This window comes from Mesoplodon densirostris, chromosome 1 (genome assembly GCF_025265405.1).
Source record: "Mesoplodon densirostris isolate mMesDen1 chromosome 1, mMesDen1 primary haplotype, whole genome shotgun sequence".
Classification (NCBI taxonomy): Eukaryota; Metazoa; Chordata; class Mammalia; order Artiodactyla; family Ziphiidae; genus Mesoplodon; species Mesoplodon densirostris.
In genome coordinates, this window is record NC_082661.1 from 104,377,436 (window position 1) to 104,447,842 (window position 70,407).

The window sequence follows — 70,407 nt, forward strand, 5'->3', positions numbered from 1 at the left end:
AGAAGAGGGTGACAGTTCCGAGGAACGCCCCACGCCCTGCCCTCTGCAAACTGAAACCCATCAAAGTCTCTTAGGGGAACTGGAGCAGGGGGGAGAGAGGAAGGTGGTCCAATGTGGCTCCCCGCGGTGCAGCGGCCATGGCTGGGATGATAGCCAGTCAGAGGGCCCCGGACCCCAGTTTGGGGGCCAGGAAGTGCTAAGAGGCCCCCTGAGGGGTGTGAATGGAGTGGGGGTCTCATGTCAGGTGATCTGGGCAGGAGAGTGGCCGCCAGCCGTGTGACATCCAGGACTGGGGTGTGGGTCTCCTCAGCAGCTGAGGTCCTCCCTGACAGTAGAGTCATCTAATAGCCCCCGAGAACTGAGGGGAAGGGGGACATGCCTCTCCAGGTAGCCAAGTTCAGATCCTAAGGCTGCCACGTTTAAAGCCGAGAGTAACACAGTCACGGGAATGGAGCATGGTCACTGCCCTGAGTTTCTCGTTCATTGGTTCAAAGTGGGGACCTGGCAACAGAAGTGGTTAAAGCTGGGACTTCCCTGGTGATCCTGGTTCAGACTCTGGGCTTCCACTGCAGGGGGCCCAGGTTCGATCCCTGGTTGGGGAACTAAGATCCCGCATGCCATGCGCTGTGCAGCCAAAAAAAAAAAAAAAAAAAAAATTGGTTAAAGCTCCCTGATGACTCTGAGAGCAGCCTGAGTGAGAACCTGGATCTTTTCAGCACTCAGGGCCATGACTCCCACGTGGTGGGCTCAGAAGCATGAGGTCTACCCTCCCCATACCCATACCTGCCAGCTTTGCCAGGGCCCATAGGTGACTTGGGAGTGCTCCAAGCGTTGGTTCAAAGCAAGCCCTTCTCCTCTGCAGGCTTCCAGTGCAGGGTGGGCCCTTCTGGAAAAATGCAGGGGGCGGGGCAGGGGCACAAGGGAAACACACCAGGTGCGCACAGGAATCTGGACTGGTAGCCAGTCCTTCCTTGTAACTTTTCACTCATTTATTCAGGTATAAGAACCTATTAGTTTCCTGTGGCAGCTGTAACAAATGCCCACAAACTGGATGGGTTAGAACAACAGAATTGTATGCTCTCAGTTCTGGAGGCCAGAAGTTTGAAATCCAGGGTCAGCAGGGCCCCCCTCCAAAGGTTCCAGGGCAGAATGGCTCCTTGCCTGTTCCAGCACTGCTGGCTGCTGGCCTTCCTTGGCTGTGGCCACATCACACCATCCTTCAAGGGCAGCATCTTCAAGTGACCCTGTTCCATCTTCACATCACCATCGGTCTACCTCCCTCCCATAAGGACACTTGTGAATGCATGCAGGGTCACCCAGATAAGCCAAGAGAATCCCCCATCTCAGGGTCCTTAATGTAACCACATTTGCCATATAAGGTCACAGAGTCCAAGGTTAGGGAGTGAGCATTTTAGAGGGCACCATCCTGCTGCCCACAGCCATCTAAGGCAACTCAAACCCTATCGGTGGACATACAGAGCCAGGTGAAGGAGATGGGGATGCGAGTGCAGTTTTCAACAGACCCTTGTCTGTGTGCACCCCCCTGCCAAGCGCCAGAGGGAAGTGGGCAGGGGCGGTGGTCCCCTCCACACCAGCAGCCTGGGACAGGCAGTCTGAGTGCCCCAGAGGGAGGGAAAGGGGGTGGCCTGGAGCCTGGGCACGCAGATCCTGTGTGGGCACCACTGGCTCTGCCGGAACACAGGCAGGGGCTGGCAGGTTCCTCTAGGAAAGTGTAAGCCCTCTGGCTGCTGTGTGTGAGTCCCTTCTACCCTTGAGGGCTGCTTTGTGCTGGGTCTGGGGTCTGGATTCTGAGATCTGGGTTTCTTTTCCTTTGAGAGATGTGTGTGTGTGTGTGTGTGTGTGTGTGTGTGAGAGAGAGAGAGAGAGAGAGAGAGAGAGTGGTGGGGGGAAGGAGGAAGGAGAGGAATTAGGGGGAGGGAGAGAATGCAGCCGAACAGTGTTCCTACCCAGGTCTGCCCGGCTCCATTGCCTTCCTTGAGGGCACTGACCTTGTCTCTAAGTCAGGAAGCGGCAACCCCCAGAAATGCCTGCCCACGTGGACAGACCTCAGAACAGAGCTGTCAGGGGCGTCTGGCACTTTTGACAATCGCACCAGGCATATGAGAGACCATGTGGGACCTGTCCAAGGCATAGCCCAGAGCTCAGAGCTACCTACACCTGTGATCAACTTAACCCCTTGGAGTCTTGGTTTTCTCATCTGTAAAATGGGGGTAATGATGTCGATTTCAGGGGTTACTGCAAGGATCATGTGAGGGTGTGTTTCTAAAGTACAAACCCTCAATAAATGGCACTGTTCTTATCTTTTTCTGGGAAAAGCATGTGAGGGATGACCCACATGCACTGGGCCATAATCTACCCATCACACCCTCTTTGCACATGAGTGCTCCCTCCTCCACCTGGTGGGCTCCTACTCACCCTTCAGGACCCACTATGAATGGCCCTTTCCGTAAAGCCTTTCCCAGCTACAGGGCTTCCTCGCCAGGACACCACTTTGCTCTCTACACCTCACTGTGCAGCAGTCTTCACACTAGACTGTCACCGCCTGCTTGCCCGCCGGGATCCTGCTCACTATGGGGCCTGGGGTGGGTCCATCCACCGTCTTTGTCATGCCCAGCACGGGGCTGGTTCCCAGGAGGCTTAGCACAGGAAGGCACGGGCATGAGACCTCCTGACTGAAGGCGGGTCCGGGAGGAGTAAGCCTCCTGTGAAGATGGTCAGGAAGCGGGCAGAAGTGTCACCAGGGGTTGGGGTTTGAGGGAGCCTCTCAGTCTCCCTGGGACACAGCAGCAGGTTTGCCTTGCGTGGCTGAGAAAGGGCTTTGAACCCAAGTGGAGGGAGATTCGGAGAATTCCTGCACAGAACAGAATGTTCTTTTCTCTTCTCAGAAATCCCTTAAGCGTCTCTTTCCCAGGCCATATTTTTCACCATGAGTTATTGTCATATATATTTTCCCACCGAAGGACGGGCCAGGCAGATCGTTGTTGGATTTCCTGCTGCAGAGACTTTGCCAGGCTACTTTTGTGAATTGCGTGTTTGACAAATGCACGTGTGGGAATTTCTGTTCTGAACTACGGCACATGTCCTGGCTGGATGGTTGGAGCCGTGGCTTTTTCAGGATGAAGCACCTGCAGGGACCGTATGACCCCAGCCCCTTCTGGAAGCTGAGGCCCAAGGAGGTTACGTGGGTTGGGAAGGACAGAACCCAGACCCAGCCTGTGGTTCCCAGCTACCCCCGGCCTGCATCCTGGGTGGCGTGTCCTGGTAACCCTGGGGTGGTCAGCACATGGGGGTGGGCTTACCCTTATGGGAAGTGGGCTGGAGCTGGAGCCTGGATGGTGTCCAGTAGGGGCTGTGAATGTCACAGATCTCCCCTCATCACCTGTGTCAGTTTCAATGCTTTGTTTGTCCCCTTAATGGTTTATTTATTTAACTGTTGCATGAGGGCCCTTGGCCTACAGCTTGGGGAATAAAATGGCCCTGCGATTCAGGGTAAAAAATTCATGGCAAGTATTATTTGCCTATTGGTCAGGCTTAAAATGTAGCTATAATCTCAAGGAGGCTGGGAAGGCCCTGAGGACAGGTAGTGGGTTGAATAGCACCCCCCAAACTCAGGTCCACATGGAACCTCAGGAAGTGACCTTGTTTGGAACTCGGGTTTTTGCAGGTGTAATTAGTTAAGGACCTGGAGATGAGATCATCCTGCATGATGCAGATGGGTCCTATATCCAAAGACCAGTCCTTATAAGAGATAGAAGAGGTGGTGACAGATGTGGAGGTTGGGGTGACGTGGCCACAGCCCAGGAACTTCTGGAGCCTCCAGGAGCTGGAAGAGGCAGGAAGGATCCTCCCCTGGAGCCTTAGGAGGGAGCGGCCCTGCCAGGATCTTGATTTAGACTTCTGGCCTCCAGAACTGCGAAAGCAAACAAGTTCTAAGCCCCCAGTTCATGATAGTTTGTCTCGGCAAACAGTAAGGGCGATAGCTGTGTCCATTCTACCTGGTCTCTCAGGGCCGTTAAGCCCCGCCCTGGCTTCAGTAGCGGAGAGCTAGGGCTGGTTCCCACCTGCTTCTTGCCCTGGTGGGGGGATACGGGAGGGTTGTCTGTGAAAACCCATCCAGCTGTCCCCCTAGGCCCTGTGCCCTTGGCCGCAGCGCGATGCTGCACTTCAGTGAGAAGATGTAAAACTGCTTCTCACTTCCTTGCAACTCACATGCTCCTCCTTGTCAAACATGGGCCCTTCCCTCTTCTGAGCCTCGGTTTAAACACCAGCCACCCGGGAAGAGAAACAGCGGCCCCCCGCCCCAGGGTGTGGGAGACCAGAAGTCTGAACTCCAAGTTCAGCGAGTGGTGATTGGAACTTGGGGGGATGTTTGTCGACTGCCTCTCGTGGGCGCCCCCAAGCTCCGACAGCCTCTGACTCAAAGCCCAGCCTCCCCTACTCCCATGGGGGCTCTTTCAGTCCAGGGACATCCAGCCCGGTGTCCCCTGCACAGAATCACAACCTCCTGCAGATAGCAGGACCGGGGGAGGGCACTCTGGCCTAACCTCAGGTTGGAGAGACACCTGCCAGCTGTGGGCCGGGGCACCAGCCACTCCCCTTTGGACCCCGGGTTCTCATCTATAAAATGGTGATGGGAGAAGGGGTGAACACGTTTCAGAGCAACAGGAAGCGGGCGGGCTCCAAACAGTGTACCTGAGAGACCTGGGTCCCATCAGTGAGGTGAGGGGTTCATGGAGCCCCTGCCGGGTGGGTGCTGGGTCTGGGGTCCCCTTGGGGCTGCTGGGAGGAACGATGCAGCACACGCTGGGGGTAAAGGCAGATGCTTCTTCCTCGAGCCATCAGATGAGACAGACAGAAAGCAGGAAGTGGGCGCAGAAAAGGGGCTGGACATCCCGCCTGGGGACTGGGGAGAGTTCCACAAAGGGGAAGCATTCAGGGGCCTGACTCTGTGTGACAGCCAATGTCTCCAGATCTGAATGTTGTCTATGCGTCCCCAGGATGCCGTGTGTGGATGGGTGAGTGCGCATGAGGCAGCCGCAGGTAGAGGGACGTCCAGGGCAATTCCAGGAAGAGCCACGCCGGGGCCAGGGCCAGGCCCTGGGACCAGGGCTGCAGGGAGGGCCCAGCAAGCAGCCGCCAGGTGGGAGGGGTTTGAGGTGAGCAGCTGCTGGCCAGACCCCAGGCGTCACCCCCGAGCACAGGCGGCTCTCCGGCCTTCCGTGCTGGACACCCTCCCCGTCACCTTCCGAGGATACTCCTCAGGCAGCAGGAGCTGGGCTGCAGGGGTACCATGCGCAGCAAATATTCTTTTAGAGATAAGACTCCAGGATGGCCAAGGTGCACCATGACAGGCCCTCCTGCTGGAGGAGGAATGAACCAGTAGAACCTTTCTAGAAAGCAAGTTGGCTTTCAGTGCCAAGTCTTAAAGGAGTTTATATCCGTGACCCCGTGACTACTCCTACAGGACTTCCCTCCAAAGACACCATCACGATGTCTGCAAACATTCACGCCCGGGACATTCACGTGCGAGGAGGCGGGGTTGACTGAACAGATGACAGCACCCACCCGGCTGGGTGACACGTGGCCACCTAAAGCATGCTTTTGAGAAGGTTTAACGAAGGGGGAAGTGGCCGCTCTGTGATGTGAGCCGATAAACGTGACGCACAGCCACGATGGGAGCATCCACTACGCACACCCTGCACTTCACTGACCCGGGCTTCCCCAGCGCCCCTTTGTCTTCCCTATATCCACCCTACGTCTGGGGGAGAAGACCCCTTCAGGGCTGCCAGCTGGCTTCCGGCTGGGCTCAGCTCCCGGGAGAGTGGGGGAGGGACAGGGATCCCCAGATCTCCCCCAGCTCCAGCCAGGGGACCCCAGAGCTTGGGAACCCCCTTCCTTCCTCTGCCCCCAGGGGTGGAGGTGGCTTCGTGCACTGTTGCAGCTTTTCTGTGCCTCCATTGATGTCCCGTGACCAGTGCCTGTTATTCATCACCTGTTTGAAATGCCGAGACTGGTGTCTGTTTTCCTAGGAGGATTTTTTTAACATTTTATTTTGAAATAATTATTGATTTGCAATAAGTTGCAAACATAGTACAGAGAGGTCCCATGTACCCTTCACCCAGCTGATTGCATCTTATGTAACAACGGCACAGAAACTGGCGTTAGAAGGTGTGTGTATGTGTGTGTCTGTGCCACTTTATCATGCAACCACCTTGCAATCAAGACACAGAGCTAGTCCTCGCCCACGGCCATTTCCCTACGTCACACCCTCCTCACCATCCCTAAACCCCTGCACCCACGAATCTGCTCTTCGTCTCTGTGATTTTGTCCTTCCAAGAAGTTTACATAAATGAATCACACAGTATGTGAAGCTGTGACACAGACTTTTTCCCTCCACCTGATGTCTTGGAGGCCGCCCAAGTTGTTGTGTTTGTCAGTGGGTTCCTCCTTTGTGTTGGGAGTGGCGTCCATGGTGTGGATGGGATGGACGGACACACACAGTTGACTTAGCCATTCATGTAAGTCGTCACTTTGGGCCACTACCCAGAAAGCGGCTCTGAAGGATTATGTTCAGGTTTTGTGTGAACATGAGTCTTCATTTCTCTGGGATGAACACCCAGGAATGCGATAGCTGAGTCCTACGTATAGGTTTAGTTTAGGTTTCTTTTTTTTTTTTAAGAAACTGCCAGATTATTTTCCAGAGTGGCTGAACCACTTTACACATCCTGACAAGATTTTGAGCGAGGTGCACGCCTCGGAGAAAAACACAAACATGATTGTTATCTCTGGTTGCCATCGTCAAGTATAATGTTTACTCCTTATGTGTATATTTCTGTATCTTCCAAATTGTATGAAATACACACGTATTTTGTAATATACATTTGGTCGTCAGAAAAAAGTACATTCTGTGAAAATTACTGGATAAAATGAGAAATTTTTCATGAAACCCTGTTTTTTAAAATGAAGATACTACAAAGTCTGTCCATAAGATCTAAATTACATAACAAACTCACACACACATACATGCCTCAAGACTCAAGGCCAGAGCACAACACCCCACCTGTCAACCAGGGTCCACCCTGACTGCTGGGGTTGGAGTCAGTATTCATTTCCTGAACCTGCCATAACAAAGTACCATAATGTGGTGACTTAAAAAGATAGAAATTGATTCTCTTACTGCTCCAGAGGCCAGAAGTCCAAATAAAGGAGTCTACAGGGCCGGGCTCTGTCAAGAGGCTCTCGGAAGGGGCCCGCCCCCTCCATCTTCTGGGGGCTCCAGGTGTTCCTGGGTTGTGGCCCCATCACTCCAATCTCTGCCTCCCTCTGTGTGGACATCTCCTCCTCCTCCTCTGTGTGTGTGTTTCTTACAAAGACGCTCGTCACTGAATTTAGGGCCGTCCCAGATAACCCAGGGTGAGCTCATCTCAAGACCCTTAGCTCAATTACATCTGTGAAGACACTATTTCCTCTTTTTTCTTTTTTTTTTTTTGACTTAGTTTTTGGCCCCATCAAATGGCATGCGGGATCTTAGTTCCCCGACCAGGGATCAAACCCGTGTCCCCTGCATTGGAAGTGCAGAGTCTTAACCACTGGACCACCAGGGAAGTCCTGACCCTATCTCCAAATAAGGAAGTTCACTGTCACAGGGTCTGTTGTTTTTTTTCTTTTTAATTTTTATTTTATATTGGAGTATAGTTGAATAACAACGTTGTGTTAGTTTCAGGTGTACAGCAAAGTGATTCAGTTATACACACACATGTATCTATTCTTTTTCAAATTCTTTTCCCAGTTAGGTTATTACAGAATATTGAGCAGAGTTCCCTGTGCTATACAGTAGGTCCTCGTCCGTTATCTACTTTATATATAGTAGTGTGTGTATGTCAATCCCAAACTCAATTTATTCCTACCAGTCTGGGGGTTCAGACTTGGCTATACCTTTTTCAGGGCCACCATCCAACCTACTATGATGGGGTAGCTTTAAAAACTGTCTGCCCTGGTGGCACAGTGGTTAAGAATCTGCCTGCCAATGCAGGGGACACGGGTTCCATCCCTGGTCCGGCGGGATCCCACGTGACTTGGAGCAACTAAGCGCATGTGTCACAACTACTGAGCCCGTGTACCACAACAGCTGAGCCTGCACTCTAGAGCCCACGAGCCACAACTACTGAAGCCCTTGTGCCTAGAGCCCCTGCTCGGCAACAAGAGAAGCCACCGCAATGAGAAGCCCATGCACCACAACCAAGAGTAGCCCCCGCTCGCCTCAACTAGAGAAAGCCCACACGCAGCAACGAAGACTCAACGCAGCCAAACATATATATGTACATATATCAATAAATAAATTTTAAAAAACACTTAAAAAAACCAGTCTGCCTATTCTTTGCTACTTTCTAAATGATCCACAATAATATTTTATTATTAGAAGCACCAGTAGGAATCACAATACTATAAGAAATGAGTTGCACAATAATAACAGTTACTTTTCCCAACTTGAGAGAGAGACAGAAATAGAGAGACAGTTGAGAAGGATGGATAACAGAGGGCCAGACCCTCCTGGGTGTGCAGACATGCCCGTCCCCCCCTACCCCCGGCCCTCCCCGCCCATGGCAGAGGGCTGGACACTGCCTGAGTGAGTGGCTGTGTCGGCGTGCCCAGGTGACATCATCACACAGGCATTTCCCCAGTGTGCAGGAACAGAGCGGGGGCCCCGTGGCCCGAGAGGACGGGGACATGGCGGGGTGATGCAGGTTGTCGGGGAGCAGCAGATGGAAGGCCGTGAGCGTGTTTACTGAGCACTGTCCGGGCAGCACTCTGGGGAGGTCACCCTTGACCCCACTGGGGAAGTTCAGCATAGTCACCCCTGCTTTACAGGTGAGGACACAGCATCTCAGACAGTTGGATCGTTGCTCACAGCTGAGAGCTGGGGAGTGACAGAGCTGCGACTTGCACAGAGCATGTGGTCTCAAGGACAATTTCCAATGCAGACTCTGGCCAAATGCAGACTGGAAACTTGTCCCTTGGCCTGTCCCAGCGGTGTATGCAGTGGTGCTCAATAAATGTTCCTGGACCTACCTCCTCGAGGGCAGGGCTCATGTCTATTTTGTTCCTGTGCAGCCAGCGGCCGGCCTGAGGGGGAAGGACCCCTTGGGGGTGGTGGCTGAAGGGGCAGGAGCTGTAAGGCTCTGAGCCGTGAGTCCACGTCCCCACTGTGCAGCTCACTCGTGCTCTGATTTGGGCGCAGTTCATGCCGTCCCTGGGCCTCAGTTTCCCCACTTGTACAGTCCGGGTGGGTGCTTTCTGAGACCCTGCCAAGCTCTGCTCTTCTGGTCTGTGGTAGCAAAGGGAAAAGCAAGTTTTTGTCCCAGGGAAACTGACCAGCACTGCTCTCTCAGCATCCTGGCCCCTGCCCAGACCCTGCTGGAGGCCATGGGCCTCCCCCCTTCTCCTCCTCCCCTCCGGAATGAGTCCCAGGACAGGAAGTTTGGGAATAACTCTCTTCCTGGTCCTGGGAATGCACCTTGGGGACCACGACTGTCTGCTGGGCGGGACAGTGGCTAGAGTGTAGACGCCAACACACACCCAGGCAGAGCATGCCCACACACACTGCACCCAGCACACACACCCTGCACACGCACACACACATACACACATATGCATGCATCAGCACACATAGGTGGGCACCTGCACACCCAAAGCAATACACACACCACATCAACACATACACACACGTGCACACACACACATTGCACATACCTATACATGTGCACACATGTGCGCATACACACATCTCCATGAAACAATTATTAAAAGTTATACCCTCCATAGGCGTCAATGGAGAGAAAGGCAGTAAGTCAGAAAGAGAAAAATAAATATCGTATATTCACGCATATATGTGGAATCTAGAAAAATGGTACAGATGAACCGGTTTGCAGGGCAGAAATAGAGACACATATGTAGAAAACAAACCTATGGACACCAAGGAGGGAAAGCGGGGGTGTGGGGTATGGGGGGGTGAATTGGGGGATTTGGATTGACATGGATACACTAACTAATATGCATAAAGTAGGTAACTAATGAGAACCCGCTGTATAGTACAGGGAACTCACTTCACTTCGCTGTACAGTAGAAACTAACACAACCTTATAAAACAACTATACCCCAATTAAAAAAAAAAATCATCAGGGTCCCTCCACCATGGTGCACATGTTAGATAACTTCCTTCCAGATTTTGATAGAAAGATGTATAGGCATACATCCTAAGTTTTACCAAAATGGCATCATAGGGCCCCTCTGGGGTGTGACCTCTTTTGTCACCCTAGGAGGTAAAGTGACACTTTCCACTTGCTCTGAGTGGAAGTCTGCATACCAGTGCCGTGCCCCATGGCACACCATCCCTCAGACCCCCTGCCACATGGCGTTAAGTCACGCCTGGTTTTCAGTGTCATAAATAGCGCCGTGGGAAGTATCACAGCTCAGAATTTGTGCAAAGCCTTAACTGTTCATGTCCTCGGGATACATTCCTAGGAGCCTGTTGTGAGCAGCATTTTGCCTGTACAAGAATCCGTCCCTGTCCATCTGTCTGTCCAGGTGTCCCCGTCCCCCAAAGACACCCTGCACAGGTTCAGAACACAGAGGGCACTCCCAGATGAAGCGGGCGCTCCACTTGGAGGGAAAGCAGTGTGGGCAGATGCCTGAGGGTGAGCACCGCCAGCCAAAATCTCCCTAGGTGGCGCAGAGGTGACAGACATGGGATGGCGGGGGCTGACTCCATCATAGCATGAGGCCCTTTATTACCAGTAAATGAGGGTTGGGTCTTTTCAATTTTGGTAAAATAGATATAATATAAAACTCACCTTTTAGATCATTTTTAGGTATACAGTTCAGTAGCATTAAGTAATGTATAATGTTGTGCAAACATCACTACCATACATCTCCAGACAGATATGTCACTGCAGGGAGCCTGGCCAAGCTGGGAGGCAGAGAATTGGGGGCTGCAGGGCCCCAGGAGAGGGAGAGGAGGGGCCTGAGCTACACCCTGAGGAGGCCCTGGAGCCCAGTCCACGCACTGGAGCGCCAGGCCTGGAGCGGGAGAGGGGGAAGGGGTGCGGGCAGGGGGCATGCCTCGGAGGTGAGGTCACCCAGGACGGCTGGGCCAGAGCAGGAGCCCAAGTGCTGTGTCTGCACAAAGTCAGGGAGGGCTGGGGGGTGATCGGAGCTGGCCTAGCGCTGGGGCCTAGCGCTGGGGCCTCACAGGGGACAGGGAACCTCAGGCCCTGAGGCTGAAGCTCCTGGCCCATCCTGCAGGGAAATTATAGGGGCCCCTGGCCGCACGCAGGATGGGAACAGCCTGGCAGGCTTTGCACGGACCGTATCCCCACAGGGTGCTAAGGTTGAAGGGGCATCGTGTCTGCAGCTCAAAGTGTCACAAAAGTGCCGAGCCCAATGCTGGACACCACTGGGACGCAGCCTGGATGGGCACGATCCTCGCTCAGCCCTGCCTCGCCCCTCCTGGCCACACAACGGCCAGTGCCACCCTTCAAGGACACACCTCAGCTAACCCTCCAGCCCCTGTCCCCCAGGAGCCCTGCTTGGAATCTTCGGCCAGAGCCCACCTCTCCATCCCTGCCCACACTCTGGCCACAGAGAGCCTCCTTCAGGCTTCTCCAGGGGGTGGGACATTCCGGCTATGCTGGTGGGGACGTCCACGCCACCATCAGTGCCCTCTGGCTGGGCCTGGGAGGCAGGAGCTGTGTCCAGTCCCAGGCAGCACGGCCCTGGCCATGGGCACTCTGCCCAGAGTCTGGATCCTGGGAAGCACCTGGCGCCCCCGTGCTATGAGCAGCACCTCCATCTCTCTGCACCTAGACTCCCTCGCTGGACACACTTACTACTAACAGCCACCTGGCAGCTCACAGGCAGAGCGTCGCCAGGTGGGAAGGCGGGTGTGTACGGTGGGGCGGGGCAGTGTCCCTGCCTATCTGCCCAGCTGGTGGTGAGACACGCTGCACACAGTGACATGAGCCTGCCACAGGGAGGGCGAAGAGGCTGCCTGGGTCCCAGTGCCGGGTTCAGCACCTCTGTCCCACCCCTGTAAGCTGCAAGCCTCGAGGGCAGCGTTGCTAATGAACCAGTGTCCCCAGGGCGCTGCAGAAATGCTGTGGATTCTTCCTGGTTTCAGATGTCAACTCTGCCCCTTCCTGGGCTGGGTTCCCAGCCTCACCTCAGGCTGGACACTCAGACAGTCTGACCTCTCACCTCAGCCTGCCTTTGGTCGGGTTCCCCAGAAGCAGACCTGAGCCTTTGCTCACTGTGTTGTGGATATGCAGGGGGTGCCCCTGTGCTTAGGACACGCACGCCGAGGAATTGAAGGTAAAAAGATGTCATGTCTGCAACTCGCCCTCAAATATTCCAGGAGAAAATCTGTGCGAGAGACAGAGACAGAGAGATAGAGACAGAGGTAGAGAGACAAAGAGAGACAGAGACAGAGAGCAAAGAGGAGAGAAAAGGCCTTGCGAGGACTTCTTGAGGAATGGACACTAAGATCAGAGCCGCCCAAGGAAGGGAGAGGAAAATCCCCAGGACGATGACTGACTCCAGAAAACGGGAAAGGTTAGGCCTGGTCTTCTCCAGGGGGTCTGGGACTCAGAACTGTTGCAGAGGGGCACGTGAGCAGGACACGCGATGGGCAAAGTGCTGTATAACAGAGTGGGGAAGGGGAGGGGGTGTCAAGACCACTCAGTGGGGAGAGTATAGTCTTTTAAACAAATGGTGCTGGGACCACGGCATCCCACATGTGAATGAATGAAGCTGGGTCCCTACTTCACACCATATACGGAAATTAACTCAAAATGGATCGTAGTCCTAAATGGAAGAGCCAAAGCTATAAAACTCTTAGAAGAAAATGCAGGAATAAATCTTTGTGACCTTGGGTTACAAAGGCTTCTTAGATATGTGAGGGTTAGGCAGAGGCTTCTTAGATATGTCACCAAAAGCACAAGCAACAAAAGAGAAAATAGACAAATTGGACTCCATGTTAAAATTAAACTCTGGTGCTTCAAAGGATACCAGTGAAAAGACAACTCACAGGATGCGAGAAAATATTTGCAAATTATATATTTCATAAAGGGATTTTATCCAGAATATATAAACTCAATAATAAACTCAATAATAAAAAGGTATGTAACCCAGTTTAAAGATGGGCAAATAATCTGAATAGACATTTCGCCAAAGAAAATATTCAAATGGCCAATAAGCACACGAAAAGATGCTCAACATTAGGGAAATGCAAATCCAAACCACAAGGGGATACCACCTCATCTATAGTAGGATAGCTATGTTAATTTTTTTTTTTTTTTTTTTTTTTTGCGGTATGCGGGCCTCTCACTGTTGTGGCCTCCCCCGCTGCGGAGCACAGGCTCCGGACGCGCAGGCTCCGGACGCGCAGGCTCCGGACGCGCAGGCTCAGCGGCCATGGCTCACGGGCCCAGCCGCTCCGCGGCATATGGGATCCTCCCAGACCGGGGCACGAACCCGTATCCCCTGCATCGGCAGGCGGACTCTCAACCACTTGTGCCACCAGGGAGGCCCTATGTTAATTTTTTGAAAGACAGAAAATAAAAGGTATTGGCAAGTATGTGGAGAAATCAGAGCCTCACTGCCGATGGGAACGTGAAATGGTGCAGTCACTTTGGAAAACAGTTCCTCAAATGGTTAAACACAGAATTACCATATGACTCAGCAATCCCACTCCTAGGTATGTACCCAAGAGAACTGCAAACTTATGGCCACACAAATTTACATATGAAAGTTCACAGTGTTTTCCATAATGGAAACAACCCAAACATCCATTAATGGATAACAATGGGTTACAAATGGACATTCAATATGTGGTATATTCACACAATGGAACATTACTTAGCCATAAAAAGGAATGAAGTACTGATACATGCAACAACATGGTTGAACCTTGAAAATGTGATGCTCAGTGAAAGAAGCCAGTCACAACAGGACCACGTGCTGTATGATTCCATTTATATGAAATGTCCAGAACAGGCAAATCCATAGAGACAGAAAATAGATGAGCAGTTACCAGGGGCTGGGTGAAGGGGAAATGGAGAGTGACAGCTGATGGGTACAGGGTTTCTTTTTAGGGTGATGGAAATGTTCTCAAATTAATTGTTGTGATGGTTGTGCATACTTGTGAATATATTGAAAAACCACTGAATCATACTCTAAAAGGGTGAATTGTATGGCATGTGAATTATATCCCGATGAAGTTGTTATATTTGTTTTAAAACCAAGGGTGGGGGGGAAATTCTATGGCAGTCCAGTGGTTAGGACTCAGTGGTTTACTGCCGTGGCCCAGGTTCAATCCCTGGCCGGGGAACTAAGATCCCACAAGCCACATGGCACAGCCAGAATAAATAGATAAATAAAATCAAACCAAGGGGGATTAGAAACTGAGAATTCGGAGGTGGAGAAGTTTCTGGTGATATAAGAGCCGGGAGCAAGGAGGGCTGGAGGAGGAATTCCCTGAGGTGAGGAGTCCTGGGAACAGGTCACCGGATGTGCTGTCACACAGTCACTCGGTGGGGATGGGGACTGACGTCCAGGGTTTGGGAGAGAGGGGAGGGGTGGGCTCGAGCCAGGGGAGTGGATGAGAGTCAAAGAGATGATGGGTGGGTGAGGGGCGTGTGTTTAGGCTGGAAACCGTCATCCACAGGGCTGGGAGTTGTGGGGTACATTTAGTCCTGAGGTACTTAGAGGAGGCGGTACCCAGGCTGAGAGGTGGGGACAAGGCCCTGGTTCTTTGCCACCTGTTCAGCTGGTTACCTGGTGGCAGCTGAGAGCGATATAGTGCACAGGAGGGTGAGAGCCAAGTGTGCCCTTTTTTAAAAAAAAATAAATCTACTTATTTTTATTTTTGTTTATTTTTGGCTGCATTGGGTCTTCGTTGCTGTGCGCGGGCTTTCTCTAGTTGCGGCGAGCGGGGGCTACTCTTTGTTGTGGTGCACGGGCTTCTTATTGCGGTGGCTTCTCTTATTGTGGAGCACGGGCTGTAGACACGTGGGCTTCAGTAGTTGTGGCGCGTGGGCTCAGTAGTCGTGGCTCACGGGCTCTAGAGCGCAGGCTCAGTAGTTGTGGTGCACGGGCTTCGTTGCTCCATGGCATGTGGGATCTTCCCGGACCAGAGTTTGAACCCATGTCCCCTGCATTGGCAGGCGGATTCTTAACCACTGCGCCACCAGGGAAGCTCAGCGTGCCCATTTTAAGGAGGAGGAAACTGAGGGTCAGAGAGGTGAAAGAGCACTGACACAGTCACACAGCAGGACGTGGAAGAGCCTAGAACTTGAGCTTGGAGCCCCCTGCATCCTGGAGCTGGCTCATGGCTATACCATGCGCTGCCTCCCAAAGTGCCAGGCGTAGGCCATGCCCATGCCCCCTGCAGGGATACTCAGAGCCAGCTAGTGATGCTCCCCTGACATGTGCGGTCCAGAGAGTGCCAGTGGACTTGGCAGGCTGGCTATGTGTGGTGGGGTCCACAGGGTGGGGAGCCTCATGGCCTCCCAGGTTCTGGATGTCCAGTGTGGCCAGGCTCTGGGCTCCAGCACACATGCAGTGCCTGGGGACTGCCTAGGGGCAGAGAAGGGCATGGACTCTGGAGTCAGACAGACCCAAGTTCAAATCCTAGCCTTTGGTGAGACTCGGTGATCTCTTGGTCTCAGGTCCTCACCTGCACAAAGGGAACCTTGTCATGGGGGCATAAAAGAGACAGTGCCCAGCAATGGCAGGTACTCTGTAAGTGGCAGGTGCATAACCCCCACCACTTGGCTGAGCTCTCTTCTTGAATCTATGTTTATTGTCAGGGTCTGGCTGGGCACAGCCCCTGTATAACAATCTAAGTTGAAGGTAACTGCAGGAAACTCAAATCAAGCTGACTTCAACATTACAGAGTATTTACTGGATCAATCGACTGATAGCTTAGAAACAACAGCTTCAGGCATGGCATGATCCAGGCTCAAGACCAGCTTGCTTTCTCTCCTTTTCTCAGCTCCACTCCTCAGTTAGTTCCATTTCAAGGCAGACTGTCCCCTCAAGGTCATCAGATGGCTGCCAGTCCCACTTTTCCTGGTTCCCACGCTGAGGGAAAGTGTGTAGAAGGAAACGTTTCTTCCTAACAGTGTCAGCGAATGGATTATGTGGATTGGTTCTCGTTGGGTAAAGGACCGACCCCTGAACCAATCACCATGGAAGGGGGTTGGGATATGCTGACAAGCTCAGCCGATCAGGGCTCACCCTTGAATGGCACTGGGTTCAGACCCACCTGAGTTTCATGATGGAGGACAGAAAACCAGGCTCCAGTTGATAGGGAAAATGGGAAGTGGTTCTCAAAAAGCACCAGGATCTGCCTCCAGAGCTTATACTGTCACAGGGTGGGTGCTGGAAGGTCTGCCCTGGGTCCAGGCTGAGAGGCTGAGGTAGCCGCGGGGAGCCCGGCCTGGCAGGAGAAACATGGGTGTGAGGTTCTGCCAGGTCAAGGAACAAAGGGGAGTGGGCTTCCCTGGAGGGTGTGTGGGAGGGGCTCCCATCCCTGAGGGGGTGCAAGCCCATCAGAAGGACGCTCAGTGGGGACTCTAGACTCTTGTGGGACTCCCTCTGGCCCGGAGCAGCTCATCTTTCTGATTGTGTGACCTCAGCCTCCAACTGGCCACCCACAAACCAGGGCCTAGCTGTGTGGCCCGCCGGTCAGCACCCAGGTCTGCCGTGCCTGGCTGTGTGGCCCTGGGTGAGTCACTTCACTTCCCTAGGCCTGAAACATGGGATGGTTAAGAGTTTCTGCACAGGGACCCCCCGGGGGCTAAACCACACATGGGCACAGAGCGTGGTGGGAACGGGTTTCACGTTAGGACCATTGACGGGGCGGGGAGGGGGGGTGCCTAAGGAGCACCTGTGTCCCATTAGCAGCGTGAAAGCTTAGAGCAGAGCCCCAGAGGGCCAGCAGGTGGCCTCCTTGCCCTCAGTTCTGAAATGCTTCCTCTTTGGCTCACCTTCAGTCTAGCAGCCCGCTGGGACCATGTGGACACAGCTCAGGGGTCCCGGAGAGCAGTGTGGCCCAGGGGAGAGGGGAAAGGGGCGCCAGATCCCTGCCCATCACTCCCAACAAGTCTGCCCATCCTGACACCCTGGATGGCCAGAGTGACTGTTTCTGGGCATCAACTTGCCCCCCAGCTCCAGCGAGGATGGAGAAGGGCCTCAGGGGCTGAAAGAAAGGCTGGCGGCTCCTCAGAGGGTGGACAGAGGCCCAGCAGCCTCCAGGACAGCTGCTCCGTTGGCTGGGGATTGAGCCGGCTATCCAGGGAGGGTTGTCTTGCTGGACAGGATGGACAGGATGTATCCTCCCAGGAGTGGGGTGAGCCGCTCTGGTCCAGGGGGAGGTTCACGTCCAACCCCTGTCAATGTTGAGGTGGGGCAGGGTGATTTCCAAGAAGGGCTTGGGCTGCAGACAGTCAAACCTGAGAATTGTTGTCTTAAAAGAAGGGAAAAGGACCAAGCCTTGCTGGCCGGGTGGCTCTGATTTCATCATTTCAATCAGCCAGGACCCCTTTAAGACATCTGTCCACTCCTTCCTATCAGCTTTCCTTGCCTGGCCCTCATGCAGCTCTTCTGGTTCCAAACCAGCTTTTGTAGAAGAGGCACGTTGCCTGGGTTCCAATCCCGATTCTGTAGCTCCCTTGCTCGCTGTGTGACCTTGGGCAAGTTATTGAACCTCTGTGCCCTGCTCTTTTCATCTGTGAAACGGGCATGTCAATGGAGGATGTGGTGAGGACCAGACACAGATGCTTTGTGCTGTTATGTAGTAGAGGCTCAATCATATGACCTTTTGTTAACAATTAGCCTGGCATCTCTGCAACCCACCTCCCCTTCTTGGGCCTCAGTTTTCCCTTCTATAAAATGGGCATGGAACAGAAGTGTGGTGCTGGGGTAAGAGCATGAACTTTGGGGTCAGACCCAACTATTTTCTAACTCTGGGTCCATTGCCTAATGGCTTTGGGGTCTTGGGAAAGCCACTGAACCTCTCCTAGCTTGGTTTTCTGCTCCCATGAGGTGGGTGTAACTAGCGCCCGCCTTGTGGTACTTAAAGAAACTCCCCGAGACGGGGCAGAGCTGGGTCAGTAGGTGGGGCCCAGGAGTGGCTGTCTCCAGGGCTGGGATTTGGCCCCAAGGACTGCCTCCCCTCCTCCAGGCTGTTGTCCCCTCCAGCGGCTGCCCTTGACTTGCTCTCTCTGTCCCCTCAGAGTTAACAACACACTTACTCAGCCTTCACCTCCTGTATTCATTTTCTGTGCCGCAAAACAAATCACCACAAACCTAGTGGCTGGAAACAACGCACATGTATTGTCTCATGGTATCTGTGGGGCAAGACTCTGGCACGACTTGGCTGGTCCTCGCTCAGGGTCTCACACAGTGTTGGCTGCCTGCAACCCCGACTAGAGGCCCAGCAGGAAAGACATCTTCAGGCCCTTCAGGCTGTTGGCAGAATTTATTTCCTTGCGGTTGTAGGACTGAGGTCCCCACTGTCTTGTGGGCTGTCAGCTGGGGACCACTCAGCTCCTAGAGGTCACCCCATGTCCTTGCCTTGTGGCCCCCTCCATGGGTCCCTCACACTTCCAATCTCTCTACACTTTGAGCCTCTGCCTTCAGGAAGGGCCTAGGCCCTTTTAAGGTCTCACCTGATTAGGTCAGGCCCACCCATACTCAAGGGGCATATGAAGGGTGTGTACACCGGGGTCAGGAACCTTGGGGGCCATCTTACAGCCCCACCTACTGCCTCTGTTGGTCCTTAGGAACCCCAGGAGGAAGTTTCCTTCTTTTCATTCTCTAGATAGATAGAAAACTGAGGCCCAAGGTCACAAGGGAACTAATAGAGAAGCAACGTGATGACCAGCCTTTGATGTTTGCAGCTTTATTTTTTTTCTTTATTATTATTATTATTTAAAATTTTCTTTACTCTTATTTTTGTTTTTTGGCTGCGTTGGGTCTTCAATCTTCAATCTTCATTGAAGCGCGCGAGCTCAGTAGTTGTGGTGAATGGGCTTAGTTACCCCATGGCGTGTGGGATCTCAGTTCCCCCACCAGGGATCGAACCCACAACCCCTGCATTGGAAGGCGGACTCTTTACCCCTGGACCACCAGGGAAGTCCCTACAGTCTTCTTTTGTAGATAAGGGAACTGATGTTTTCTCCACAGTCTCCTGGGGTCCAGCAAAGTCCAGAGGTGGGAATTACAGGAGCAGCATTTAGCTCAATCGAAGGAAGAACATTCTAACAACGGGAAGGATTGCTTTGATGGATAGTGAGCTCCCCGTCACTAGAGGTGTGCAAGCAGAGTGTCCACCTCTGTGAAGGGAATGCCCAGATCTGCTGGTCTCAGTCACCGTGCAGCTTCTTTCAGCTCAGTCTCTGAGACTTACCTTCCTGCCTCCTGGGACTGTCATCTGGCTGGAAAATGCTGAGCCCAGCAGGGGGTGATCATAGCTGGACTGCAGGCAGCTCCTGCCTCTGCTGCCTTCGTGATTGGGTCAGGGATGGATGTGAGAACCATCATAAGACACGCTGAGACTTTTGCTGGGACTGCAGGGGAAGAGGCCCCTTAGAGGATGTGAGTCTGGTTCTGCTGGCAGCCATCCCGCAACCCCTAGAGCCTGAGAATGAAACCAGAGCCACAGGGAGCACATCCCAGATGGGCCGGAGGACACTGTGAGTTCCTGAATCAGGCCATACCTGACGTTAGGTCACCTTGCACCTACCAGGAAGGTGCACCAATAAGCCCTCTTTTGCTGAAGCCAGTTGGAGTGGGGCTTTCTGTCGCTTACCCGCAAACAACTTGGGGCCAAGGCATCACCTTGCACCTGGATCTCAGCAGAATCCCCCGCCAGGTCCCTTACTTTTTGCACACCCCCTTCTGGCCAATCCAGGCCCTCATGTAGCCAGAGCAAGCTGTCTCAGAACAGCTGACCATGTTGTGCTGCTACTTTTCCTCCTCCAGGGGTCCCCACTGCCCTAGGGAGAAGGCCTGCCTTCCCTAACCCTGCTGGCCCCCTTTGCACCCCTGAACCCTCTCCTGGGGTTCCCTGTCTTCCTGCTCTGTCCAGCAGACCCCTCCCCAGCATTCAGAGCCCACTCAGGGAAGGCCTTCCTTTCACCTGGGCCCCAGAGTGGCCCCCGTGCAGCCCCCAGGCTTCCCTGTGTCCCAGCGTCCTCCGTGCGTGCTGTCATGGTGTGGTTGCCCTGAGACAGTGCAGCGAACTGGCTGTGGGCATGCGCTCTGGAGCCATACACCCTGGGTCCATATCTTGCTCTGTTTCGGGCAGGCTCTGTGCCTTTGGCCACTTTACCCCACCTCTCTGTGCCTTGGCTGCCCCACCTGCAAAATGGGGATTATAGTAGCACCTATTCCCCAGGGTCCCCAGAGCAGTCCTGAGTGCTAGCTGGTGTCTGCCCCTCCCCCTCTGCCCCTGGAGGCCAGGGGCCAGGGAGGACACAGGGGTGAGGAGGGAACTCTCTCTCTCAGAGAAACTCACCTCCTCCAAGTGTGGTAAGGGCCAAGGGGCTGGGGGCTGAAGACACAGTGGGTCCCACCCACCCTGATCCCCTCCCCACCCTAACCCTGTGCAGGGGGCCCACCCTCTGAGTCACCCACTAACACGGGCTGACGAGACTTACTGCAGGCTGAGGTGTGGTCGGGATGCGAAGTCCTCAAAGTGACCTAAGTCATGACCTCATCCAATGTGAAGCCTTAGACAAAGTTCAGGTCAAAGGGTAGAGGCTTCCCAGAGCTTGGAGAGCTCGACCCGCGGACCAAGGCCCGGCCGGCTATCCAACTCTGTGCAGAGAGGGAGGCCTGGGGTGGAGGTCCCCCAGGGCTCCCGCCTGGATGGACTCAATTCCATTCCGATCAGTGTAAGTAACCTTGGCCAACGCCCAGCCTGGCCAGCACTGGGGAGATGAGACACTGTCCATCTCTGCGAGGGGCTGACATCTGGAGCGGAGTCAGGCACGACCCAGATGGTGACCATACCCAGATGGTGACCATGAGGCAGAGTCTGCAGGGAGCACGACTGCCCTCCACCCACCGCTCGCTGCTCTGCCGGTGCTCAGGGATGTGCCAGGCAACCCCACCGGTCTCCCCGCCTGGGTCCTTGGGTGCCAGGCTATGGGGAGAATTCCTCGGTCCCCTGGGCTATGTTTTGTTAGAGGGTCCCAGAGCAGAGTGTCTGGGACCCTCATTGACATGGTTCTGACGGCCTTCAGTCCTCATGGCCCGCTCCCCTCTTCTGGAACCTTCTCGCCCTGCTGTGTTGTGTGCCAAGGGTCACATGGGCTAACCCAGCCCGTGCACTGAAAGGTTCGTGGAGCTCTTTCCCTGCGGTATAGTGTGTTACATGGGGAAGGCGTTCTCATGAGCGAGCAAGGCAAGTTCTCATCAAGTTCAGTATCACATGCTCCTGTTCCTGAATGAGGTTCTAGGATGTTCCACCAAGCTTGGGCACTTACTGCAGAGCTCCCCTGCTCCGCCTGGGCCAGTCTGAATCCCACCTGCTGAGGAATGGAGCTTCTTGCAGGATCCCTAGTCTGGCTTGACCCTCATTCCCAATGAGAGCTATTTTCTGGGGAGCCACACGGGACCGGCGGTGGAAGGTGTCAGGCCATCCTGCAGAATCCTTTCTGAGGCTCCCTGGGGACACCTCTTTCCCCTTAGTAGTGAGAAGTCAAGCTGCTTTGGAGTAATGGCTTCTTTCTGCAACACGGACATCACGTTTCCATCTTTGCCTTGGCTACCAGGAAGCTGGGAGCCAAATTTATGGGCATGCGCTAAAAAATAGCATCTGTGACAAGAATTTGTATATTAGCTCCGCCTCTGGCTTCCCATTATTTTTCTATCACTCTTTTTTGCTTTACTTGATTTCTCTTCCTTCCTTTTTACCTTGTTCTTGTTTGTAAAAGGCCTTAAGTACCAACGGTGGGGGGTAAGGGGGAGTAAATATAAATGAATGAATAATAAATAAGAAGAGCCTCCACCTTCCTTGAAGCACCACCTGGGAGCATCCTAGGCCTCTGAAGACATTCACCCACAGGCGGGGAGACTCAGATCCAGCGGGAGGGGCTCCTGCAGCAGGCGCGGAAGCCACTGAAGGTGCCCTGGTTTGCACCCAGAGGCAGGATGGAGTGGGAGCAGCAGGGGGCGCTGCTCCCTCCATCTCCCCGGCAGCTGCACTAACATCTGGAAACAGATTCCCTTTTTACCGACAGAGCATTCTGGGCCTGGGGCCAGCCATGCTCACTGCAGCCTCTGTGAGAGGGGCCTGCCTATTTCAGGCAAAAACAAAGGCAACCCCAGGGACTGCACCCCAGTTTCAGAGGGGAGAAGGGAAGCGACGGATGGGTCCTTTCACTTTGGGCCTCAGTTTCCCCATCTGTACAAGGGGAATAAATATCCCCTTTGCAAGACAGTTGTAAAGGTCAAACCAGGTGACCGTTGGGGGCAGTGTGGTCTTGAGGGAAGAGCGTGGACTGAGTCCCAGGCTGTCACACACTGTGACCCGTGCATCCCAGAGCCTCCTTCAAGGATCGTGATACCCACCTCCCAAGGCAGCCATGAATATGGCATCAAATCATGTAAGCAGAGCACCTGAACAGCCGTAGGGCCCAAGAACAGCAGGCGTTGTCCCGTGTAAACTGTAGAGGGCTGTGAGAGCTCTGGTCTGCAGCTGTGGCCAGCCCAGGACCTCTCTGAGACTCAGTTTCCCCACCTGTAGACAAAAGGTTTAGAAGAAATGAGCTCTCGGTCCTACCCAGGTCTCTGTTTTTGTGTGCACTGGAGCACCCCGGCAGGGTTGGGTATCTGGCATGCTGAGGCCCCCCAAGGAGCCTACTCTGGGTCATGGTGCCCCCAGGACATTCTGGGCCCATGGGCCACTCCCTCTGCCCCTCAGGCCTGCACCCTCCCTAGAGGAGAGACAAACCAGGATCCCTGGCCAGGGTTGGGGGAGGCCCAGACCAGCCCTGTGGTCCCCCACCCCTGGCATTCTGGGTTATTCCAAGGAAGGCCTGAAATTCTCCACATCTTCAAAGCAAAATGCATTTCCAGTTTTTCGAGGCAGAAGTGCATATCCCATTGCCCTTTGTCAAAGGGCCTTTTAGAAAGGGAAGACCCAGGCTCCTGTGGCCCGTTCTCTTGCTGACCTTCAACCCTACGCTCACGGCCACTGCCTCTCAGGGCCCCCAGCTCCCCTTCTGTACCCCAGCCTGAGCCACTTCCTCCAGCGTACCTGTCTGATGGGCCACATCCCGTCTGACCTCTCAGCAGTGCCCAGTCCTTCAAGGACGCCAAGGCCCTCAGGGACCAGACACAGTCCCTCCCCCCCACCCCAGCTCCCTCTCCCTCCTCTGAGCCAGAGGTTCCTAACCTGGATGTCTGAAAACTTGGATGAAAAAAAAAATCTTTATTTTCACCATCCCCTCCCCTGAAGCCCAGCATATCCTTCCATGGTGAAGCAGGCCCAAGCCACAGGGCCCCTGTGACCCTGTCACCGAGAGGAACACAGGTATTTCCCCCCATGCTTCAGCGGCTGCAGGCACCTCTAGACCCCCTTGTGCTCTGAAATCTGGCCGGGTGTCCCACTGCTGGCCAGATCTTATTTACGGGGTTCACAGAGAAGCCATGTACATACTGTGGATTTATATGTTTAAATAACTGGATTAATAAGAGCATTGCTGTGCAGCTTGTTTTATGCATTTAAAAGACATCATTCCGAGCAGGGCTCTCCAGACTTCAGCAGGCAGCTGAAGGGCCTGCCAGAGAGGGTACAGACCCCTAACTCCAGGGTCTGCAACCTGAGGGCTTTCGCTGCCAAATGGGTTGCCACCCTGACTTGCCTTTGTTTCTGGACCCTTGGCCCAGGTGGGGCAGAGCTCCTGGCTTGACCCCGCCAGCCCCCAGACCCATGACCGCATCCAGACCCTGCACCCTCTTATTTATTTATTTATTTATTTGGCTGCGCCAGGTCTTAGCTACGGCATGCAGGATCTTTAGTTGCGGCATAGGGGATTTGGTTCCCTGACCAGGGATCGAACCCAGGCCCCCTGCATTGGGAACGCAGAGTCTTAACCACTGGACCACCAAGGAAGTCCCAGACCCTACAATGGGGTGGGGGCGGCACCTCCTGAAGGTTTGTCCCCAGTGGAGGTGGGGAGCCAGGAGGGGTGACATCCATCCCTCCCACCAACGTGGATTGGTCGGGGCCTGTCCTGAGGGCTTCCTGGCTGAGGAGGCCCGTGGGGCGGGGGAGAGGGAGGGGAGGCAGGCGGGGAGGAGGAGCCCGGACGGCACATTTCTAGGAGGGGGAGGGGAGGGCGAGTAGCTGAGGTCACTGGAACTCAGTCATGAACTCGGCTAGCTCAGGGATCCCCAGGGGTGCCGGAGGCCCGCACACTGGTGGCTCCTCCTCCCCAAGGCCCCTAGCCGGGGGCGGGGTCACAGAATATCCATCACACCGGTTTCCCAGAGCAGGCAGGCCCAGCTTTCGGCCGCGGGTGGGTCCAGGCCCGGAAGGCCGGGCGGGGGCGGTTGGGCCGGGGCGGAGCTGGCGGAGGGGCCGGGCCGCCCCCTTCCAGCGAGGGCGGGCGGGAGGCCGGAGCCTTTAAACGCGGCGGGGCCGGCTACCCACCACCGTCTGCCCAGAGGGAGCGGGCGTCTCCCCAGTGCCCCGCGTTCTCCGCGCCCCGGGCATGTCTCTGCGGTCCCGGCGCCCGCCCGCCTGAGCCGCCGGCGCGTGTGGCCGCGCTCCCGCCCGCGTTCCCTCCGTCGGCGCCCGGAGCAGCGGCCTCGGTGCGCCCCTGGCCGGTCCCCCGCGCTGCCGCCCGCCGCGGGCCCGTCCGCCATGCAGGCGCGGGGGCTGCTCCTGGCCGCCCTGGTCGCGCTGGCGCTGGCCCGGGAGCCCCTGGCCACGTCGTGCCCCGCGCGCTGCGACGTGTCGCGGTGCCCGAGTCCCCGCTGTCCTGGCGGCTACGTGCCCGACCTCTGCAACTGCTGCCTGGTGTGCGCCGCCGTCGAGGGCGAGCCGTGCGGCCGCGCCGTAGACTCGCCGTGCGGGGAGAGCCTGGAGTGTGTGCGCGGCGTGTGTCGGTGTCGCTGGGCGCACGCCGTGTGCGGCACCGACGGGCACACCTACGCCAACGTGTGCGCGCTGCAGGCGGCCAGCCGCCGCGCGCTGCAGCTCTCCGGGACGCCCGTGCGTCAGCTGCAGAAAGGCGCCTGCCCATCGGGTAAGCGCTCCGTCGGGCTGCTCCGCTAGCACTGCGTGGGGGTGGAATGAAGCAGTCTCCTGGGGAAACAGGCTCAGAGCCAGGGAGGAGCCTCAAGGTCCACACTCCCCGGGCACAAGTGATGGTTTCTTTGAGAAATCATCCAACAAGCTTTCTGGTCTTCCAGGTGGGGAAACTGAGGCTGGGAGAGGTAAAATGCTGTCCCCAAGGGCACAGAAGTAGTCAACAGTGAAACCCGGTGTTCTACTAGCCACCCCGAGGGGCCTGGTCTAGCTCTACATCTCTCCAGCCTCTGGCCTCATCAAAACTTACCCATATTGTGTCTCATTTCCCTTGGTCCCCATATCCCTCCCTGCCTGGGTGTTGGATGCAAAGCAATCTTTCCTGGCCTTAAATATCCAGTCTGGATATTCAAGAGACGCCAATTGAGTGACATGTGGTGTTTCCTTTCTTGTTTTGCACTGTGCTTAAAACGCATGTCACCCGAGGGCTGTTTAGGAATGGGGAGCGGGCTTGTGGAGCCTCTGGACTGCTTGGAGCTCCGTGGGGACGGGCCTTCGGGGTAGGAAATTTCTCAGTCCCGTCAAACCTTACAACAGCCTCCCCTAACCTGGACTTGGCTCTGGGTTGCTTCTTGCCACACAGGTTGACCCTGTGGAAGAAAATGCTGGAAAACCCTGCTGTGCCCTTATTTGTTTGGGGCACCTCTTAGGAATGCAGGCTCCGGCGTCGGTTCCGCAGGTGCTCTGAGTGCAGCAACCTGCGCTGGGCCCGGAGTTCACGGTGATGGAGTTGTCAGGCCCCGTTGTGTGCCCTCAGCCCGCAGCTGCCCACCAGGAGATGCTGACCACCAGAACAGGCTCTGCTGTGGGGAGCACGGCTGCGTGGAGTGCCCGGAAACCTTCAGGGGTGAGGGGCATCTAAGCTGAATCTCCAAGGATGGGGACACGTCTTCCAGGTAGTGGAAGGGATAGGCTTTCTGGGAAGAGAAGACAGCATGAACCACCACGTGGAGGCATGTGCATGGTGAGCCACGTAGCCCAGAGCAATTGTGGTGCAGGGGATGCGTGTGTGTGCGCGTGCGTGCGTAGGCTTGTGAGAGACACCCAAGGCTGGGCGGCTTGGCTGGGACAGGACCACAAGTGGCCCATAAATGTCGTGTTTTAGGCTTCATCCTGTAGGCTAGGCTTCATCCTGTAGGCTAGGCTTCATCCTGTAGGCCAGGCTTCCCGAATCATGTCTGGGATTCTGAAAATAAGTGTCCTGTGGCCCCAAAAGTTTGGGAAAGTAAACGCCAGCCCTGCAATGGGGATTCGCACTCCGCTTGAGTCTATCAGAGCTTCTGAGAAAACCTACAGCAAGGAAAAAAAAAAAAAAGATAAAACCCAGGGTTTTCCAAGAGAACTTCAACAGAGCTCTTTCCTGGCAGAGCACACGTGACCTCCTCCTGGCACACCGGGGTTCCGGGGAGTCCGGTTTGGGAAGCGTTATGTGGGATTAGCCATGATTACACGGGAGAGCCATTGAAAGGTTTTAAGAGAAGTGAGGGTGATGAGGTCAGTCTTGTGTTTGGACTGTGCCCAGGAGACTGGGAGCATGGTGCCACTCGATGTCATGGAGATGGGCGTTATCATTTCTTGAGCACCCACTGCACCTTCTGACTTGGGGCTCGGAACCAGCCACCTAGTGGGTCTGGGAGGCGGAGGGCTCAGGGTGGGCCTGGTGCCTGCCCACTGCAGCTCGGTGGTATCTGTGGGCCCTTTCCAGTGCCAGCTCTCCCAAGTAGTGGATGCTCTTAGAATCAGGCTCCAGGGTGCCAGGGGTCAGCAGGGAGGTTGGAGGTGGTCTAGGCATTTTGAAACCTTTATTCTTGACTGAGGGAGTCCACGCCTGTGAAGCACCTTCTCTGTGTGTCCCGCTGGCCTTGGGCTGGTAACAAGGCCCCTGTAATGAGGCAGACCCCATCTGTGTCCTGGAGAAACTGACAGTGGGGGAAACACAGGAGGGTGAGAAGAGGACAGTAGCTCAGTGACCACAGACAGACGTCTGTCCAGCACCTGGGCTCAGTAGGTGCTGTGGAATGAAAGGTTGGCCCACGTGGTGGGTGTCCCTCCTTGCATGCCTCCAGTGATAATGGGTTCACTACCTATCCATGGAGCTCTTGTGTACTCCCGTGTCTGTGCTAGGCAGATACTACACGGTGTGGGTGAATATCTATCAATGGGAGAGTAAAACCCAGAGAACTGTGTGCAGAGGGTCTGCGTAGAGCAGAGGTGTCCCTTTTCACAGCCTCTCTGCCTACAGCTGCAGACAAATAGGCCTTCAAGCGTGCAGTTAAATCAGAATCTCAAGCCCTGGGCGGTTCACAACGTGGCATTTAATCATCAGCTTTTATTGTTCAGCCTCAGTGCAGGTGCCAACAGAGTCTATCGGCTCTATTTATTTAAGCGCTTTGTTGGCTTTCGATTTTTAATCCTCTTAGCAGCTTCCTGGGGCCTTGTGGGTCTCAGAATTCTGCATTCAGGACTCATCAGGCATCCCCACCCCTCTCACTCCCCCTGCCCAGACAGCAGGGCTGAACTGCAGCATCTGGTTGCTCCTGAGGACTCGTGAAGAGCCAGGAGTCCAGCCAAGAGGAGCTTAAGGCCCGGGGTGCTGTGCAGCTGTCCTTTTCCCCCCAGGGCTTGGCCTGGGAAGCACCCTCGCCCTCCACACTCACTGAGCTGGTCTGGAGGTGTACTGGGATCCCACAGCACCCGGTCCAGTCTGTCTTCCCAGGCCTCTCCCCTTCCCATGCACCTCCACACGGTGGCCTGAGGGGGCGGGTATGAGACGCACATCTCCCCAGCCCAAAGCCCTGCTGTGACTCTGGGACCACTGCCTTTGGGACCAAGCAGGACTTCTGATGCAGCCTGCAGGCTCAGTACATCCTGGCCTCTGCAGCCTGCCCACCATCACCACCACCATCTGAGTCCTTGTGAAATCCCTGATCATCTGTGTTGTGAGGGACAGATGACAATGTGTGGAACTCAGGGGAGGGAGAACCCCCTCCATCTCCGGGATAGGGAGAGACATAGATCAGGGAGGGCTTCCTGGAGGAGGTGGCATCTAAACAGCCATGGCGAGGTTGATGCAAAGAGAGCCTGTGCTGAGGAGGACAGCAGGAAATGCTGAGCATAAGCTGGTGCCAGATGGAGGAGCTGTGAGGGTGACCCATCTTTAGGAGGTGAGGGACCCCTGAAGGCTTATGGGTAACAGGTGTGCAGAGTGGGTACAGGGGCCCAGCTAGTGCGAGTCTGGTGCCCTGAGGAGGAAGAACTGATGAGGCCTGAGCTAGGGGGACAGCTGAGGGGGACAGGCTCCAGAGGCATTAGTATCTCATGACTGATGGGGGTAGGGGGTCAGGGTGGGTGGCGGGGCCTCTCCTGGAGCAGCGGGTTCGGAGAGTTGTGATCAGGTTCTGGCGGGGGGCTCTGTTGTGGAGGGTGTCTAGTGGGGCACAGGGTTCCATGACAAGAACCTGGCTGATGAGTGGCCCTGTCCGTGTGTTGGTGGCAGTATTGCTCTGTTTGTGTCATTGAGAAGGGGTGGCCTAGGTTTGGGACAGGGTAGCAGGCTCATCACCTCTCCAGGCTTTGGGGGCCCCGCCATGACCTGTGAGGCCTGTGGAGCTCCACCCCCACCCAGCCCAAATCCAGATCCGTCCTTGCCTTCAAGTCCACATCCGAGGGGACCCAGCAGAGACACCCAGCCGCTTTGGGGATGAACTGCCCTGACTTGGTCACACTGCGAGCATTGTGCTGGGTGAGCTGGAGCAAGGGTGTGCCAGACTCAACTCACTGGCTGTGTCCACCTGGCCTGACATGTATCTCTCAGCTGCCGGGAGCTCTGGGGAAAAATGAGGCCAAGCAGAGATTCACTTGGCCTCCTTGGAAACCTGGGGTTCGTGCAAACTGGATGACGGAGTAGCCGGCGGCTGACCGAGTGAGCCAGTGTGTCCTGCCAGAGGGTCTGAAAGCGGCCTCCTCTTGGGCCTGCTCTGAGGGTGAGAAGCCATCAGGTTTTACCAGGGTCAAGGGCGAGACCTTGTGCTCTGGGCTAAACACACATCGTGTCTGGGTGTTTTTGTCACGGCTGTTTAGAAGAAAAGACTCATCAAGGTGTAGTGGGCTACCCGAGGTCACCAGGTGGGGAGGGACAGCTGTGCTGAACCCGGGTCCTCCTGACTGTGCATCTAGTGCCCTATACCCCGGGCAGGCCTCCAGCACCTTGAGGAAGTGGCCTCCCTGCTTGGTTTTGATAAGGGTGTTGAATAAATAGGTTGGAAAGAGAATAAAATCACAGGCCCCTTGTCCTCAGTGTAGCAAAGATGTGGCCAGGACGTGTGGGTGTGTGCGCATCCCAAACTTAGTGCCCGGTCTGGTGCAGAGGGCAGCAGTACACAACCTGCCCAGCTGTATTCTCTAGACCCTCTAGCAAATGATGGGCAGAGCCACAACCGAGACCCAGTTCTGTTCCTGGCTGCTCAGGGGTAGTCCCAGCTCTACCACTTCCCGTGGAGAGACGCTGCAAATCTGAGCTCTCCATGCCTCAGTTTCTTCATCTGTGAAATGGGGACAACAGATCCTCCTCACTGGGTCATTGACAATCGATAAGATAATGAATTTCAAGTGCTTTGCACGATGTAAGCGTTAATTAATAGGCATTAGTGGGAGTAAACCTAAATGTTGACAAGTGGACGTATCTGACATAAGTGGAGTTTGTGAGAGGAAGGTGGGGCAGTGGAGGACGGGAAGGATCTGGAGGGCAGTGTTTGTGGAGCAGCTGCCACGTGCCAGGCCCTGCCCACGGGGGTTCCACTGGCCTCGTTCAGTACCCACATCACAGCTGAGGAGCCTGAACCCAGAGGAGTCAGCTGATGGACCAGTCAGGGCAGGGAGGGCTTCCTGTAAGAGGAGGACCAGGGGCTGACCCCACCTTGGCTTCCGTGGTTTGGGCGGCCCTGTGGGCAGCCCGGAGTCCTGCCTGGCCTGTGGGGCCCCTTTGACAAAGCACAAACGAGCTGATAGCCGAGCCCTCTCCTCCACAGGGTTGGCTGCAGCCCCAGTGGGATTCACAGCCAGAAAAGCCAGGCTGGCCCTAAGCTGAGGACCGGCCAAGGCTGGGCTCTCCTGGGGGCGGGACAGCCAGTCACCCTGGCTGAGGACCAGCACGGGGAGAGAGACGTGCCGGGGGTCAGGGGTCTGGGACCTGGCTGCGGGCCTTGGCGGGTCTCCTGACCTCTCTGAGCCTTTTTCCTCACCTGTAAAATGGGTGAAGATTCCTGCCCTGCAGAACTGCTGTGAGCACTCCCTGCTATCATAAGTGCCTGGAACCCAGGCTGGCGTGGCCCACGGAGAGGGAGGCCCGGCTGCAGCCCTCAGCCCTGGGTTCCAGAGACGGGAGCCTGGGGGTCGCAGACAGCAGCATCGCCCCCCGGGAGCTGTAGCCACTGTCTTTGGCTGGGGGGAGACAGTTCAATCGGGGACAGGCATGTTTTCAAGAAAAAGAAAAACACAGGCAGGGAGCCGTCCTGGGAACTAATCAGACCCGGAAGGCGGCTCTTGGGACTTCAAAGCCTGCCCCTTGGTGGTGAGTGAGGCCTGGGGTGAGGGCGAAAGGCTGTGGAGGAGCCCCTGGTAATTGCCCTGTTCCCCTGCTGCTCTCCACTCACCACTGTGGGTCAAGGGCGCCCAGCCCACGGGGACAGTCTCAAAGGACAGGTCTGGGAGGGGTCACCAGGTGCCTTGGGCCCCAGACGAGTGAACTCGGTCACTGAGCCCACTGAATCAGGGCAGGCTCCCCGGGGGAGGTGTGTTGGCCTGGGCCTGGTGGTGATGAGGGAGGGACTGATTACAAAGGTTTGGGGGGGCACTTCAGAGCACACATGCTTGGGGAACCAGAGCCGAGGGTACCGGGTCGGGGGCGTGCGGCAGTAGCAAGGCTACAAATGTAAATGGGACCTGGACACCCAGGTCCGTGAGCCCTGCTGAGAGGTTGCCATCTGGCCTGCAGGCTGTAGTCAGCGTTGTGGACAGATGGGCACAGCCTGGGACCTTGTGGGCACCTGCGGATGGCCCCTCCATTCCCAGCTCTTACCTAACTACTGGGTGATGGGGGAGGGCGGTGTCTTCTGATTGCAGGAGGCAATAGAAGAAGGGGGCAGTGAGGGCTTCCCTGGTGGCGCAGTGGTTGAGAGTCCGCCTGCCGATGCAGGGGACACGGGTTCGTGCCCCGGTCCGGGAAGATCCCACATGCCGCGGAGCGGCTGGGCCCGTGAGCCATGGCCGCTGAGCCTGCGCGTCCGGAGCCTGTGCTCCGCAACGGGAGAGGCCACAACAGTGAGAGGCCCGCGTATAGCAAAAAAAAAAAAAAAAAAAAAAAAAGAAGGGGCTGTGACCTCAGAGTTAGAGGAAAGAACTGGGTCTCAGTCCTGGCTCTGCCCATTGTGTGCTGGACGGGTGATGCATACAGTTGTACAGGTTGTGCACTGCACCATTCCAAGGGAGGTAGTCACGCTGTGATGCTTGTTAAGAATGGTCTTGGAGTTGTGCAGTACACAACCCGTGCAGCAGTGTCAGTGGCCCTGTGGGGTGTCTGGGCCAGTCACTGTCCCACCCTGGGCCTCGATTTCCCCATCCATTCCATGGCAGTTGTGACTGTCCAGAGCTGGCACATCATAGGTCCTCTTTCAGGGTCTGCCGCTGTGCCGGAAGCCCTGACACGCAGAAATGTGGGAGGTGGAGCCCCGGGCCCCACCTGGCTCCCTGCCAGCCCTTCTCCCCGTCCCTTTCCGCCCTGGCTGTGCCCCTTCCTCTTGCGGGAGGGCGCCACCGCTGGACACCTGGCCTTGTTTGCTTTGCTCTGTGTCAAGTTCTTCCTGACTAGAACTTCCAAAGCCTGTGGATTACAGCTTATTTTTGAAAACAAACAAAAAAATGCTAACAGCTGAATCTGGTCAAGACTGACTGTTGACTTCAGAACTTTGGCTCCAGGACAGTGTGAGGGCGGGGATGGGGGTTGTCAAAACCCCCAAATAAACAGAGTCTGCCTCCCAGCCGTGGGGCCCAAGGTTTTCATGTGGAAAGAGGCAGTGGGAACCACGTCTTCCCTTCCCACTGATTCATGGGATGATTCATCTGTGTGTGGGGAGGAGGACCAGGAAGCAGGCCCTGCCCGCCTCCCACCTCCTCCTCGCCACCCACCTCGCCAGCTTAAAGGGACAGGGCCTGGCAGGGCCTGTGTCACTAGCCGGCTGACCCAGGAGCTCCGCAGGGGAGCCCCAGGCCGTGGGGTCAGGGTGGGCGCGGGCTCTGAAGTCCATGGGACCTGGGGCTAGCTCCAGGCCTGTCTCCGCCCTAAACCATCTTTGTCTCCGGCCTGTTTCCTGGGACACACTGACGCTGCTCTTGTGAGGCTCCTGCCCCCAAAACCTGGTTAACAGGCTGAACAATGTTCTTTGTGTTGGTGTTTGCAGACCTACTGTGTGCTGGGCCGGATGGGGTCAAGCAGATCATCCTCGTCCTTGGGTTAGGGTTAGGGTTAGACCCTCCCTCCCGTGCCCCCTCTCAAGGGCTGCCTTGGGGGCTCACATATGCTGGTTACAGCTGGGCTATCAGGGAATCCGGACATGTGTGTGTCCCAGAGGAGCTGGTGCCTGGGTGGGAGGTGAGCCCAGCCCGGCTTCTCCTTGGAGCTTCCACAGCCCGCCAGTCACCAGGGCCCTGCAGGGGATGGTGGGAAACACAGCCCGGCCTCCCGCTGTCTCACACCCCAGCCCAGCTCACAGCCCGTCCAGGCCTTCCTCTCTCCCTTCTGTTTCTTTCTATACCTAACTTTCTTACGGGAGAACATTTGGAAAATCCACAAAAGAAAACAAAATCACTCATAACTTTACCTCTGCCCCCGAATATCCACCATGAAATATTCTGATGTGTTTCCCGCCAGCCTTTGGCCTGTGAATACTTTACAGAGGGTTTTTGTTTTTAAATCCTCACATGAAATTGAGTGTCGCCTATTTAAGTGATCTCTGGAGAGGCCACGTTGGAAAGAAAAGCATTTAGAGGGAGGCCACTGTGCTGTCCAGATCTGCGGGTGGCCAGGTCAGCTCCTCGGCTGCTTGGGCAGCTCGGGGCGCTCAGCCTGCGGGACCTGGGCTGGGTCAGCCAAGGGCTGGACAGACGCGCCTAAAGCTTTGGAGACACTGAGATCTGGGATCGAGTCACGTGGCAATGCAGCCTCTTCTGATCAGATGTTTTCACCCCTCCTCTGTCTTATTCACACTGGGCCCAGTTTGGAGTCGGCCGAATCCACCCATAGCTGCCCTCGTGCGTGATGCTGTGTCTTTGCATCTCTGTTCCCCTCCCGATGTGCTTTTCCAGGCCTGGATTAGGGGTGCCACTGGACTCCCCCATCTCACCCTGGCCCTCCCCTTGTCCCGTCACTGGTCACACAGTGCTGTGCCTGGCTGGTCACTGTCCTGTCCCCAGCACTGAGCACACACACGGAAGGCACTCAGCATCCCTATGAGAGTGAGTGTGGTGGGTGAGGCATTATTCTGGGAGCCCCAAGGAGGGCTGGAAGAAGATTGCCAGGGGGGCTGCCTGGAGGAGGCAAGATTTGAGCTGCACCCAGGACAGGCCAGAGCATCGTGATAGGGAAAACTGGGGAGCGGTCCACGTGGGAATGGTGGATGATGGAGCAGAGATGGGGGGTAAGTGGCCCCCACGGTTTACAGAGCAGGGAGGGGTGACACCTGGCCTCACCCGCCTGGGCTTGCCTGTTCCAGCATGGCATGGTGGGCACGAGGCTTGGCCAGAGTATATCCTGGCCTGATGCTGAGTCCTCCCCACTGCCTGGGGTCCTCCGGGACCTTGGTGATGTGGGGATTGCCTGGCAGGGGAGCTTTCTTGTCAGAGATCAGAACCTGGAAGGGGCAACAAGGTTGGTGGCTGGCTTCCTTCCCTGTGCCTTTAAGATAGAGCATGAATGCAGGTTCCCAGTGCCCTTGGGATTGGGCAGGCAGAGCTAGGCTCGGGCCCCACGGGCTAGCTGACGGGTAGCTTCTCCTCCAGAGTTTCAGGGACTGTTGGCTATCCATGTGGAAATAAACGTGCCTGGCACCTACGTTTGCTCGGAGAGGCAGAGCCGTGGCCCGGCTGCCCACAAACACAACCTCTGAATCTTAGACGCCACCCCTCCACTGGGCTTTGCCTCTGGGAGGAGGGCTCTGGGCACAGTGGTCCCTGGCGGCCGCAGTTTGATCATCAGGGAGCCACGAGGTGGCCGGCAGTGGGCCACGTCTCCCAGCCAGTCTCCAGCCACCCCGGATAGGCAGCCTTTGATTCAGGCTGACTGCAGGGGGCTGGGCCCGCCGTGACCGGCGCCCACAGGCTGGTTGAGAGGCAGACATCACAGGATCCGTGGGGTGGACCCTGCTCGCCTCCCCGGACCGAGGAACCCAAGGCAAGCTTTCCTCTGGGCCCCGAGTCCCAGCTCAGGCTTAATTCACAGTCAGGGCCTTGGGGGGCCACGGTGGGGAAGGGAGGGCCCTAAGGAAGGGAGCCCTGCAGCCCCTGTCCAGAGCCTGGTTCTCCTCGAACTGAGCCTCAAGTTTGCCCACCTTTAGGATGGAGCTGATGACCCCTGCCCTGGCTGCTCCCCTGGACAGCTGGGGAGATGAGTCGGGCTGTGGATGGGACTGCATTTGTCCACGATATTTATGAGGCAGCGACTGTGGGCTTGCACCCTGAGCCTGTGCTGCACCCAGCCTGCTCCCTCCCGTCCCTTTGGAGAACCAGGAAAACCAGATTTTCTCTAGATCCTGATGCTCAGTCACTTCCCAGAGACCATCAAGAGACACGAGCTGCAAAGCTGGACCTTACAGGCCAAGCCCTCTTTGTTCACCAACATCAGGGAGCAGGGTGGGTGGTGGGCTCCCCCCTTCCCCTCCCACCCCTGCCGAGGCAGGGAGCATTACAGTTTGCAAGTCACAGCCTATTCCCACAGCTCCCTGAGGGATGGGGGTGGAGAGGCACCTTTGGTCTCACATTTCAGGTGAGGTGTCGAGGCCCAGAGAGGGTAAGTGATTTGCCTAAAGCCACACAGCTGGAGCTCAGTGGTGCTCAGCCCAGTACTCATTTCAGGCCCTGGGAGCCCTTACAAGCAGAGCTGAGCAGCGTGGGTTCTAGACAGCGCCGGTCTCTGGCGGGGACCTGGGAGACCCCAGCACGTGCCCGAACAGGGAGACCAAAGGGGTGTGGGCCTTGTGCCACCCACACATCTCAGGCCTGTGGTCCTGGCGAGCAGCAGCTCCACTGCTGACGGCAGCAGAAGTCTGAGCCGGCAAATGTTCCAGGGAAGGTCGTGAGCTGCCTGGCAAGCCAGCCTGGGGCCTGGCTAAGTTAGACACAGATCAGGGTGGGGGCGGGGGAGGGGGCGGGGGTGCCCTGGCGACTCAGACAGGGGCAGCCGACCTGGCCCAGATGGGGGCCACACCATGGCCAGGAGCGGACAGCTCAGAAGGGACTACCCAGGGGCTTCTGCTGTAACCTGTCCAGCCACTGCACTAGCCCAAGGCCTGGAGGGACAGGCCAGAGCGGACAAGGGGAAGGGTCAATTTCCTCACGCCAGGACATTGCTGTATCTGAGAGAAAGGGCAAGGGCCCAGGGGGACTAGCCCAGATCCAACCTGAGCGTCACGTCAGTGCTGTGTGGCCCAGGGCAAGTGTTATGAACTCTCCGAGCCTCCTGGCCGGCCTGGCGATGTGAGGTGAGGAAGCTCAGCATTAACCATCCTTGGGGCAAGTGAGCCCCCCTTCCCAAATGTCTGGGCCTCACTGAAGCACCTGGTTCTTCCTGCCAGTGCAGGTCTCCACCAGCTGACCAGCCCACGGTACAAATTCAACTTCATCGCTGATGTGGTGGAGAAGATCGCGCCGGCCGTGGTCCACATAGAACTCTTCCTGAGGTACGTGGAGCCCCGCTCGCCCCTCCAAGGTCTCCCCTGCATCTGCTGGGCCCAAAGTAGACTCAATTCTAGCATTGGGGGACAGTAGAAAACAGAGTAGGCGTGGGGTCCGGTGGGCCTCGGTCAGACTGCCAGACTGCTGTTGCCCTTGCGGGGGTTGCCTCCTCCCTGACTCTGACCTCCTCACCTAAGGAGACAGAAAGCACCTCTCAGGTGACCGGGCTGTGGAACGAGCAGGTGCAAGGTCGGGGTTTGCTCAGGTGTCACAGGGACACTGCAAACCGCTGGATCCCGTGGAATCCTGGGGTCCAGTCCCAAATTGACTTATACCCCACAAAGAGAAGACATGAAGAGCATGACTTTTGTCAAATTTAAAGTGTTTCTTCCATCGAGTTTCCTAACCTTTTGGCCAGTAGCGTCCCAGATGAGACACACAGGGTCAGAACCCCACTCCATCCTGTTGGGATCGGAGGCAGCCAGGTCCCTGTGTGCCACGCTGCCCAAGGGGTCGGTCACTGAGGCCTCGACCACGACCCCAGGGCCTTGCTTGACTTCACAGCACTCTCCCCAAGTGGTGGAGGCCGGCCGGTGTCATTATGCCCACCTGAGGCACAGAGGACCAGGTGGCCCTGGGGGTTCCCAGGAGTGGGCAGAATTGCTCGCACCCTGACTCCTGGCCCCAGCACAGGGCCCCCTGCTCGCCGGCCGTGGAGCTTGAGTAGTGGGAGCCCTTGTCACTGGGCAGGACTGCCCCCCATCTCTGGAGGGCAGGGACCGTGCTCACCACTGAGGGCTCCATGTGGGGCGGGGCGGGGCGGGGGAGACTAATGGTGTGAGCTCAGCAGTGTCCTCAGACACCTGCTGTGTGCCCATCGCCGCACGGGCTGCCTTTCCTACAGTTCCTATGCTGCTCCAAACAGCCCTGCTGTGTGCCCGCCTCCTAAAGGAGAGACCAGGACCAGGCAGCCTGTCCCTTAGCGCTCACTGACAGCCTATGCACCTTCCCATGAATCCATAAGGCGGACTCCCACGTTCCCATTTTCTGGATGTGGAAACAGAGGCCCGGGGAATTGCCCCAGGCTCAGAGCTGCAGAGCTGCCCCAAGTCTCTTGGACCTCAGAGCTGAGCCCATCCCCCTGCAATACGCTGACCCCTCACTGTCCTTTCCACGGGCCCCAGACCCTGAGACGTGTCATTAAGGAAATGACAACTGGACATGTGAGTGGCATGTCCCTGGCCTTGCAGGTGGCTTGGAGGGGGCAGCGTCTTTCCAGAAGGCCCCAGGCATCAGACCTCCAAACCAGCAGGGCAGGCGGTGATGCCATTTCCACGTCAGCCTTGGAGGCTGATGTCTGCGTGGTGAGGCCAAGGCGGGCGAGATCCCAGACACCAGAAAATGATCCTCCAGCACAGGAGCCTCTGGCTGTGACCCTGGAGCTGGAGAGGAGGCCCTGGGCTGCCTGGGGCCCTTCTGCAGACACTTGACAAATCCTACACATGGCAGCCCCACGGGGCTCAGGTGCGGCTGCCACTCAGGGGCCCACATGGAACTAGGCGGGGGCAGAAGCTGGTTGCTGGCGTGAGTGGACAGATGCTCTGGTCACCCTGCAGAGGGGCCAAGTGACCAGGCTGCCTGGTTCAGACCCCTGCTGTGCCCTTTTCCTGCCTGACCCGGGCAGCTGGTTCATGTCACTGGTCCTGTTTCCCCACCTGCGAACTGGAGGCCTACCTACCTTGTAGGGCAGCTGTGAGCGCGAAATGACTTGGTCCCTGGCTCAGAGGGGGCTCTTGGTGACATTAGCCGTCCCTGGTCCTGCTGATGGTGAGGTGGTGTTTCTGCACCTCCTAGAGACCCACTCCCCGGAGACTTCCCTGCCATCCCTGCTCCTTCCCTCCCGTTGTCTCTCCCAAGCAGCCTCAGGCCCTGATGATCTGCTCAATCCAGGCCTTGCACTGGGGTCCCAGAGGTGACCGACCCCCCTCCCGGGGTAGGTCCCAGGCTGTGTTGGGCATCCTGGGAGCTGAGGTTGCTACTCAGAGGGCTCCAGCCGTGGCGGGGTGTTGTCCCCCACCAGAGAATACTGACTCGGGCCCCATGCCAGCTGCATCACCTGTTCCATCCCATTTTACGGAGGCAGCTGCTAAGGCCGGCGTCCCTGCCCTGCCACGTCCAGGGCTCGCCCTGTAGGCGCGTGGCGTGGAATTCATGGAACGGAGCCTCGCCAGCTCTGCCCCTCACGCCGTCTGGGGCTTCAGGGTGGGCAGCAGTGGGGAGGCGCCAGAGGAAGGTGGGAGCACGCTCCCCTCGGTGTTTAGACCCTCTCTCTGCACAGCCAGAGATCGGGGACACTGACATTCCCTGGGGACCTGCTGTGTGACAGTCCACGGAAGCCCGGTGCATATCCCTGCATCTTCCCTATGCCAGGAGCAGCCCTGCTTGTTGACCAACTGCCTGCAGGCCCCTGGCTCAGTGGAGCCGGTGTTGTTAGCCCATTTCCTAGATGGGGAGACTGAGGCTCAGAGGGGTGGGCCTCCTGCCCACAGTCAGGCAGATGTACGTGGGGACTGGACTTGAGGTTAGAATCCTGGTCTGTCTGGCTCCAGGGCAGGAAGTGCCTGCTGTATTGTCATGGGTCTGACATTCACGGGCCTCCTGACTCATCCTCGCAGATGGCAAGTCAGATCATGGGCCCCTCTTTGTGGCTGTGAAATGGGTCTAGACTTACTGACCTGGTTGAGGCCACAGCCAGGAGGTGGCACAGCTGGGATTCGACCCTGGGCCTGGTGGACGCCAAGCCCAGGCCCTGGCTCTGATCCTTTCCCCCCGGCCCACTGCGGCGGCCGACCCCCAGCCCAGTCCTTAACCCCCCCGCTGCTCGCCTCCCCGCAGACACCCTCTGTTTGGCCGCAACGTGCCCCTGTCCAGTGGCTCAGGCTTCATCATGTCGGAGGCTGGCTTGATCGTCACCAACGCCCACGTGGTGTCCAGCACCAACACCGTCTCGGGCCGGCAGCAGCTCAAGGTGCAGCTGCAGAATGGTGACACCTACGAGGCCACCATCAAAGACATCGACAAGAAGTCGGACATCGCCACCATCAAGATCCACCCCAAGGTGAGTGGGCGGCGGGGGAGGGGGGAGCCCTTTCTGGACCCCGGGGCTCTGAGACGCGCTGGCCCAGCCCTCCCGTCGGACACTAGGAGGAACTGAGACCCCCAGGGACCGGCGATGTATCCCCAGTCTTGGGTCTAGTCAGACTAGAACCCGGGCGTCCGGACATCACCCTGCGCTTCCCCTGAGCCACCCATGCAGGGCAGAGCCGGCTCTGTGCTGCCTATAGCCACTCCCACACGGAGGGTCTCCGAGGCCCAGGACACTTCCGTTGTCCCCCCCGGGCCCATTCCTGGGGATGCCGCTGTCCCCGTGGGGGTGACAGAGGCCAGTGGGGAGCACTTGGGATACTTGTCCCCCTCCATCCCCCCACTTGCACACCGGCACCCCAGCTGAGCAGGCAGACCTACCCCAGGGCCACAATGCTCCTCCGTGACTACCACGGGCCATTTCTGGGAGGCCAGCCTGTGCACACCCCCCAATCCCCACCATAGCCCTTGGCGGGAGGGACGCCAGTGTCCGGCTATTTCAGAGGGGAAACTGAGGCCTGGGGAGTCAGGTGATTGCCCGAGGTCAGTCTAACCAAGGGCAGGTTGGGCCCACTCGGCTAAGTTCTAGACTCCCTCCAGTGAGCTTCTGGTCGTCCAGCGCTGTGGTCACGACTCTGTGGGCCACTGCGGGCTCACCTATGGTGACCTGTGCCCTGTCTATGCCATGAGGTCCCTGAGGGCCGGGCCCATCTGGGCTGGCGAGTCCAACTTGGCTGAGTCTGAACCTGGCTTCTGCTCTTTCTGAATAAAGTTGCCAGCACTTGAGATGATCGGTCTTTTGCAAGGAGGTGTCCTCTTGCCCCATCACGGGAGAGGAGGTTTAGTGGCTCCACGCCACTATCCTAACGGAGACCCTTGCCCACTTTTGAGCCCTTTCCCCGTAGTTACTGAGTCTGGGAACACCACCTCCATTTTAAAGATGAGAAAACTGGGGCTGGGGGAGGAGGGATGTACTCAAGGACAGAGGCTGGCGCACTTTCTGTGAAGTGCCAGGTAGTATATGTTTATACTTCGCGGGCCCTGTGGTCTCTGTAGCAACTGCTCTGCACTGGACTGGGAAAATAGCCACAGGCCAGACGGCTGGGCTGTGATCCAAGAAAAGATTATTTACAGAAGAGGCTGCTGGATTGGGCTGGATTTGCCCAAGGGCCACAGTTTGTGACCCCTGCCCAAGGACCGCTGTGGGGAGAGGCAGAGCTGGATGAGACCCCAGGTCTGGCTGTCTCCGGGTCTCTCCCCTTCCAGGCACTGGAATCCCAGGGTGGGCAGGGGTGCACCCCAGCGGCCACCTGGGGCCAAAGATGCCAGGAGAGTCAGTAAGACCCAGGTGCCCTGGTGCCCAGAGATGCCCAGCGCCTGCAGCGGTTCTCCTGACAGCAGGTCTGCCTCTTAGCCTCCGAGCCCTGCACGTGGCATCAAACCAAGCTTTGGGGAAAGCTGCCGACCCACGTTGTCCCTCTAGGTCCTCACCCCGATTGCAGCGCCTGGTTCCTCCACCTGGGACCCTTTGTGCCACTTACTGCGGCTTCGCCATCCAGCAGCACAGAAGGTGGCGCGTCGAGACCCCACGTCCCCACGTGGGCACAGCCGCTTGGTGTCTCCTTAACCTGCCCAGAGGTCCCCTCACTCCGTTTACAGGCGTTTACCTTTCCACCTTTATCGAGAGCTGCTATGAAAAATGGGAAAATTCTTATTTGACGTGGTGGCACTGCATAAAAAGGGGAAACTCCTGACATGGGAGCAGAGAGCAGAGGCCAGATGGAACCCACGGTGCCGAGGGTGCACAGTGCGGAATCCTGCCCCCCGACTTCCAGAGTTAGCCGAGGCCCCTGTGATCTGAGCGCGGCCATCTTTGGGGCTTTTCTTCCTTTTTCCATTGTGTAGTTTAGAAGCTTTACTCCACTGCACCATTAGCACATGGATTTCATGTTATTTAGTTCACCTGGAAGTTTGCTTCCTGTAGTTGCCTTTGTCACTGACACACCATTGGCGGGGAAACTCCAGCACCTTGTAGAGAAGACTTTTATCTGGAAATAAGAACAGACCCACAGGAAGCTGCAGAAGTGGTGCTGAGGGGTCCCACATGCCGCTCCTCCCCCCGGGGTGACATCTGACATGAGGGGTGCAACATCAAAACCAGGAAACCCTCCAAGTTCACGGGCATCCCCTCCTCTGAGCTTGCTCCCTGCAGCTTCCAGAACATGGAGACAAATAAGGCATGGCCCCTCTCAGAGCTCCCAGTCCAGCTTCGGAGTCAGACAGACAGACAGACAGACAGACAGGCTCTGCTGGCTCCAGGAGTAAACAGGAGAGGAGAGTGCGGGTGTCCTCGGTGTGCAGGGGCGGGATGGGGATGCAGAACGTGGTTAAGTCGCTTTATCTGTCTGGCCTCAGCTTCCCTGTGTGTCTGTGTTGGGAGATCAGGCTGAGCTGCATCGGATTCCAAAACCAGTGTCGCGGGTCCCCACTGGGCTCCAGGGCTTGTGCAGACCCCATTCCACACATCAGTGTGTGCATTTTCCGGGTGCTGCTGTCCATGGCTTTTGTCGGATTTTCAGAGGGATCTGGGACTATTGAACCACTGGGCTCAGTGACCTCGGAGGCCGTGCCCGGCTTGACCCTCTGCGGACCCCTGAGGCCTGCCCTAGGGAGACCTATGGTCACTGGGGGGCTGAGCCTCTGCTCTGTGAATGCCAGCCCTGGGTCTCGTGGCCACCACAGGGCAGCCAGACTTGCCTCGGTCTGCAGCCCTGACGGCTCTGCCCAGCTGCTCCAGGGACCACCCTGCCGGGGGCCTGGACGTGATCTGGCTCTGGTCCCACCAAAGGCCGACAGCTGAGCCTCCCTCCCCGTGTCCTCCCCACCTCCCCCCAGAAAAAGCTCCCGGCGCTGTCTCTGGGCCACTCGGCAGACCTGCGGCCCGGCGAGTTTGTGGTGGCCATCGGTAGCCCCTTCGCCCTGCAGAATACTGTGACCACAGGCATCGTCAGCACAGCCCAGCGGGACGGCCGGGAGCTGGGCCTCCGGGACTCGGACATGGACTACATCCAGACGGACGCCATCATCAACGTGAGCTTCCACCATAGCCACGGGGCTCTGTCCCCAGAGCCCTCTCCATCACTGGATGCATCCAGTGGCTAGAAAGTTCTTTCTTTAGATTAAGTGGAGCTCTGACTCCCTGTGACTTCTACCCATGGGTGCCAGGCTGGCCCTGGGAGTTAGAGGCTGCTGCCCTGACCCGGGACAGCCCTTCAGGGATGTAGAGGCATAGCCAAGGCCCCTGAAATATCTTTGACCAAATGCACACCCCAGTCAACATTGATTATTACTATTATTGCTATTATTACTTTTATGTTGGACGGCACCTTTTGCATTCACAAAGCACTTTGATGCCCGGCGTCTGCCTCTCTGGCTTTGCCGTGGTTCAGACCCTCTTCTGGAAGCGTTAGTCTTTGAGAGACTCCTCGAGGCTGGTGGGATGAGAAATGGTGCCCCATCCTGCATTCGCCTGGTGCAGCCCCTCCTGTGGACGTGAGGCTGGAGGGAGTCCATGAGGTCTGTGCAGACAGCACTGGGCAGGTCAGACCCTGATGATCAGACGGCCGTGCACTTGGCCTCTGTGGGCCTCAGTTTTCTTATCTATGAAATGGGGGACAGTGACGAGTCCTTTCGACGTTGTCCAGGGATGACATTCAATTACATGTTTCTGTGCTGGTTGGAATGGTAGTTGGAAGAAAAAGCTTCAGGAACCCTCGGGGTCGGGGGGCTCAGGGCACAGCTAATGTGGAATTTCTTCCCCCTGCAGTACGGGAACTCCGGGGGACCGCTGGTGAACCTGGTAAGTGTCCCCTAGAGCAGGGGCCTCGAGTTTTCGGGGGCTCTGCTCACATGGCGGGTGAGGCACAGCCTCGAGGCAGGCGTGGGACCCAGAACACAGCCAACAGCCTGGAGGCCCAGAAGGAAGCTATGACCCCGAGCATGTGCTGCCCCGTGCCCCCAGGGGACCTGGTGCTGTCAGAGGAGTGAGGGACGCCCCGAGAACAGCAGCCCAGGCCGGGGCTGTGTGCCTGTGGTGGACCTGGGGCAGGGGACACAGGTTGGGGACGAGTCACCCCCTCTGGGTCCCCCTGTTGTCATGTTGACAGGAGACGAGATGGGCATGTCATCACGCACCTCGGCGCCTAGGCTCCCTGGGTTTGGTCCCTGCGTCTGGGCCGCGTAAGGATAGACCAGGCCAGCTGAGGTCCAGCCCTCTCTAAGACACAGATGCCTGTTCCCCCAGTGCCAGATCTCAGGGGAACGCCTTAGCCTTGCCATTCAGGCAGTACTCGGGAGGGGGTACCATCCAAGGAGGGGGTCAGGCAGGGACACACCCAAGCACAGTGTGAGGAGCAGGGAGGGCTCCAGAGGGACATCGGGCCGGGGGACCTGGCAGCTGACGTGGGATCAGGGAGGGCTTCCTGGAGATGAGAGCATCTCATCTGGGCTGTGGAGATGGAGGGTTTGGGTGGATGGGGACATGCAGGAGAAAGATATTCCAGGGAGAGGGCAGAGCACGGGCACGGCGGGGAGGCGTACAGGCAGGTGTCGCTGCTGGAGCAACAGGAGGGAAACAGTGCAAGGAGGATGGTGCGCCATGTCCTGACACGGAGGGTGCGTCTCCCCATGCCCTGACAAGCCCTAGGCTCTTCCAGCAGTGCTGAGGCCATAGCACTGGTGTTCAAGAAAGCTCGAGTGGGAGGACCTTAGGCCGGAGGTCAGGAGGCCACGCCCTGTGGTCCAGGCGGAGGGGGATGGGCATACAGGGCCGATGAGGGACTCTCCGACCCTGGATCCTCTCCTCGCCTGGTCCTCCCACCTCACGGCTCCTGGGGAACAGGTGGGGATGGGCACTTGGGGGACCAGGCAGGCGAAGCATGCCTTTGTCCAAAGCTCTGCGGCAGGTTCCAGAGGAGACCCCTGGTGACCAGGCCAGGCCTTGGCCTGGGTGTCGTGTGCAGGTGTCACCCCCGAGGTGAACGGGAGAGCCAGGGCAGGGGTGCCTGCCAGGCTGAGAGAGGGGCTAGGTCCAGGAGAGAGGCCTCAGGCTGCAGATCCAGCCAAGCTGCACCAGCCTCGTGGCGGGCAGGGCAGGTCAGGGTGGGAGCCCAGCTCCAAAGGGACAGAAAGGAGGGGGGGATGCTGGGGGCGGCCCTGGGCCCACTTGCCCCACCCTGCTTCTAGAAGGAGGGGATGGGGGGGCGTCCCACAGTCCTCATCACGTCCCTCTTGGCTCCAGCCCCTCAGAATGCTGCCTGGGGGTGTCCCCAGTCAGCGGGCTCTGCTTCTCAGGGGCAGACTGCAAGCTTCCCCGGCCGACACTCTCCAGCGATGGGGGCAGGGTCAGCTTTGGAGGCAAATGGCGGGAGAGGTGGGGGTCCCTGACCCAGGTGTGAACCCCAGAGCACCTTTTCGGAGCTTCTCAGGGAGGGTGCTGATGGCCAGGGTCGCCTCTGAGAGCCGAGCCGCGGACACGCTGCTCTGCCGCTGAGGGCAGAGGTCGCTTGGGCTCCCCGAGTGACCACCTGCTCTGATCACCTGCCCAGGACGGTGAGGTCATTGGCATCAACACGCTCAAGGTTGCGGCCGGCATCTCCTTTGCCATCCCCTCAGACCGCATCACACGCTTCCTCACGGAGTTCCAGGACAAGCACGGCAAAGGTACGGAGCTCCAACGTGGAGGCAGGGAGGCTGTCCCGGGGCTGAGCCCACAGCCTCCAGCCGGGCCAGGAGATCCTGCGGTGCTGTGTGCCCACGCTCACTCCTGACCCAGTCCTGAGACCCCCGCCTCGGGATACCTCAGCCTCTTTCAGGTCTTCCACTTCATGGCCACGTTCACCCCTACCCCTCCAGGCTGGCCCCTCTGGCTGGGGATCATCAACCTCACCTCCCACCTCCAGGGGTTTGGCCCCTGGGCTTCACTTGTCTGGGCTGCTCCGTAGTTGTCAGAACCCAGTGCTTCCTTCCTTCTATCCACTCACCCAACCACCCACCCATCTGCCCATCCACCCACCCATCCCTTCACCCACCAACACACCCGTCCATTCACCCACCAACACACCCATCCCTTCACCCACCAACACACCCCATCCAATCATCCATTCTTCTGCCCACCCACCCATCCATGCACACACTCATACATCCATTCATCCATCCATCCACTCATCCCTTCATCCATCTATCCTTCCTTTCTTCCTTCCTTTTCCTTCTTTCTTTCCTTCCATCCCTCCTTCTTTCTGTTCATCCATCCACCTATTCACCCTTCCTTCCTTCTACCTATCCACCTGCCCATCCACGAGTCCTCCCTCTTTCAGCCCTCTGGCCATGCAGACTGCCAGGCAGCGTAGCCTCTCCTCCGGGGGAGCAGAGCCCGAGGTCCTGATCCTTGGACATTACCCTCTTCTCATCCTCCATCTCCTACACCCATCCACATAGGCGTGTCCAGCCCACCCTGCCTGCTTCCAGATGGCCACTAGCATCCATTTGGGAGAGGCCTTGACAAGGCCAGGTGACTGTTCCCTGTCCCTGGTAAGGACAGGCCAGCTGCTTTCCCAAAGTCGGTAGTCACGGCCACTCTCCAGAGGAGAGCCACGTTTCTGATCTCAGGACCTTTCCTGGCAGCCTCCACCTTCCCACCATTCTCTTCACCTGAGCAACTTCTCCTTCTGCCCAATTTGTCTCCCATGACCCCTCGTGGCCAGTGCCCAGACCTGACTCAGCCCTACTGCTCACACCTTCACATTGCTCCCTATCTCCTCCCAGCCCCTTCGCCAGCAGTCCACTGAGGGCAGGGGGACTTCTTCATGCTTGCCCCATCCTGCACGCCCCCACCAGCCAAGTATACAGACTCTAGTACAGCCCAGACCAGCGCTAAGAGGACTGGTCCCATGAAGAACTGCAGTTGAGGACCCCGTTTGGTTCATCCATGTCCCTTATGTGAAGACAGCCTGAAGCCAGGGCACAGCTGGTCTTCCCTAAAGAAGCTGAAGGCTTCTGTTGGCCAGGGGATCATCTCACCTCTTGAGCCCTTTTCTCCTTGGCTGCTAGGAAGCTCAGAACTTGATCCAGGGCTGCACCTTCATACCACACTTGGTTTTTTTCTCTAATAACCAAGTTTTCCAGTTAAATTTTCCTCTGCTCCAGGAGTGCATTTGACTTTGGCCACCTTCCTGGAAATCAGTGGGGCTGTACTTGGCACAGATTGAGCTGTGAGGTGACTGATTTGTTGGAAATGGGGTGATAAGATCCTCTTCTTTTTTCTCTCTTCCTCTGTTGTTGTACAGGGACTGTCCCATCCTTTGTTGTACGGGGACTGTCCCCATCAGCACTGACCTCACCCCAGGCCCCAGGGAACACTCGTCCTCTGTCCCCAGAGCTGTCACCTCCCTGAGGACATGTGGATTAATGAAAGAGCCCAACAAATTTTAGCTGAATGACTGAATTTATAATTTTAAAGCCTTCTGAAATTGACTGATGTTCACTTTTAGGTTTTTTTTTTTTTAAATAAAAATACCAAATCATCCAAACCCAGTTAATCTAAATTTCTTTAAGACTAGCCATCTTTTTATTATAGTGAGGAGATGTTAGTTAAGGTGCACTTCTTGTTTCCATCTAGGGGTTGGAGGGCAGAGGCCTCCGGGGGACTTTCAAGGTAAGAGTGGCCCCAGGAGTGTCTGGGGGTTCAGCCAGCCTTAGGACTAACGTGTACCCACAGCGGGTGATTGAGTTAGTGCGCTGGGCCATCCTAGGTGTCCACCCAGAAGGTGCTCAGATAGTACACAGACTTATGCCCAGGACTGAGGAGCAGAAAAACCATGGTTCAGCTCAACTCCCTGAGTCATGTGTGACCCTGGACTATTCCTGTCCTTCCTGGAAGCCTCAGAGACTTGGAGAGGGAGGAAAGGGAAGAGGGCCAGTTATGTTTACACATAAGTCTAACCCTGATCACACTCGCCACTGTCATTCAACATGGTCTAGGAAGTCCTAGCCATAATAATTAAATTAAAAAAATAAGAGGACTCTAATGGCAGAGGAAAAAGGAAAACTGTCACTCTGTAGATGACATGATACTCTATATAGAAAATGCTGAAGGCGACACCCAAAAACAAATAGAACCTGTCAGAAAACTCAGTTAAGTTGCAGGATACAACATTAATCTACAGAGTCCATTTCGGGGAGACAAGAGTCGATGCCGGAGACCAGTTAGGGGCCCACAGCAGCCTTTCTGGTGGCCAGGCTCGGGGGTGGCAGGTGTGGGGTGAGGGCTGGTTGGGTCCGGGATCTATTTTGAACTTGGAGCCAATAGGACCCACTGGACCGTGGGGTGTCAACTATAAACCGACACAGCGAAGGCCTGAGCAAACGGGAGTGAGGGGCATTTCCTGGGATGGGGGCCCTGGGGCAAATCAGAGGTTAGTCTTGATGCTGAGAAGCCCAGATGTGAGCATCACTCTCGTGTCTGTTTGTTTGTTGAAGTGAGAGTCAGTTCATGTGGCGTACAGTTGACCATGTGAAAATGTACCCTTGGGTGCATTTCTCCTTCCCCGGAGAGCATCTGCCCCCTTCAGGCAATCACTTCCCCTCCCCACCCGCACTGTTGTTTTGTTACCGTCTTTGATGTACTTGCCTCACTTTGGATCAGCGTGGTTCTGTGACATGTTTAGAAAGAAACAGGGCACCCAGCCTCCCTCCAAGCCTTGTTTCCAGCATCGGACACGCATCACATAGGTGTTTCCAATAAGGACGGGAAGACGAAGGGTTGCAGTTATGATTCTGTTTCTGGAGAGCCGCGAGTGGGCGGGGCCTGCTGCTCCAGGGTCGGTGGAGGGTGAGGAATCTCCTGCCCCAGCAGATCTAACAGGACAGCCACTGGCCTCAGGTGACCCTGGGCTACGCTTCTCGAAGCTGCGGGTTTCTTCCTCTCTGGTAAGCATGACCTTGGGACTGTGAGCGAAGCTGACCAGTGGCCAGTACTCATGCCGGGAGCAGGATGGAGGGCTGAGGCCTCTGTGCCCGGGCCCCACCCCTTTCCTCTGAGGACCTCATCCAGTCTTGTGGATTTAAGTGCCATCTAGAGAGTGACTCCCCCAAATTTACATCTCCAGCCTGACCCTCTCCCCAAACCCTAGACTCAGATGTACAACTGCTTGTCACCCCCCCACACACACACACACAATCTGTGCGTCCCCATCACCATTCCCCTACTCAGTTACGGCAGCTCCATCCTTCCAGATTTTCCACCTGCATCCAATCCATCAGCCAGCCCCGCTGGCCCTACCTTGGGGATCTGTCCATCCCCTACTGCCCTCTTACCATCTCCAGATCCACCCCCCCAAGCCAGCCACCAGGGACACTCACCTCCTCTCTGCTCTCCTATCCCTGCCTTTGCCCCCCACAGACTCTTCCCACTGCCAGAGGAGCTTCTTTCAAAATTTAAGGCAGACCGTGGTGTGTCTCTGTGCAAACCCTCCCCAGTCTCCACCTCACTGGGAGTAAAACCCAAAGCCCACCAGATCGATGGGGTCAGGGCTCCCACGTGCTCTGACCTCATCTCCCATAGGGTTCCACCCTCTGGGACATCCATCAATCTTCCTTGGTGAAATGTCTGTTGACATAATTTGCCCATTTTTAAAATTGGAGTTGTCCGTGTTCTTAAGTTTTGAGAATTCTTTATACATTCTGGATAGGATCCCTTTGTCAGATAAATGAATGGCAAATATTTTCTCCTGGTGGCTTGTCTTTTCATTCTCTTAAGAGCAGAAGTTTTGTAAATTTTGATGAAGTCTAATTTACCAATTTTTGTAAATGGATTGTGAGTCTAGTGTTATATCAAAGAAATCTTTGCTAACCAAAGGTCCAGGAAGGTTTTCTCTTACATTTTCTTCCAAAAGTTTTACTTTGTGAGGTTTTAGACTTAGGACTATTATGTGTGTTGGATTAATTTTTTAAAATAGTACCAAATATGAATCAAGTTATTTTTTCTTTTCTTGCTTTGGATATTCAGTTGTTCCAGCATCATTTGTTGAAAAGGCTGCCCTTCTTTACTGAATCGCCTTTGTGCCTGTGTCAAAAACAAGATGAGTATATTCTGTTCCACTTGTCTTTTTGTCCCTCTTTATACCAACATTACTGTCCTCTTTACTGTAGCTTTACAATGAGTCTTGAAGTCAGTCTTCCCGCAGGTCTTCCTTTTCAAAGTTGCTTTGGTTCTTCTAAATCCTCTGCATTTCCGTACAAATTTTAGAATCAGCTAGTCAATTTCTAACCCCCCAAAAAAACCCTGCTGGTATTTTGATTGGGGTGTGCTGAATCTATAGATTGATTTGGGGAAAATTGTCATTTTACCTATATTAAATCTTCTGGCCCCTGAACAGAGATACCTCCTCACTATTTAGGTCTTCTCTGATTTCTCTCAGCAGAGTCTTCTAGTTTTCGGAGCACAGGTTTTACACATCTTTCATCAGATTTATTCCTAAGTATTTTGTAATTTTGATGCTATTCAAAATTATTCTTCTATATTTCAATGTCTGATTGTTTGTTACTAGAATATGCAAATAAAATTGATTTTTGTATGTTGATCATAAGAGATCCTGCAACTTTGATAACTCACTGATTAGTTCTTTTTAGTAGATTCCATCAGGTTTTCTAAATAGATGATTATGCAGCCTGTGAATAAAGACAGTTTTACTTCTTCCTTTCCAATCTGAATGCTTTTTTTTTATTGCCTGGCTAGACCCTTCTATAAAAATATTGAATAAAAGTAGTGAGAGTGGACATCCTTGCCTCCTAACTGGTGTTAGGGAGAAATCTTCAGTTTTTCACCATTAAGTATGATGTTAACTAAAGGCTTTTCATAGATGTTCATTATCAGGTTGAAAAAGATCCCTTTTATTTGTAGTTGTTACTAGGAGTAGATGTGAGATTTTGTCAGATGCTTTTCTGCATCTTTTGAGATGCTAGTTTTCCTTTTTAGTCTGTTAATATGGTAAATTTCATTGGTTGGTTTTTAAATATTAAACCGTCCTTGCATTCCTGGAATAAACCTCACTTAGTCATGACGTATTTTCCTTTTTATATGTTGTTGGATTTGATATGCTGAAAACATTTAAAGATTTTTTTCTCATGTATCTTCATGAAGGATATTGATGTAGTTTTCTTTTCTGGTTTTAGTATTGGGATAATGAGTTGAGAAGTTTTTTTTTGGGGGGGGGTTTATTAGTTTCTGCTTTATAACAAAGTGAATCAGTCATACATATACATCTGTTCCCACATCCCTTCCCTCATGCATCTCCCTCCCTCCCACCCTCCCCATCCCACCCCTCCAGGCGGTCACAAAGCACCGAGCTGATCTCCCTGTGCTATGTGGCTGCTTCCCACTATCTATCTACCTTACGTTTGGTAGTGTATATATGTCCATGGAGTTGAGAAGTTGTTTAGGAAAAAAACTCCCTCTGTCAGTCTCTTCTGCTCTCAATTTTCTACTGTGATATTATTTCACTTCTAACACATCTGGTCAGCAGTGTGCGGGGTTTCCCCATGCCAAGCTGGGTGCCTTATAATTTAACTCAATTCTGACACTGTCTACCTGGAGATAGCATCAGACCCCACAAGTTAAGGACTCAGTCCTACAAGACTGCCCCCCTACCCTGCTTTCAGATGCCAATTGCACACCTGTGACTATAAATCGGAATTACCCATGATGCCCTTCTCGGGTTGGATCATTTGCTAGAGCAGGAAAACTGTTTACTCACTAGATGACCAATTTATTATGAAAGGATATGTCTGAGGAACAGCCTGATGAAAGAGATGAATAGGGCAAGGTATGGGGGAGGGGTATGGAGTCCTTGCTCTCTGGGTGCACTTTTCTCCCTGCATCTCCACATAGCCACCAACCCAGAAGCTCTTTGAACCCATCTTTTTGGGGTTTTATGGAGGCTCCATGACATAGGCATGATTGAATAAATCATTGGCCATTGGCAATTGATTCAACCTCTAGCTCCTCTCCCCTCCCCAGAGTCAGGGTAGGGAAGGCTGGGGCTGAAATTTCCAATCCTCTAATTGCATGGTTGTTTCCTCTGGCAACCAGCCCCCATCCTTAGGAGCTTTCCAAAAGTCACCTCATTAACATAAAGTCAAGTGTGATTGAAAGGGACTTGTTATGAGTAACAGAAACCCATTTCACCTTTATTGTTCTGGAACTATTTCAGGAACTGAGAGCAAAAGATGCCCCCTGTAGCCCTAATCACTTTAGGAACTTCCAGAAGTTTTAGGAGCTATGTGTTAGGAACTCTGGGCAAAGACCAAAATATATATTTCTTATCATAAGTCACAATGTCACAGAAGTACCATTTTCCATTTTCTAGAGCCACTTGTGTAGAATTGATATGATAGCTTCCTTAAACATTAGTTAGAATTCTCTTGTGAGACCATCTGGGTCTGAAGTTTCTTTGCAGAAAGATTTTTAACTACAATCTCAATTTCTTTAATAGATATAGGGCTATTGAGGTTATCTATTTCTTCTTTTTTTTTCCTTTTTATTTATTTTTATTTTTTTTATTTTTTTTTGCTTTATAACAAATTTAATCAGTTATACATATACATATGTTCCCATATCCCCTCCCTTTTGCGTCTCCCTCCCACCCTCCCTATCCCACCCCTCCAGGTGGTCACAAAGCACCGAGTTGATCTCCCTGTGTTATGTGGCTGCTTCCCACTAGCTATCTACCTTACGTTTGGTAGTGTATATATGTCCATGCCGCTCTTTCACTTTGTCACAGCTTACCCTTCCCCCTCCCCATATCCTCAAGTCCATTCTCTAGTAGATCTGTGTCTTTATTCCTGTCTTACCCCTATGTTCTTCATGACATTTTTTTTCTTAAATTCCATATATATGTGTCAGCATACAGTATTTGTCTTTCTCTTTCTGACTTACTTCACTCTGTATGACAGACTCTAGGTCCATCCACCTCATTACAAATAGCTCAATTTCGTTTCTTTTTATGGCTGAGTAATATTCCATTGTATATATGTGCCATATCTTCTTTATCTTGAGTGAACTTGGTAGTTTGGAAATTTCAAGAAATTTGTCCAATTTACCTAAGTTGTCAAATTTATTGACATCGAGTTGTTCATATTAGTCTCTTATTATCCTCTTATTACGTGTAGAATGTGTAGTGATGTCACCTCTCCCATTCCTGATATTGATCATTGTGTCTTTTCTCTTGTTTTCCTAATCAGTCTGGCTAAAAACTTATCAATTTTATTGATCTCAAGGAATCAACTTTTGGTTTTCATTTATTTTCTCCACTATTTCTGTTTTCTATTTCTTTGATTTCTACTCTTTATATAATTTCTTTTCTTCTGCCTGTACTAGATTTCATTTGATCTTCTTTTTCTAGTTTTTAAGGAGAAAGCTGAAGCTACTGATTTGATATCTTTCTTTTTTTCTAATATTGGTACTTTAGTACTATTAATTTCCCTCTAAGTACGACTTTACCTACATCCCACAAAGTTTGGTACATTGTATTTTCATTTTTATTCAGTTTAAAATACTTTCTAATTTCCCTTTTGATTTATCTTTAAAGATGGGTTATTTAGGGCATCCCTGGTGGTGCAGTGGTTGAGAGTCCACCTGCCGATGCAGGGGACACAGGTTCGTGCCCCAGTCCGGGAAGATCCCACATGCTGCGGAGCAGCTAGGCCCGTGAGCCATGGCCACTGAGCCTGCGTGTCCGGAGCCTGTGCTCCACAACGGGAGAGGCCACAACAGTGAGAGGCCCACGTACCGAAAAAAAAAAAAAGATGGGTTATTTAGAAATATATATTTGGTTTCTAAGTTATTGGGAATCTTGTAGATACCTTTCTATTAGTGATTTCTAGTTTAATTCCATTGTGGCCAGAGAGCATATTTTTATGATATGACACTTTAAAAATGTACTGAAACTTGTTTATGGTTTAAAATATGTAAATTCTATTTCTGGGTCTAAGTCACAGGCTGGAGCAGCTGGGGGCATAGAGGTACCATCTTAGCCTATTATGTGTATAGTGCTCCAACCAGAGGGCCTGCCACATGGTTAGAGCTCACTGGGTATTATCAATTAATATATTATTTATGGAGAAGGCTGGGGAAGGTGACTAGTTCAGACCGGAGTGAGGTGAGTTTGGGGAACCTGTGGGATGGAGGCTGGAGAGAAGAGCCCCACTGTCCGCTGGGGTTTGGATGTGGGGCTTAGCAGGAGAGCAGATGTCAGAGCTGAGGTGGTTGGATGGTGCCTGAGAGGGTGAGGATGGGCACGAAGCCACAAGATTAGAACCAGGACGTCTCCCAGCTCCTCAAGAGCAGCCAAGTGGAGAGAGGTAACTCTAGGCGCCTGATCACAAGGGGGCTGGGCTGGTCCAAGCAAGGTGGCTCCTGCTGCCCTTCTACTACTGCTGTAGGGGGTGGGGGAATTCTACCCCTGCCTGGCTCTTTGGCGGGGACAAAGGCTTTCATGGTGGCTCTAACCAAGTCCTGACATGCTCGGTTTCTAGACTGGAAGAAGCGCTTCATTGGCATACGGATGCGGACCATCACACCAAGGTGAGTGCTGAAGGACGCTGCCCCCTGCCACCCCTCCATTCTCATCACTCACCTCGAGCTTCCTCCCAGACCCTGGCCCCGACATGCCCGGCCACCTGCAGGTGCTCCAGCAGACCAGACACACTCAGGCTTCCGAGCCTTTGCTCAGGCCGTTCCCTCTGCCTGGAATGCCTTTCCCCCTTTGCCTGATAGGTTCCTTTGGCTTCCATAGGACTCCATTCAGGTGGCCCTCCTCCAGGAAGCCTCCCAGATTAGCTTCCTGTGGTGTCTATAACAAATTACCACAAACTCAGTGGCTTAAAACAATAGAAATTTATTCTCTCACAGTTCTGGAAGCCCACAGTCCAAAATCAAGGTGTCAGCAGGGCTGCGCTCCCCCCGGACGCTCCAGGGGAGGATCCTTCCTTGTACCTCCCAGCTTCTGGTGGTTCCAGGTGTTTCTTGGATTATAGTTGCATCACTGCAAGCTCTGCCTTTCTCATCGCATGCCGTCTTCTTCCTGTGTGTCTGTGTCCAATTTCCCTCTTATTTCTCCTATTAAAACACCAGCCATTGGATTAAGGGCCCACCCTAAGTCAGGCTGATCTCATCTAGAGATTCTTAACCAACCACGTCTGCAAAGACCCTATTTCCAAACAAGGTCACGTTCTGAGACCCTAGGTGGACATCAATTTTGGGGGTGCAAGGGACACTATTCTACCTCCCCAGGCTACTCGAGTCGGGGGAGGTGCCTCCTCTTTGCTTGCAAAGCTGTGCTTCCCTCGCCAGCATTGCATTGGTCCCATGGTGTCAGAATTGCCCATCCTCCACCTTGACCATGAGCTCCTTGGGGGCAGGGACTGGGTCCTGCTCATCTGTCTGCTCCCCACCCCTCCCAGAACTCGGTCTACAGTGGGTGCCTGGAAATACTAAGTGAGTGAAATAGAGAAGGGGGTGGGGAAGAGGAGGGAGAGGGAGGAAGGAAAGGAAGCTGAAGGGAAGAAAATGCAACGTCAAGTCCAAGGTTTGAAGAAGGAAGAGGTCCTGCACTGGGGAGCTCTGGGAAGAGATAAGCTCACCTGACTGACCCTCCCACCCACTCAGTCCCTAAAATGACCTTCTTCCTGTTTCAGCAACTGTTCACCTAGGGAATAAGTCTGAAAGCAATTTGGAATCAAGACCAATATGCCAATTTATCTTCTGAAGGTGTTCTTTCTCTCTTCCTATCATCCATCCATTCATCCATCACACCATCCATCCAGTCTTCTGTCTCTCCACAGCATCATTCACCCATTGTCTGTTCATCCTCCTCTACCTTTCCTTCCTTCCTCATCCTTCCTCCCCCATCCTCCCATCTATCTGTCCATCACCCTCCCCTCTTTACACTTCTAACCATCCACCTTCACCAAGGTTTCTCTTGAGGAGCCCATGTTGAGTAGCGGACGCAGACAAGAATCAGTGACAATGCAGAGTGGTCAGTGGCAGGACAGGGCAATGTGGGAGCCCAAAGGAGACGCCTGGTCTGGCCTGGGTGGTGGAGAGAAGGAAGAGTCAGTTTAGAGGCTCAGAAGAAGTGCCTTAACAGTGGAACTGCCTTTTCAGTTTGGTGGAGGAACTAAAGGCCAGCAACCCAGACTTCCCGGCGGTCAGCAGTGGAATTTACGTGCAAGAGGTTGTCCCAAATTCACCTTCTCAGAGGTAGGCTCCACCAGAGGAAGCAGGGAGACTGGGCAGGTGGGTACAGGGCCTGGGCTGGACTTCACTGATTTGCATGACCTTTAGATTCCTGGCAGCATGACGCAATGTGGAGTGGCAGGTGGGATTCTGGCCAGTCCTCTGAGCCAGAGGCAGGCTGGAGAGGTGAAGGCCGTGCCCTTCCTTGGCCCAGAATGTCCTTTCCTTGCGTCTGGGGAGACAGAGTAGCAGAGGTCACCCCGAGCTGAGAACTCTGCGTCAGCCTGGCTCTCACCAGCCCAGTGGGCCAGCCTGGGTCTTTCTGGGCCAGTGTTCTCATCTACAAAATGGGCATGATTCAGCCTACTCTTCCTGTCCCATGAGACATTGTCAAGATCAAATGAGATAAAGCCTCGTTTTCTTGGAAACCATCAACTACTAGAGAAAGGTCAAATGTTGCAGCACTGTGAGCTGAGGCAGGCAGTGCGGTGGGTGGGGTCTGACGCACTTGCATGGCTGATGCTGTGCCCTAGACCAGCTCTGAGCAAGCGCCCACCCCTCCTCTGCCTCAGGGCTCCATCTGTGCAGTGGGCGGGCTGCATCAGATCCTGCTTTTAACTGTAACCCTGGGAGCTGGAGGTGGTCCACACTGAGGTCTTGGGCTGCTGGAAGGGGTGAGGGCAGAGTGCGGAGTGGAGCCGGGCAGGTGGGCCCCCCAGCCCCTGTGGCCCCTTCAACCCAACAGGACCCACCTCTCCTTTCTGTTTTGTGTGCTGGGCTGGAAGACGCGGACCCCTTGTGTCCTTCCGCCGTGAACACAGCACACATGCTCAGCCTGCAGCCGACCTGCAGTAAAAGTTGTTGAAATACCGATCCATGAAGCCAAAGAATAACCACCACAACTCAAGCTCTTTATTCCGAGTTGCTGCACCCCAGTGATTCAGCAGACAGCAGTCACCAACAGCGACCACACGCAGGGCACCCCAAGAGCCAGACAGGGGAGCTCGGTGGTGATGGTGGCTGCCGCTGACCAAGGCTGCATGTGAGCTGTGTGTTCCACATGCATCATCTCAGTTAATCCTCACTGCAGCCTGGGACACGCAGGCTGCTGCTCTCGCCCCATTGCTCAGGTGGGAAGACTAAGGCTTGGCAAAGTCACTCCTCCGAGGTCACACAGCCCACACATGTGGATCTGGGCGCTATCACCCATGCATCTAACCACGGTGCCACCCTGCCCGCCCTCTGGGTGGAGGGGAAGGTCACAGCGAGTCAGGTGCAGAAAGGGGGGGCCAGCCCAGCTTTCTCTGTCTCTGATGGGAAAGTCTTACGTCAGTATCAACCCCCTGGACCTCGTAATTTGCAAAGCATGTTCCCACATAGGGCTGTAGATGTGGAAACTGAGGCTCGAAGGGGCAGAGTACCTTGGCCCAAGGCCGCCCAGCTAGGGAGGCGGCAGCCAGAGCGTGACCCCAGCCCTTCTGATGTATAGAAGTAGACCGACAAAGCGCTAGTCCGTCGTAGAACAGTGCTTTCCGTCTGGTGTGAGAGCCTTGCGGTCAGGGCCCTGTCGAAATGAATTTTCTTAATGTGCTGCTGTTAAAGCCCACTGTGCCCAGACCCGGACCCGGGCCTCTCGGGGCGGTTCTGTGACCATGTGTCTCTCCTGTTGGCAGAGGGGGCATCCAAGATGGCGACATCATCGTCAAGGTCAACGGGCGCCCTCTGGCCGACTCGAGCGAGCTGCAGGAAGCCGTCCTGACCGAGTCCCCCCTGCTGCTGCAGGTGCGGCGGGGGAACGATGACCTGCTCTTCAGCATTGTGCCTGAGGTGGTCCTGTGAGGGTGGGGCCCCCTCCCTCCATCGCCGACCGGAGCCTGCAGCCGGGACAGGGGCCAGCAGACGGGCTTCGCCCAGAGCCGCTGCCTCCCATGGGGTCAGGACAAAGGACTGAGGTCGGTCCTCAGCAGAGCCAGAGGCCTCCTCCCCGCCATGCAGGGCCAGAGCCACGGGCTGGGCTTGGCCAGGGGTCCGCATCTCAGCCTTCTGGGAGGATTGGCTCCAGCATCACGGTGCCCCTGGGGGCAGTCCAATGTCCCCCCGCCCACCAAATGCTCCTGAGGGCCCTTCCAAGTTCCCAGATCTAGAAAACTCTTCTATTTTCCTGGAGGAAGTCCCATCCTCTCTCCCGCCTTCCTGCCTTTGCACCTGTTGATAGGATACCTCTCTCTGGAATGCCCGCTGCCCCTCCCCTCCTCTCACTGACTCTCATCTGTTCAGGTCTCAGCCCCCCAGCCTCCTCCTCTCCCAGGTGCGCCTCCCTGGCCTCCCACACCCAATAGCACAGCGCCCACCACGTTGAATGACCAGGGCTGTCTGCCCGGCCAATCTGCTCCCCTTGAGGAGTCAGGTGTGACGGGTCTGGCCCGGAGCTGGCACCGCGGGATGTCCCCTGGCTGTCCAGCCAATCCCTAGGGCTTGGCGATGAGGTCCGCCTTCCCAGGCGCAAGAGAAGCTGGCAGGGAGCAGAGCGTGTCTGACCCCCTGGAAGGCCGCCCGTCCTCTGGGAGAGGCCCCTGGGGTGGAGGGCAGAGGAAGCTGGGACCTGCAGGGGGAGGGGAGGGGAGGACTGAGCCGGCTGCACCTCCCCTGGCTGTTCTGTGTGGAGCGGGACTCAACGGCATCGCCCAGGAGCAGGCAAAGTGCTCCCCTCTCCGTGGGGAGCCTGTTTCCAGGTGGCCCTGTGAGCTTCACTGTGCAGCCTGGTCCCCCATGTTGCTTGTACTGTATGTTTCTCTACTGTATGGGAATTAAAGTTTACAAGCACACGGTCCTGTGCCAGCAGGGGCGTCTGGGGCAGCCCACTCGCCACTGTGCAGCTTCTCCTGACCCAGAGCTGACACATCAGTGGGCACGGAGACCCGGAGCCAACCTCCTGGAGCAACCAGGCATCGCCACGCCCCAGCCACCCCACCACTCAGCCCTGGCTCCCCACTTACTCCCAGCCCCCCAGTCCCTGGCAAGACCCCTCCCTTCCCCATGCCATGGCCTCTCCCCCCAGGCAGGAGGGTCCTGAGACCACCAACCTTCTGGCAGTTGGGCAGAGCCCTTGGAGAGGCACCTGGCTGGCAGCGGCGAGTCCGCTGAGTGTGCAGTGTGTGCCCGGCTAGGCCGTGTGATAAAGGCTTCCCTGCATCTGTGCTGTGTCATGCTCACTGCAGACCACCCAGCAGCAGGGAATGAGGCAGAACAGGAGGGACAAAGCTCGCTGCCCCGGGACACTGCAGGGGCTGCCCAGGGATGGCGGGAGGTGTGAACTTGCCCAGGGCCAGCTCCGAGGGTCACAAGTGGGGTTGTGAGGGTGAGGGGCACCCATCAGGGCTGAGAGGGAGGGGTCCAGCCCTGTGTGCTGGACCACCGACCCAGAAGGATCAAGGCCCCTTGGTTCCAAACCTCACAGAGCGGCAGGGTCTGCCGCCAGCCGGCCTCTGTGTGACCGCGGCCACCTTCTGCCTCGGGGGTGGGGCGGGGGAATGACCTCAGACTGCAGACTGCAAGCTTTTCCAAGCTCCGAGAGCCTGGGGTTCAGTAGGTCCAGACTTAAATGACCCGCCACGGGGCGAATTTCAGGAGATGGTCTCAGACGGCCATGGCAGCAGCCGGAATCATGCTCAGTACCTAGGAGGGCTCACAGGAGATGCGTGGAGACAGGCACGCCGGGCGCTGGAGATGCTGAGTGTGGCCAGCTGGCTGGATGGAGGAAGGGAAATCGGACCAAAAAGCACTCAGCACCCACACTCAGAAAAGAACCAGAAACTGTCACAGGCGGCTTTTTAATGACGGCTCTGGGATCTGGTTCACCATCCCAGTTTTGCAATCCCAGGGCTCAGATGATCATGTGAGCTGAGCACCCTTCTCAGTCCCCACCCCTGGGCTGTACCCAGGCCCTGCTGGGGAAGGAGGGGGCCAGGCACAGAGGCAGCCCTGCAAGGCACCTCTCAACCCCTATCGTGCCGTGGTCCCCACTGCCCGCCGGTCCGCCCGCCCCCTCCTGTCCACCCCGAGCTGGACTCCACAGTTACAGCCCACCCCGGTGCCAGCATCCTCCGAAAACACCAGAGCACGGCCCCAGAGCCTGGTTCAGCCCACACCGTGGGGCTGCACGCCTCCCAGCCAGCCCCCATCCCTCCCCTCCCATCCAGAGTGGGCCACAGCGTCCCCACAGAGCAGGCCCCGTGCCATCCCACCCCTCAGTCGAGAATAGCCCGAACGTCCGATGCCTGTCCACCCTCTGAGGTCTCTGCTCTCGCTCCCACCGGGCAGGCCCCCTGCTTTGCACACTTGCAACGGCCCGCACAGCGTAGTCCTTGCTCTCCATCTTCAGCCATCCCGAGCACATGCCCAGTGGCCACTTGGTCCCCCCCTGAGAGTAAGGAGGCCGGGGCCGTGGAAGCGGCAGTCCAGGACATGGCCGCTGGCGCGTGGGCCTGGACTTGGGCAGAGGGTGAGCTGGAAGCAGGGCGCTGAGAGTAGAGCCTCAGACTTGACCAGGGCCAGGCATCTGAGAGGGATCTAGGGTCCAAGATCAAGGGGATCCATTCGGTTCCTGGCGGGAGCGGCTTCCCAGCTGCAGAGGCTGCTGCTTTCTGTGTGCACACGTGGTGCGGGGGGCTGCCCATAGGGCTGGCAATCCCACCATGGAGTCCCCACCCTCACCGAGCCCTGCTCAGCCCCAAGGCCCCAACTCTACCTACCATCACGCTGCGGATAGGGCTTCAGCATATGAATCGGGGACACAATCCAGTCCTTAGCACAGCAGCAGGGGTGGGGAAGGGAGAGAAACCAACTGAGAGGCCTGCGGTGTTGAGCTTGTGAGCTCAGGCAACGGAGCGGACCCGGCTGAGACCCTCCGAAGAGCTGTGCAAAATGGAAAGCGGGGTGGTTGCCCGCAGACCCCACCCTCCTTCATTCCAGGGGGCGGAGCTAGTGTCCGCTATGCCCAAAGGGAGCCCCCAGGCCAAAGGCAGAGGGACGCAGGCCCTGGAGGTAATGCTGACAGCGAACCCAGAATTGCCCCCCCACAGCTGCAGGTGACCTCAGAGGTGGGACAATGTGGCGGAAACCAACAGCCCCTCCTGCCTGAGACTTTGAGAGACAGACGTCGGGCGTGCCCAGCACTTGCCCAGTAGATCCAGTCGGATCACGCGCTTGCAGTGCCCCAGACAGGTCGCCGCCGGCTCCCTCTGGGCATTTCATGGAGCCGTCTTCCCCTGAGGTGTGGAGCTGGGGTGGACTGGGCTCCCTGAGCGTGGCCTCTGCGGGCAGCAATGGTGACCAATTCATCAGCAACCCCCCTTCTCCACCGCCACCCAGATACCCTCGGGTTTGGAGGAGAGGGAGGAAGGGGGCAGACGTGGGACGCAGCCCCGCTGCTCAGAGAGGGCGGGGTGAGACCCATCTGTCCCTAAAGCGGCTTTGCTGCAGTAAGTGCTGGATTAAATGTCACATAGGGCACTTCCCTGGCAGTCCAGCGGTTAGGACTCTGCGTTTTCACTTAGGTGGCCTGGTTCCATCCCTGACCCGGGAACTAAGATCCTGCAAGCGGCATGGCACCGCCAAAAACAAATGTAGAAACAATAAATGCTGGAGAGGGTGTGGAAAAAAGGGAACACTCTTGCACTGCTGGTGGGAATGTGAATTGGTACAGCCACTATGGAGAACGGTATGGAGGTTCCTTAAAAAACTACAAATAGAACTACCATATGACCCAGCAATCCCACTACTGGGCATATACCCTGAGAAAACCATAATTCAAAAAGAGACATGTACCAAAATGTTCATAGCAGCCCTATTTACAATAGCCCGGAGATGGAAACAACCTAAGTGTCCATCATTGGATGAATGGATAAAGAAGATGTGGCACATACATACAATGGAATATTACTTAGCCATAAAAAGAAATGAAATTGAGCTATTTGTAATGAGGTGGATAGACCTAGAGTCTGTCATACAGAGTGAAGTAAATCAGAAAGAGAAAAACAAATACCATATGCTAACACAAATATATGGAATCTAAAAAAAGAAAAAAATGGTCAGAAGAACCTAGGGGCAAGATGGGAATAAAGACACAGACCTACTAGAGAATGGACTTGAGGATATGGGGAGGGGGAAGGGTAAGCTGTGACAAAGTGAAAGAGCGGCATGGACATATATACACTACCAAACGTAAGGTAGATAGCTAGTGGGAAGCAGCCGCATAGCACAGGGAGATCAGCTCGGTGCTTTGTGACCGCCTGGAGGGGTGGGATAGGGAAGGTGGAAGGGAGATGCAAGAGGGAAGAGATATGGGAACATATGTATATGTATAACTGGTTAAATTTGTTAAATTTAAAAAAAAAAGTAAAAAAACAAACAAACAAAAAAACAAATGTCACACAGCAGGTTCCTGACTCACAGTCTGGCCCCAAAGTGCCCAAAATGTCACTTCACGTCTGCTTGCTCCCTGCCACCAGCTCCCTGGGTGACATGGCTCCCCTACCCTCCGTGACCTCAGGTTGTCCACGTGTGAAATGGGAGGCAGGAGGTGGGGCTCGCAGCGCAGGAGTCAGCTGGGCCGTGGTCTCAGCTCAGCCCCTCCCTGGCTGACCTCTGTCGGGGCCCTTGACTCCACACTTCTGCATCCAGGGAGGCCTATGGATGCCACCTCCTGGGAGGAGGGACCCCTCGCCTGATGCTGGAGGCTTCCTGCTCGCCCGCCCCCGCTGGCCCTGCAGTGATGGACTCTGTGGCAGTCAAGGCCTCTGTCCTCCGCCAGCCACTCAGCCCTGACCGCCCCCCGCTGGGCAGAGCTGGCCTCTCTGTGGCTCCTCCAGCTGCTCCTGGAGAAGAACAGCTTTCTCAGAGCCCGCCAGCTGCCGCCCAAGCCGTGTGCAACCCCCAGGCTCCTGATGCAACCCCTGGTGGCTGAGCTCACAGCCCACCCCATACTCTGTGTCCCAGGAGCTGTAAACAAGGTGCTGAGAAGGTCAGAGCCCCGTGGGGAGGGGGACCCCCACTTCCAGCCTCGGGGTCCCTTCCTAAACACCTGGAGTTCTAGAAGGATGGGACTGGAAGGGGCATCACAGCTTACCAAACAACCCATTGCACAGAGGCTGAAACTGAGGCCCAGAGAGGCGAAGGGCCTGGGATCACACATGAGCTGGGGGCTGGCCTGCAGGGGACAGGGCTGGGCCAGAGCAGACAGCTGTGGCCACAGCTGCAGCCACAGCTGCAGCAGGACAAACATCCATCTGCCCGAGCACGTGGGACCGGGCCAGGAGCTCCCAGAGCCAGCGTTCCAGGGTAGGATCGCTGTGAGCAGCAGACCTGCAGGTCGTGGCATCTTCCTCCCAGAGTTCCCCTGCGGCCCCTCAGGGATTAGTGGATCCAGAACACAGTGACCAAAGATGAAAATTCTGGAATGGGTCAGGTGCAATGGAAACAGCAGAGGACTGGGCACTGATACCCCAGCCTTGAGCCGTGCCTGGGGGATACCAGGCTGGGGCCCACCTGCCAACACTGCCCAGCTCTGTGTCTCCATAGCACGGGTCCCGCCTCCAGTCACCCCCTGCCCTCCACCACAGGCGTGGACACTCGCCTCCCCGCCTCCCCGCAGCCCCCATGGCTGCCCTGCCCTTGCTGCATGTTTATCAGGTCTTTCGGGATCTGACTCTGCTCTCATCTCCCTCCGCTCACTTGCCCCCGTCCGTCTTTGTGCGAGCTGCTCCCTCTCCCTGGACGCTCTCCCAGGCTGCCCTGTGCCTGCTTCTTTCTACTGACCATCCCCTCCATGGCAGGCTGAAAAATGGTCCCACAGGTGTCCACGTCATACCCCCCAGAACCTGTCATGTCACCTCACGTGGCCAGAGGGACCTTGCAGCTGTGATCAGGTGCAGGATCCTGAGATGGGAGGTCACCCTGGATTCTCCGGCGGGGGGGCACATGACCACAGCATCCTTATAGAGCGAGGCCGGAGGGTCAGACAATGGATGCGAGGTTGGGGTGACATGAAGGGGCTGAAGGCTGTGGGAGCCTCTGGAAGCTGGAAAAGATGGGGAAATGGATTCTCCCCTGGAGCCCCCAGAGGAACCAGCCCTGCCCACACCTGGAATTCAGCAGTGACACTGACCCTGAGAACTTCGACAGTAAGTTGCATTGTTTTAAGTCACTGCATTTATGGTGATTTGTGACAGCAGGAACCTGAACCCTCTCTAAAGCCCATCTATCCTCTCTCTCCAGGAAGCCTGGCTGCACCAGTCCCCCAGGGAAGTCCCTGCTTCCCGCATCCAGTCTGTCCCACTGTTCAGTTGTATACTGACCGCTTCCTTTCCCAGAAGGCCGGCTCCAGGAGTTTGTGAATTTCTCTGAAGTCCCAGCCACGTCCCCAGAGCCAGCCCGGTGCCTGCAGCAGAGCACGTGCTCAGGGAAAACACTCCACTCAGGTGGGGCTCATGAAACCGAGGTCCTCTTAGGTCTAACATTCGGGGGCCTGTGCCTGCTGCGTCACTGCAAGCCAGATCCCCAAGTTCCATATCAGGGAAGGCCAGATACCCAGGGACGTGGAGACTTGGGGAGAGAAGGGGAAGAGCGATGGGTGGGGGGGCAGAGAATGGCCCCAATTTCCTCATTGCCACGGATTTCTCTGAGCCCCGGGAACAAGCCTCCCTACACCCGCAGGTGTCCACTCTGATGGAGCAGACCACGTGCTGTCCCCTTACCCACCCAGAGTCACCAAGCTCCACCAGGGACCCGCTCCAGGCTCTGGGGACACCTCCGGCCAGGAGAGCCTCCCGGGGAAATGGACCGTCCTCCTCAATTTGGCCTCCATCCTGTTCCTTCCCCTCACTTCAAAGGAGACCCCCCCACTCTGGGGCCACCCCTCCAGGGCTCCTCAGAGGTGGTAAGCCTCTCACCTCACCCCTCACCCCTCATCCACTGAGAGGGGCCCTCCTCCCTCCGGCTGCCCAAGTCCTCTCTGACGTCTGTCATCTCTACACACGGTGGTCACAAGCCAGACGCTGTCCCACAAATGGCTACCCTCTGTCTTCTCAGGTCCAGAGGCGAGGCCAGAGTCTGGCCCTGACCCACCTCTGCAGACCCTCCCAGACTCACAGCCCCGGCCCCTCCAAACCCAGGTAAACGGAACAAGATGTGACAGCACACATGCTCACACTGCACATGTGACTATGCACACGGCCACATGTAAATATACACACACAGCACACGTGAGTGTGCACAGGGCACACGCGTGAATATACACACAGACATGTGCATGCACACACAGCACACACGCACGCGATCGCCCTGCTCCCCATCGCACCTCTGTCGGCGTGCCGTGTCCTTGTGCACATTTCTTTTCATTCCACGTGTCAGGATACCCACTTTTCTTGAATTCAATGTCGTCTTCTCCTATCAATGTCTTTTTCATTTTGGTTGAAATGTTCCCTCAAGGAAATGTTTTCTAAAAATGGCGCAGTGGGTAAATGGAGAGCTGATGTGCTTGAAACGTTTTTATTTTTTCAGAATCACGTTTCCTGTGAAGTGTGACACATAGAGAAAAGGGCCCACGCCTACGGTGGAGGGTATCATCTGAAAACAAACACATACCACCAGCACCACCTTGTCAAGAACAGCAGCCTGACAGCCGCCACACCACCTGCAGTCCCTCCCACGACACCCCCTCCTTCCCTCACTTTGCGGTCACATCATTTCCTCCCTTTGCTTTAAAGTTTTATCACCTACGCCTGCATTGCTAAACACAAGTTGAGTTTCACGTGCATCTTTCACTATTGAAAACGGGACCCTGGGCTTCCCTGGTGGCGCAGTGGTTGAGAGTCTGCCTGCCGATGCAGGGGACACGGGTTTGTGCCCCGGTCCGGGAAGATCCCACATGCTGCGGAGCGGCTGGGCCCGTGAGCCATGGCCGCTGAGCCTGCGCGTCCGGAGCCTGTGCTCCACAACGGGAGAGGCCACAACAGTGGAAGGCCCGAATACCGCAAAAAAAAAAAAAAAAAAAAAAAAGGGATCCCACGATGTGTCCTCATTTGTGTGTTTTACCAAATATGCTGCTTGTGAGCCTCATCCACAGTGATGTGTGGCTTTAGTTATTGATGTTCATCGTCACTGTAGAGCATCTGGTCCATGAGTACCTGTCTCCTGGTGACAGACACTTGGGCTGTTTCCGGCTCGGGGCTGTGCCCCAGCTCCTCCAAGCAGCCGTGAGCATGTGTGTGTGTCTCCAGCGACTGGGCAAGCATTTCTGCTGGGTGCCTGTCTAGGAGTGAAACAGCTGGGTCATTGGATGCATGTATATCCCATTTGTATATGTATATCCCATATCCCATCTGGGTAGAAATATAAGCTTTTTGAAGTGGTTTTACTAACTTGCACTCCCCCCACCCCCCGCGTGGATGAGAGTTCTCACTGCTCCATACCCTCACTAGCGCTTGATGTAGCCAGCCTTGAATGTGAGGCATTCTGTGGCCACGGAACAGTAGCTCTTGATTTCAGTTTGCAAATCTGTGACCCCTGGGAGCCTGGGCAGCTTTGCAAACACTTGCTGGTCATTTAGATGTGCTCTCTGGTGCAGGACGTTTCACATCTTGCCCATTACTCTCTAGAACAGCCTTTTTCTTATTGCTTGGTGGTTCTTTTATACACTGTAGAAATGAGCTCTTTTCAGGATTTTTGTGCTGAAAATACCTTCTCTGTCTCTGTAGCTTGCATTGCCACTCTCCAAATGGTATCCTTTGATGAACAGAAGGGTTTGTTTTAATAGCCCAACTCACCCATCTTTTCCTTCCTAGCCAATGTCTTTTATATCTGGCTTAGAAAGTATCTTCCTACCTCAGGATCCCTACCTTCCTGATAGCTTCCCGAAGCTTTATTATTTTACATTTTACACTTAGATCCATAATCCAGCTGGAACTGACTTTTATGTGTGGTGCAAAGGAGAGGTCAAGTCCCATCCTTTTCCATCTGGACATATGGAGTTATCATTGTCCCATAAAAGGCAATTATTTCTCCCTTTGTCAGAGCCCAAGCTCCTATATATGCCTGGTCTGTTTTGGGACTCTTCTGTCCTATGGATCTTCCCCTCTATCCTTGTCCCAACACCATCCAGTCAAAATCACTTTAGTTTTATGATATATTTTATTATCGAGTACAGTAAAACCATCCACATTGTTCTTTTCCTACAAGGGTGCTTAGCTGTCCTTGACTCTTTGTTTTTCTGCATATATTCTAGAATAAGCTTGTCAAGTTCCACCTCTTGTGAATTTCATTAGTATGGCACTGGATCTACAGATCAACTTTGAGAGAGGTGACATAATATCCAGGCTTCTACTGCATGAACATGGGTATTCCCCCATTTATTTAAATTTCCATTAATTTCTCCAAAAATGCCATATAGTTTTCTGTGTAGATAGCTTACATTTGATGTTGTAAATAGTATCCTTCAAAAAATTTTTTAAATTTTCTGACTATTGCTGATATATAGCCTTGTTTTTATGATTTTTTTCTTATTTTTCAATAATTTTGTATACTGGTCTTATATCCAGCAACCCTGTTAATTCCAACAATATGTATAGAGGGAGTATTTTGGATTTTCTACATACTCAATAACATCATCTATAAATAATGAGTTTTGTTTCTTCCTTTTCAATCTTAATACATTTTACTTGTTTTTCTTGTTTTTCTTGCCTTGTTGCACTGGCTAAAACCGCTAGTTCAATGTTATGTAGAAAAACTGCTAATGGACATCTTAATCTTGTTTCTGATCTCAAAAGAAGAGATTTCCACATTTCACCATTAAAAATAATGTTTCTTATAAGTTTTTTATACTAACTTTTATCAGCTTAAGAGAGTTTCCTTTTTTTGCTAGTTTGCAATAATAATAAAAACTATGAATATTGAATTTTAACAAAAACCTTTTCTGCTTCTACTAAAATGATTAAATGATTTCCTCCTTTGCTCTGTTACTGTACTGAAATACCTTGATTTTAAAATGCTATACCAACCTTGCACTACTGGACAAAATCTTATTATGGCATAATATCCTTTTTTAATATGTTGCTGGCATTTTGTTTGAGTTTTCTGTGTTCATTAGTAGTTGGCCTATAATTTTCCTTTTTCCGGGTGTTTACTTTGGAGTTTTCTATCACGATTATTCTGACCTCATAAAATAACTTGGGCAGTGTTTAATCTTTTTCTGTTCTCTGCAAAAATTTGTATAAGATTGACATGATTTCTCTCTTAAATGGTGATAGAATTTTCTGGTAATGACATCTATTCTTGGAGTTTTCTCCAAGAACCTTCTTGGGAAGGTCTGAACTATGGATTCAACCTCTTTAGTGTAATAGGGACAATTCAAATTTTCCATTTCTTCTTATGTCAGCTTAGGCAAGTTGTGTTTCTCTGTTTCATCTAAATTTTGCAAGTATTGACAAAATTGTTCATAATTTCCTTTTTATTTCTTTAATGACCTCTGTTTCTCCCATTATGTCCCATTTTCATTTTTGACATCACCATTTGTGCTTTCCCTCTTTTTATCCTGATTAGTCTTAGGGGGTAATACATTTTATTACTCTTTAAAGAAGATTTGACTTTGTCGACCCTTTCCATTGTATATTTGTTTTCTATTGCATTGATGCACAGACGTGTCTCAGTGTCCAGTCCAGAGTGGACACCCAGACCTGCTGTGCTCCAAATCCTTGTTCAGAAGATGAACCATTTCCAAACAGACTCAGCTCTGTTCTCAACTCCCCTTGGCTCACAGCTTTCCCAGGGCTCCTGCCCCAAAGCTGGCATACCTTTGGGCTGGGATGGATATGTCTGAGCCTCTGGGGGTCAAGCTTAGGTGCAGCTGTTTCCCCACGACCTGCAACCTGCTCACACACGTGGACAGCGTGCCATCCCGCCCTCCTCTCTGCCACCCAGGCCCCCCTCTCCATCAGCCAGGGCTGAGCTTTGAGCAAATCTCCTGACAAAAGACTGTGCACGTGAAGAGCTCAGGGACCCAGGGCCGCACCAGCCAGGGGCCAACAAGGCCCTGTGTATATGCTTATGTTCACTGAAATAAAACTATGAAGACCACCAATCTGTTAGATGATCTGTCATGACCCAGATCACAGTGTACTGAGAGGCAGGGAGTCTGTGAATCAGTGTACTGAGGGGCAGGGGGTCCTGGGCGCCTGCTTTCCCTCCAGTCCAGACCTGCTCTGCTGGTCCCATAGAGAGCAAGAAGCATCCATCTCTGTGTTCACTCCTCCCGACCTCCTGACCCAGCATCCTCACTTCTGCCTTCAGGCCCACCTGGATTCCTGAGACACTGAGCAACTCCACTGCCTGACATGCTGTGGGTCAATCCATCCCACAGTCACCCAGGGTCGCAGCATCCCCACTGGGCTGTGCCGCTTCCTGCATCCGGTCCCCCTCCCGCACCTGGCTCCCTTCCATGGTTCCAAGTCCAGGCTCACCTGTGTGTTCTCAGCCTCTTTGAGCCCCAGGACTTCTTTGCAAACCCTCTATTCTTCCCAGCCATTGTCTTTACCTTTATCTTCTATCCCCACCTGGGACCTCTTTTTCTGCTTGTTCTAAATCGTAACAACAGACTTGTCAGATAACAGAAGTCATTGTCGCTGAGGGGCAAGTGTGCAGGAAAAAACACCATATCCTGGAATTCTCTGAAAAGAAGAGTTGGCAGGAGGTGAGGGTTGGAGGCACACCAAGGTCGAAGCATTTACACACGAGGTGTCCGAGGCCAGGTCCCCCAGATATTGACCCTAAGCCATGGATTCAGGCATAGGTGACCCCCAGAAGCACTGCAGGCAGTGGGGAGTAGGGACAGGGAGGGAAAGGAAACCAAGAAGCTGGTGACTTCAGAGGCACCTGGGGTGTGATCCTGCTGGGGGGGAAGGGGGAGGGGGAGGAAGAAGGGGAGGAGGGGGAGGGCTCAGAGGCTCCTGTCTGAGCCTCCATTTTTCTCATTTATGAAATGGGATAGCAATGTATCCAACTCATGGGGTGGTTATGTGGCTTGAGAGAGGATTCAGGTGAAGTGTTAGTACAGCACCAGCCTGTAGTGAGAATGCAATGAATAACTAGGGGCTGTTATGATTTCTGTGTTCCTGAGATTGTTCAAAACTCCCAGTTCCCACATCCAGTGGCTTTCTAACTCAGGGAGGCCATGATAACTATAAACTACATCGAGCACACTCCTTTAGCAAGTAGGATCCACTGTCTCCCTGAGGTCTGCCTGTTCCCACATGCCTGACACCAAGATCTGCCCCAGGAAGAAGTGCCTTTTTATGAGGTTAACTGCAACATGTTTCTGCAAACATTTTTATACTGTATTTGGGTAGGAAGCATCGATGTGTCCGGGTCATCCAAGGGTGGGGCTGTCTGGATCTGTCCGCTGGAGGCGAAGCCTTGGGCAGCAGGCCATGACATCCACAGATAGAGCCATTTTCTATTTTGGTGTCGCAGAGTGGGCTGCTCGTGGACAGGATCCAAGTTGGCCACTATCTTGACAATGTGTTTGCGTTTAGAGCTGAAATGGGTCTAAGAGTAGGTCTGGGAGAGATGGCTGCTG

At 54.9% G+C, this 70,407-nt stretch overlaps 1 protein-coding gene across 1 annotated transcript; it reads left to right on the forward strand.

Annotated features, from left to right (window-relative positions):
* Positions 1–24,958: 24,958 nt before the first annotated feature.
* Positions 24,959–57,620, forward strand: HTRA3 (HtrA serine peptidase 3). The gene is made up of 9 exons (XM_060089333.1): positions 24,959–25,343; positions 36,252–36,351; positions 39,242–39,464; positions 42,386–42,580; positions 43,317–43,349; positions 45,097–45,211; positions 54,080–54,128; positions 55,710–55,805; positions 57,455–57,620. Exons 1-9 carry the CDS (start codon positions 24,959–24,961, stop codon positions 57,618–57,620), a joined length of 1,362 nt encoding a protein of 453 aa, XP_059945316.1.
* Positions 57,621–70,407: the final 12,787 nt, after the last annotated feature.

Bases quoted from the DNA above. Each gene is read 5' to 3' on its own strand.
- HTRA3 (XM_060089333.1), top strand. From the start codon at position 24,959: ATGCAGGCGCGGGGGCTGCTCCTGGCCGCCCTGGTCGCGCTGGCGCTG. The intron at 25,344-36,251 runs GTAAGCGCTCCG...CTGCCAGTGCAG, and splicing joins GAAAGGCGCCTGCCCATCGG to GTCTCCACCAGCTGACCAGC. The intron at 39,465-42,385 runs GTGAGTGGGCGG...ACCTCCCCCCAG, and splicing joins CCATCAAGATCCACCCCAAG to AAAAAGCTCCCGGCGCTGTC.